The 59,062-nt window shown below is 49.1% G+C and overlaps 1 protein-coding gene across 3 annotated transcripts; it reads left to right on the top strand.

Moving 5' to 3' along the window:
* Positions 1 to 13,579: 13,579 nt before the first annotated feature.
* Positions 13,580 to 53,988, top strand: Tmcc2 (transmembrane and coiled-coil domain family 2). Of its 3 annotated transcripts, XM_047521693.1 has the most exons (6): positions 13,580 to 13,931; positions 14,077 to 14,355; positions 26,727 to 27,269; positions 49,303 to 50,243; positions 51,398 to 51,533; positions 52,433 to 53,988. In XM_047521693.1, the coding sequence occupies exons 2-6, from the start codon at positions 14,146 to 14,148 to the stop codon at positions 52,742 to 52,744; spliced, it is 2,142 nt and encodes a 713-aa protein (XP_047377649.1). In that variant the 5' UTR covers positions 13,580 to 13,931; positions 14,077 to 14,145; the 3' UTR covers positions 52,745 to 53,988. The 3 variants fall into 3 exon arrangements, with proteins under 3 accessions (XP_047377649.1, XP_047377650.1, XP_047377651.1); XM_047521694.1 differs by lacking the exons at positions 13,580 to 13,931; positions 14,077 to 14,355 and adding an exon at positions 14,996 to 15,428; XM_047521695.1 differs by lacking the exons at positions 13,580 to 13,931; positions 14,077 to 14,355; positions 26,727 to 27,269 and adding an exon at positions 39,413 to 39,601.
* The last annotated feature ends 5,074 nt before the right edge of the window (positions 53,989 to 59,062 follow it).

Below are 59,062 nucleotides of genomic sequence, written 5' to 3'. Positions count from 1 at the left end.
AGGTTGTGCAGGGACCCTGAACAGAAATTAAAACAAGGATTGCAAAAGTTGTGTAAGAGCAGTTAGATCCTTAGGTCCTCTTAAAGTATCCCACCACACCCCAACGCCCTGCAAAAAAAGGCAAGTGTTTATTCTCCAGAGAACTAAATAGGAACTCTCTGTCTAAACAGGAAGAGTTAAATGAACGTATGGATAGTGGGTGTCCTCCTTCTCTGTTCACTTCCTGAATCTGACTACCAGTGTACCAAAGAAGAAATTCAAATTATCTTCTTTTTTTCCACATTTAAAAAAAATATTTTTTAGATGTTGACAGACCTTTATTTTATTCATTTCTTTGTATGTGCTGCTGAGAATTGAATCCAGGGCCTCAAACATGCCAGGCAAGTGCTCCACCACTGAGCCACAACCCCAGCCCTTTTTTATCCCACATTTTTTTTTTCTTTTTTTTTTGGGTGCTGGGGATCGAACCCAGGGCCTTGTGCTTACAAGGTAAGCACTCTACCGACTGAGCTATCTCCCAGCCCCTATCCCACATTTTTATTGGTGCATTAGAATATATATATATACTGATGGGATTTGTTATTACTTATTGTTACATTCACACAATATACAATATAACAATATAATTTAGCCAATATCACTTCCCAGCACTTTCCCTGCTCCTTCCCCTTGAAGTGTCTTCTTCAAGGACTCTGAACAGCCCAAGTAGAAAGGCCCAAAGACACTGATGTTAAGAGAGGGGCTTTTTTGGTTTTGTTTTTGTTTGGGGGGGCGGTTATGACTTGTTCACTCCTATATCTCCAGCACCTAGAAATAACATTAGATATTTGATGAATAAATGAGTGTTCACCATTTATATTTAGGAATATTCGGGAAAGCACAAAGGATGAAATAAAAACCACTCATATTTCTACTGTCTAAAAAGAACCAGTAGGTTATATTTATATATATTAATGTTGTAGTTGGAGGAAGGGGAATAGATGAGAAATATGACAGTCTAATTTTTTTTATTATAAGTTCTTATTTAGATGATTTCTAAAGAGAATCCGAAGCCTCGATCCTCCCATTCATGTAGGTGGAAATTGGGGGGGGAGGGTTGTAGAACACCAAAAAACATTAGCACTCAGGGGCTGTGGATGTGGTTCAGTGGTAGAGTACTTGCCTGGCATGCATGAGACCCTGGGTACAATTTCCAGCACTGCCAAAAGAGAGAGAGAGAGAGAGAGAGAGAGAGAGAGAGAGAGAGAGAGAGAGAGAGAAAGGGAGAGAGAGAGAGACATTAGCACTGAATTCTTAGTGAATTAAGAATAAGTTTGCTAACAAAGTTAGACTATTCTCTATGGGACAACATACAATCACAAATCCAATCCAATAAGCAACTCTGTCTGTCTTAATTGTCATTTTTTTCAAGTTACTAACAGGTAAATGAAATTGGGTTCTGAAAAAGAAAGAAAAATTACAGAAGAAAAGATGAGAAAATACAACTGCAAATCCAGAAAAAAGATCACTTATCAAATTGAGCAACAAAGTATACTTTATTCCACTCGATAACTGATTTCCAAGGGCAGATGTTTGAGAATTCCCAAATCTAGATTGTTCTAGATTGTATTGCTGGTGGTGTTGCAGGACAGTGCTTCTCAAACTTCAATGTGTACATGAATCACAAAGGGATTTTATTAAGATACATTTCTTATTCAGTAAGCCTGAGCTGGTGCTTGACAGCCCATATTTATAACAGGTGGGGCCAATGCTGCTGATCTACAGACCACATTTTGGGCAGTGAGCACAGGAGTCAGCAGAGCCTCGTGGTTAAGGAAATTGGGTCTTGCCATCAAAGAAACCCTCATTCAGCTCTTACTTGCATTCTTCCCACTTATGTGCTCTTGGTGGTGTTTCTTATTTTTCTCGAGTCTTAGTTCCTGACCAATAAACTGGGAATGATAGTACTTTATTAGTGGTATTGTGAGTATTAAAAGTGCCAGGAAGGCGATGCACCCCTGTAATCTCAGCAACTCAGGAGACTGAAGCAGGAGGATTATAAATTCAATGCCAGGTTCTGCAATTTAGCAAAACCCTGTCTCAAAATAAAAAGGGTTGAGTATGTAGCTCAGCAATAGAGCATCACTGGGTTAATTCTCAGTACCAAAAAAAAAAAAAAAAGAACAAAAGAAACAATGCCAACTAATCTCAAACTAGATCACAATAATTTTTAAAAGAAGCTGAATCTAACATATGGTAAGTACTCAATAAATGGCAGCTACTTTTATCAGTTGTATTATCATTACTGCAAAGTTGAGTTCTAGTCTCAACTTGCTACTGTAAAATCTTGAGCAAGACATTAACGTCTCTGTATCTTGGTTTTCTGGTCCATCAAGTGGGATAATAATAATGTCCCACCTCAGAGGACATTATGAAGATTAAATGAAAAAAGTACATAACATGCTTAGAGAGTCTACACTTAGAAGCCCATCCATAAAGGTAACTGAGATAAGTAGGATGAGGATGAACCTGGAAACTAATCTCAACCCTCTGACTTCTTAGGTGGAAGAATCCTATCCCTTTGTTCCACATCACTGGATTCTTGAGAGGACTACTTTGGGCCATAGCAAGTGAAAGCGCTTTGCAATAGAATCCTGTAAAATTTTAGGGAAAAGCAAGGACGTCCCAGAGACTCTGACCTGAGTTGCAATCTTGGCTGTGCTGCTTGCTTATTTCAAGATCTTAAGCAAATTACTCCACTTCTTGGAGCCTCGCCAAGTAGAGGAAGTACTAACCTCACAGTTGTGAAGGTTAAATGAAAATGTATAAGGCTGTTGGCACCTTACATGGCACATAGACTTGCTTAAGAAATGTCTTCTTTTCAAATGTGTTGTGTGTATATACACAACAGTTTTATTCAGTCATAAAGAACAGACATGTTATTTGCAGAAAAATGGATGGAACTTGAGAGAATTATGTTCAGTGAAGCAAGCCAGATTAAAAAAGTCAAGGGTCATATGTTTTCTCTAATATGTGGAAGCTAGAGAGGAAAAAGGGTAAAAAGTTGGGGGGAATCTAATGAAAATAGAAGGAGACCCCCTAAAGTAGAGGTAAGGGAACAGGGAGAGGGAGGAGGGAAGGGAAAGGGGAGGTACAGGGGGGTAAAATTGACCAAAGTATGTTATATGTATGTATGAATATATAACAATAAATCCTACTGTTGTGTATAACATAATTCGCCAATTTCAAAAACTTTTTAAAATGTCTTCATTTCTATCTAGTCAGTATTCTCACATTCAAGATTATGTATTTTTTCCAAGGAGGATAGTATTTCCAAGAATATTTTGGTTTTGCTTATTAGATTCTCTACATGAAGGCTTATCAACTTGAAGATTAAAAGTCTATAAAATTGAACTGCTCAATGCATCCTATTTAATTATACATCAAGTATCGTCCCAATGCTGAATATTTCATCAGTGGCATCTCTGGCTGTTAGGATGCAGAGCATGGGAAAGAAAAGCAATCAATTAAAGGGAATTTGGTATAACCCCAGAGATAATCTTTGTTTTACTGCCAAGTTGAAGAACAAGATTTTTCAGTACTTTTTTGTGTAACTGACCTAAAGCTTTTCAGAAATAACCTTGAACATAGCTTTGCCACAACTCATTTTCTATCAGGAGGATTAGAAGATCAGTATTGCTTTTCCAAGAGTAAAGAGTTATGATTCTTTATCTACTATGTTATCTGACAGTTCAGTGGGACACATCTTTGGTTTTATTCCCTTACATACCTAGAATGAAACCTTGCAACAGGTTATGTTCTTATCTCTGGGCCAGTCCTGAATGGAGAAAGAAGGATAGATAAAAACCTACCCAATACCCTTTTCTATGTCAACAGTATCTTGGTAGACTTTTTCTAGAAGATTCTGAAGCCTGGTTTCTCAAACATGTTACAACTGACTTAGTCTATATCTATCCATAAGTGCTTAACACAAACAGCATACTCAATACATATTAACTGAAAGAAAACCTTCGTTTTATCCCTGTCGTCCTTCTTTTTCATAAATCTAGCTCTACAAGGAAGTGGTTTGATGAAGGAGAGTTAGGATTCTGAAGCAGAGGTACATGGAAGGTAACTGAACATGAGAACATACTCTACCCCAGACTTCAGAGGGAGACCCGGCCTCCAGGTGCTTAAAAGGCTGGGGTTGTAGCTCCAGTCCCCAGGCTGAGGTTGTAGCTCAGTGGTAGAGTGCTTGCCTCGCACATATCACTGGATATGAGTTCATCACCGCATATAAATAAATAAAGGATAAAGGTCCATCAACAACTGAAAAAAATACATGTACATATTAAAAAAAAAAAAAAAGAAAAAAAAGGTGTGGGGAAGTCCCTGGCACCTAGCAGAGCCACCTTCACAGATGTCTATGTTGTGTTTCCCAGAGCTGACTTCAGATGCACTGATCTAACACCCTTCTCATCACAGGGCTTAGTGGTCCATTTAGGCAAGTTTCCAGGCTACATGCACACATTTCTTACATACAGAGAATGAATATTTCTAAGAGTGGAGGAAGAAAGGGGAAAATAGTGTTACATTTAAGACATTAAAAACATTCATTTCAAATCAAATTTTCAATAGTTCCATATCCTCAAATAAAATTTAAGACTATTTCTTAGCACTCTCTACTGTCTTGATCCACGGTTTATCAAAATTTTATTCATATGGTTAATATCATCTTTAATTCTTACAAGGACCCTGGAAAGATGAATATTTTTAGCCCTATTTTTTAAAAAAAAAATTTTTAGTGGTAGATAGACGCCTTTTTTTTAATTTATTTATTTTTATGTGGTGCTGAGGATCAAGGGCTCTGCCACTGAGCCACAACCCCAGCCCCTTTAGCCCTATTTTATCAATGAAAAAATTGAGACTTGGGTTAAATGATTTGTCTAAATTCATATAGATAATAACACAGATTTGTTTAACTCCAAAGGCCTAATTCTAATTCAACATAATTTTGCATTCTAATGCTTTCATTGTATATTATTTAAAGGTGGCTCCTTATGTTTTTATACATTCATCATATGTGTCTCTTGACAGCAGCGTGACATCCATTATATTGTTATGCCATCATTGCTCATCCACTCTCTGCTCTTGGACATTTGGGTTGCTTCCGGTTTTTCATTATTATAAACAATGCTGCTCTAAGAATCTCAATTGTTATTCATGTAGCCTGTTTTCTTCTTTTGAATTATTTATTGGAGATAAAGTCCCAGAAGGGTATTACTGGGTAAAAGGTTATAAACATCTACTTGGCTCTAACTATATGTTACTAAAGTGTCCTCTGAAAGAATCGTACTGTGTCACTGAATCTTGAAAGAAAGTACTATCTTCTCGCACCAGCCCCTTGTGAGAGATATAAGGCAAGCTTGGGTGGAATCACTAATGAAAACAGCCCTTTGTCCCTCTTTCTGCGTGGGTATGCCCCCAGGATCTTATAATGCTCCCTGAAAATGATTTATGACATAAGTATGCATACTCCAGAATAAGACCTGCACGGGATGATGGGAGTTCCCCCTTCCCAGGAGAGGCTTCCTTGATGAAGTTGTCTTTTTGAAGTCATAAGATCAGCAGAAGGTTTTTCAAGCCACTGACATTTTGGACTTGAATCAGCAGCTTTCCACTTAGAAACGAAAGACTCTAGATTTTGATTTCCCATTCCAAATTTGCAAAAGAGCTGGGATAACTTACGCTAAGGAAAGGAAGTTCTAACAGAGTTGGAAAAGGTTTCAGGAATTGTCGGGAAGGCACAAAAGTGAGGGAAAGCTCTGTTCTAACTGTTGGAAGGCTAATTTGAGATTACAAAGTGATATCTCTCCATCTTAGTTATCATACATGGTAAGAATACTATTTGAGGCAATTGAAAGGTTTAGATCTAAATTATATGGCCAGGTGCACACCTGTAATCCCAGCAACTCGGGAGGCTGAGGCAGGAGGATCCCAAGTTTGAGGCCAGCCTCAGCAGCTTAGTAAGACCTTGTCACAAAGTTTTAAAAGTAAAATATAAAATAAAGAGATCTGGGAACATAGCTCAGTAGTAAAGTGCCTTTGGAATGAATTCCCAGTACCGAAATAATATTAATAATAATAATAGTAGTAGTAGTAGTAAAAAATAACTTAAATTACAAGGCACATAATAGGAAATCAGATGATAGATGTTATTGTTATTAATACATGTGGTAACCATAGTATTGTCAGTGCAGTAGGCATCGTGGGAAAAGTATGGACGTTGAAAGCCAGCAGAACTGGTTTAACTATCTCCCTATCTAGGCAAATTACCTCAGGCAAGTTTTTATCCTCTTTGAGCTTCAATTTCTTTATCTATAAAATGGAGGTTATGATATTCACCTATAAATTTTGTTTCACAGATTAATAAGAGTGCCTAGCATGTATATAGTGCTTAATTCATAAATCTATCAATAATCCTGCGATTATAGTTGCCTATAATCCCAGCGACTCGGGAGGCTGAGACAAGAGGATCTCAAGTTCAAGATTAGCCTCAGTAAATTACCAGGCCCTAAGCAATTTAGTGTGACCCTGGATGGGGATGTAACTCAGTGATAAAGCACCCTGGGTTCACTCCCCAGTACATAATAATAATAATAATAATAATAATAATCTTGTGATTAATCAAGTCTTCCCCTACTTCAGTTGTTTTCAAACTTCAATGCAACTATCACTTAGGATTCTTGTCTAAAGAGCAAATTTCAAACTCTACCCCTGGAAACTCTGTTTCTATAGGTTTGGGCTTAAGGAATCTGCATATATAAATTCTGAGGTGATTACGTTGCTGCTAGTTTATGAACCATACTTTGAGACACATTTCCCTACAGTCTCTGAGACTATGACACAAAAGTGCTAAGAATGCAGATGTAAAAGTAAAGAGATCCGAATATTGAATGATCCCATTTTAAGATGATTTTTGTGTTCTCATCTGCTTAAAGGACTTAGAATTGTATTATCTTCTTTTAATTCTCGAAATATGGATAAATGCATGCTAACGCTTCTCCTTATAGTCGTATTGATCCATCACAGCCATCTCTCTCCTCTGAACTGTGGTACTTATCTCCCCCTTGAAGTGTTGACAAACATTACCATTTCAATCTCATGTTATTTTGTCCTTTATTTGTGTCTCATCTCCCCAATTGGATTCTAAGTTCAAAGGCAGGGACCATTGTCATTTATTGTTCTTTATACTACACACACATCTTGTAAAGACTTTGTACATGATGTATTTCAGAAATATCTTTTAATGAATGTATGGAAATCAGTATGGAGGCTCCTCAAAAGATTAGGTATGGAACCACCATATGTCCTAGCTATACCATTCCTTGGTATTTACTCTGAAGAATTATAGTCATCTTACTACAGTGATACATACATACTCATGTTTGTAGCAGCACAATTCACAACAGCCAACTATGGAACTAAGTGCCCATCGATGGATGAATGGATAATGAAAATGTGGTATGTATACACAATGAAGTTTTATTCAGTCATAAAGAAGAATGAAATTACAGCATTTGCAGGAAAATGGATGGAACTGGAGATCATCATATTAAGCATAATATGTCAAACTCAGAAGGTCAAGGGTTATATGTTTTCTGCCCTATGTGGAAGCTAAAGAGGATAAAGGAAAACAAAGGTGGGGGTGAATCTCCTAAGAATCAAAGGGAGATCAGGAGAGAAAAGGGACCAAGGGGAGAGAAGTGGCGGGGGGGGGGGGGGGGGTTGCTGGGAAGTGATATCGGTCAAATTATATTGTCATATTGTGTGCATGTATGAACAAGCAACAACAAATTCCATTAATATATACAACTATAATGTACCAATAATAATATGGGGAAAAGCAATAAAAAAGAAATATATTTAATGAAAAAAATATATTCACTGATAAATCCTTCACCATGAGTGGCCCAGAATTACAGAGGCAAAAGCATGAGTCTTCAGGCTTAGGCTTTGAAGTCAACAGAACTGAGTGGAGATTTGATTTCAGCCCCATGAAAGCACTGTAACTTCTCTGAGCCTGTTTTCTCATTGCAGGGTTGGAAGAACACCTTAAAGGTTGTTAAGGGAATTAAGTAAGAGTATTCTCAAGGTTCCTAGCAAGATGCCTACTACCTGTGGTTCTTTTTAAGTGGCAGATGCTTGCCCTTGCTATTATATCTAAAAGTACCACACAGAATAATAGAGCTACCTTAGATATTTATCTTCAGATGCAAAATAAAGAACAACTGATTGTCTTCAAGCAGAGCTGAATTTTCTCTTTCTTCCTTTTGAAGGTCTAGAATTTTAAGCTTTAAGTCACAGATTGTCCAGAAATGTGTATGGATTCCCTATAGAGATGGGAAAGGACACAAAGCAGCCATTTTTCAGTCTGGGGCTTTTACACAGAGCAGCACAATCGGGGTTTAAGTATATGCTTCACAGACCTCCTCTGTTTGAAAGATTATCATGACTTTGCTCACATTACTAAGGAGCATCCAGCACCCAGAATAAAGAGTATGTATCCTACCTGAAATGAGAAACATCAACTACCAGCTTTTCATACCATAGGTAGAAGATTCACCAGTTGAGGGAGGGAGGCACTAGGATCTCCTGTGTAGGTCTTAGGGATGCTTCCAGAAAAAAATTTCCACAAGTTGGCAGTCTGGGTTTCGTTACTCCTTTAAAATAATGCCAGTTAAATGTCAAGGACTCCGTGAAATGGAGGAAACAATATATTTTACTTCTGCATAAATACAGTAAATGCACCTTTATTTCAAAAGGCAAAAATTGTCTCATGAGTCCGGGGCAGGAGGATGGCAAGTTTGAGGTCAGCCTGTCTCAAAAAGAGGGGAGGATGGGGATGTGGCTCAGTGGTAGAGTGACCCTGGTTTCAATCCCTGGTACTGCGGGGGCGCGGGGAGGGAGGGTGGGAAGGCAAAAATTTGAGACACTTCTTAGTGACTAAAAATAAAGTGGATAGTGGTTAAATAAACCATGATTACATGCACACCTGTAATCCCAGCTACTTGATAGGCTGAGGCAGATGGATCACAAGCTCAAGGCCAGCCTGGGCAACTTAGCAAGAGCCTGTCTCCAAATAAAAAATATAAAGGCATATAACTCAATGGTAGAGCACCCCTGGGTTCAATCCCCAGTACTGCAAAAAAAGGAAAAAAAAAAAAAGAAGAAGAAGAAAAGGAAAGAAATGTTCACTTGATAGATGGTTAAGCAGTCATTTAAAATGTTTACTTACCTATACAGAATATGACTAAGTAATAACATATGGAATAGAATAATAAAATATGATAACATGTAAAATGCTTCTGAGTATGTTAAAAAAAAATAAAATAAAATTTCGTTTAGGCTCAGAGCCCTCTACAATTCTGGTATATACAGAGTCTTCCCTGTCCTCCCTGCCTCTTACCATAGCCAATAAAAACCTTATACTAGGTGGTGGGATTGTGACATCATCAACAATTCAGCCAATCTCTCTGATGATTATTTGCATAGTTTACTCCTCCTAACCCAGCAGAACTCAATTTCTTTTAGGAAGAACCTTGAATGGAAATGTTAAATCTCCAACAGAAAAGGAAGAAAAGCACATTAACAAGGAAATACTTGCAAAGATATTGTTATCAAAATACAGTGATCAAAATTATATCTAGTTCCTCTTGAAAGTACTTTTACCTTCTAAGCACTCTCTTACTCAGTATGTTAAATCTTAAACAGCTGACAACTACTTATCCATTTGATGTTAAAAAAATTTTTTTAAAGTATTCCTACAGGGTAAAAATGAGAAATTACACTCCATTTATCTATCAAAATGTATAAATGCATTCTACTGTCATGTACAACAAATTTGAACAAATAATTTTTTAATTTAGCACAGAAATGATTATGTCCAAATAAAGAATTATTAGCCTCTGCTTAGAAAAAAAAAAAAAGAAAAAAAGAAAAAAGTATTCCTACAGGGTAGAAAACAATTTTCTTACAATCTCTTATTATTGGCAAAAGAGAAATCTTTTATTTTTCTGACCTAATTGCTTTTATGAAAAGAGGAAAAAACAAAACAAAACAAAACAAAACAAAAAACAAAAACACCCTATACTTACCTGTTGATCTTGGTACCTTATTCTCTATAATGAAAGCCTCATCAGTTTATCAAAGTACATGAACTGGGTGTTGGCAAGGAAGCAGGATTCCATTACCCCGCTCTTTATCTTCCTTGTTTACATACTTACTGGTTTAGCAAAATCAACCCCCCAAGTGGTGGGGATTGGAACCAGGGGCACTCTACCACTGAGCTACACGCCCAACCCTTTTCATTTTTTGTTTTGAGACAGGGTTTGCTAAATTGCCCAGGCTGGCTTTGAACTTGTGATCCTCCTGCCCTCCTGCCGTAGCCTCCCAAATTGTTGGGATTACAGCCTGTACTACCACGTCCGTCCGATTCATTATTTTAACCAAGATTTCAGTTCACAAAAAGCATTTAGTGGGTTAATTCAGCCTTTCCCATATGCAGAGAAGAGGCTTGGATAAGATAGTTATGTTTGTTATGTTTGTTTCTGTCAGGTTTATTGAACATACATCATGTGTCAAGTGCTTTCACATGTATTGTCCAGCTAATCACAGCAATCATATGAGAATAGATGTCATTAACCCTATTTGTAGATAAGAAGAACAGGGTGAAAGAGGTTAGGCAGGCCAAGAGTTAGAGAGTAAAAGAACCACAATTCTTTTTTTTTTTTTTTTTTTTCTGACTCCAAGACTAGTGCTCTTCACTTTACTCCATGCTATTTACCTTTAATTAATAAAGATGTGCCAAAAGGGAATGGAAAATGCTACTCTTACATACCAAATATAACCACTTACACTGTAAATCTGCAAATGTTTGTCTTAATCTTGAATATCAAAACAGTTTATGCTTGCTTGTATTTTCCTAAAGAAAGAAAACAATAGGATGATCCAGTCCTTCAAACAAAAGTTCAAAGTACTTTCAAGTTCTATTTAAGTACTCAATAGTTTACTATGGCTTTGCCATTTACTTCAAACTGGTGGTTGTAGGTCACTTAGGTTTCTACACAGTCTTTCCATGCAAACTTCTTTGGCAGTAGCATATTTGTTTTAAATGAGTGAAACATATTTGAACTCCCAGGAGGGAACCATTTGAATGAAATTTACGACCCTTTTGAAACTGGACGTATGTTATGATAGCTACCGTCTTATACTGCCAGGCAATGCCTAAGTTTTTTATGTATATTATCCAATACTCGAAAAGGTAGGTACTATGATTATCCCCTCTGGGGAACTAGGACATAAAGAGTTAACTGTTGGAGTATTGCTTATTGGTAGAGCACAGTGCTTAGCTTGCATGAGGCCCTGGGGTCAATCCTCAGTACCAAAAAAAAGAAGAAGAAGAAGAAAAAAAGCTGATTTTATAAAACACCAGACTTTTTGATGATCTGCATCACACTTTGCTAAATATGGCCACATACAAGAAATTTGGCCATCATGTTCTAAGAATTCAATAATATAAAAATTGAATTTAAGATTAAATTCAATCTATTATAGAATGAGGTGTACCTGCTGTGGCAATCCCAGCTACCCTAGAGGCTGAGACAGGAGGATTGCACATTTGAGGCCAGCTTATGTCACAGTGGGCACTTTTTTTTTTTTTTTTTTTTTTTTTGGGTGCTGGGGTTCGAACCCAGGGCCTTGTGCTTACAAGGCAAGCACTCTACCGACTGAGCTATCTCCCCAGTCCCCACAGTGGGCACTTTAGTAAAACACTATCTTAAAAAACAAAACAAAAGGACTGGGGATGTATAGCTCAGTGATAGAGCAACCCTGGGTTCAATCCCTGGTACTGCAAGGAAAAAAAAAAATAAGGAGAAGGAGAAGAAGAAATGAGGCACAATTCAAAATTATAATGCTCTGTTTCTTTAGAAGTTCACAAAGCATCCCTCCACTTTTCTTCAATTTAGAGTCAGGCCATGAACACTGTCAATGTGTGCTCAGCATTTGTTCATCACCACTTGCCGCCCAAGACCTGCCCAGGATCTGTAGGGCTTCTGCACTTCTCAGGGCCAACTCTGGCAGGGGGCAGTATGTTCCTCCGTCTTACACCTTGCACCATCCAAATCTGCCCCCACCGTTTCTGTCTAGTCCTGCCCACGATCTACACTGGCATTCTGCCATTCCCCATCATTGAAAATGCTAAAGATTTATAGGTTTCTGTTTTTGAACTCTGCCTGATACTGTGTAGTGGATGTGGGGGGTGGTTCTGCATTCCCAGCCCATCCTAAATTTCTGTCTTCTAAAAAAGGAGCTGCTTAGTTTAGAAAGTGGCTGCCTGAGTGTAGTAAATTCTTAACAACTTAGTCTCTTCTAGGATACACATTAAAATGAGTGGTTGGAATGGGAAGAAGACAGAACAGTCAGGAAACTCACAGACCAGTGGGACTGAAGTGAGTCTGGAATGGCCCAATGGGTGTGAGAAAGATTGGTAAACTAAAATCCGTCAGAGATCATCACTGTGACTCACAGACTTCGAATGGCCTTTCACCACAGTCTAGGTCAAAGCTCCTCCGAAGTTAGCCTGTCAGAATTCCCTAGAGAGCCTGTCAAATTTGCATTTCACTCAGGTTCCCAGCTGATGCTGCTGGTCCAAGGACCACACCTTGCGAACCACTGGCTGCTGAACGAGTAAAATCCACTGTAAACATAGCAGGCATGCAGTTTGAACCCAGACAGTCATTATTACTACTCCCCATAAATCGGTAACCCCCACAAACAGCTAGAGCAGTTTGGCTGATGTTTATGGGAGAAGAGAGCATTCCTTTTCTACTCCTCGTATGTATCAACTTCCTGACATTAATACTTATTCTTGTTTAAATGCTGCTTCACAGAAGCAAAAGACTCTCACGTTATTGTCCTTTAGTATGAAATACTGTCCAATTTCTGAGCATAAAACTAAGTGAAGACTCATAGGTGTATACTTAAATTGGGGGAAGGAGCGATGGGGCAGAACACACCCTACCCTTAGCATTTGCGGCTGACTGTAAGCATAGCGACCGTAAGCATTTGTGACTCCGACCAAGTATCCCAGAGGGGATCTGTGTCTCTCTCATTGAAGGGATGACTATAATACAATAGGCAAAGTTAAGGGCGGGGTGGGAGCAGTGATGATAAACATCCCTATTATGCCCCCTCCCCGCCAAATACAGCGAGTGGGGGATGGATCCCGGGAGAGGCTCCGGGGGGAGAGTCCACCGTGTCTCCAGTGAACTGCAGCCCCCGCCCCTACCCCGCAGTCGGCTCTCCGCAATGCTAAAACGCAGCAGCACGTCGCCCTCCAGACCTCTCTTGGGGGATCGCACGGTGCAACCAACCCCAAAAACGTGGCCGCGCGACGCCCCCTCAGCCCTCCGGCCTTCCCATTGGCCCGATGCGGTTGTCACTCGGTCCTCGCCTCGCCTTCCAGCTCGCGGGCGGAGGCCGCAGGGCGGGGTAGGTTGCGCGCTCGCGGCGGGCTCTGGCCGCGGCCGCGGCTTTGCAGCAGGCTGCACGGCGGGCGGGGAGCGGGGCGCGCGGGCAGGGGAGGAGGTCGGGCGCGCTGCGGGCTCCGCGGCCGGCCCATGCGGGGCGAGGGCCGGCGGCAGGGCCGGGGCCCGCAGCCGGCGCAGAGGGCGGCCAAAGAGGACCTGCCCCGCCGGCTGCCCCGTGCCCTGCCTCGCCCAGCAGCCCCGCCAACGGCGAGGGATGCGCTGTGCCCAGATCCCCTGCGTCCTGCCTATGCCCTGAAGCAGAAAGTTTGGGGGTCGGGGGCTGCTTTCCTCCTCCCCTGCAATGACTGCCCAAGGACTCCTGCTGCCCAGCTTGGACTGTGACCTGCCTTCGTTCCCCAGGTCGGAATGAACTCTTCCAAGGCTCCCCCTCCTCGCCCCTCCTTCATCCTCCTTAAAAAAAAAAAAAAATTTTTTTATTTCAAAAATTCGTGATCTGCCGACTCCTCTCCATAATTTAGACCCCAGGTCTCATTTCTGAATATAGGAGGGGGTGCGGTCTTCCCCAAGACGGCGCGCTGGAAGGACAGGCTCCCCTTGCCGACCCACATACACCATGAAGAGGTGCAAATCGGACGAGCTGCAGCAACAACAGGGCGAGGAGGATGGAGCTGGGCTGGAAGATGCAGCTTGCCACCTGCCAGGCGCGGAACTCCGGCCTGGGGAGGCCACGGGTGCTAACTCCGCTGGCGGGCCAACTTCAGATGCGGGCGCTGCGGCGGCGGCACCCAACCCGGGTCCCCGAACCAAGCCTCCTGATTTAAAGGTGAGCGCAGACCATCCCTCGGCAAGCCCAGCCCGCGACAGCTTTCCCCACCCCATACCGAAGTGCTTTAACAGCATAAAAGTGATGGGGAAGCCAGGCAAAGGTCAACGAGGATGAGAGGATGTTCTGCTAGAGTCCGAGGGGGGACATCAGGTACTATTTGAGCCTCTGTCTGTTAGCTCCATTTCAGGCCTATGTGTTTGTTCCCTTTTATTCAGCAGACATTCTAGTGACTCACCCATCTGAGATTGCTTGAATAACGCGTGTGAAGTGCTATTCGCAGACAAAGGACTGGAGAGATTCAAGATGCTAACCAAAAAGTTGATATCACTTTTCCTCCTGTAGAATGGCGAGGGGGAGGGGAGATTGCAGGGTGGGAGGCCAAGTAGGTCATCTTTAGTCTTTCTTGCCAATTGGTCCCCACCCGCCAGGAATTTTTGAGCACCTTCCTGGATGAAGCTCAGTTTGTCCATCTGTGAAAGGGGGGTGTGAATTTCTTGCCGTTAGGTGGAGCCAGAGGTTAAGCTAGTGCTTGGAGATCCCTGCTTGCCGAACCAACCCCCAGGGTGGAGAACTGACAGGTGGCGGAGCAGTGCTGGGGCTGGTTGGGGCCTCGGTTCAAGTTGCACACACGCTGAGCCGGCAGCTAGAACCAGAATCCACAAGGGCCCTTCACATGGAGCTGTTTATTTTCCAGCCTGAGGTTGTCTAGACAATTGGCGAGCTGTATTGAATGTATCTCTTTATCAATTAAAACGGCGCAGCGGAGATAAATAATGCACCTTTGCTGGAGCCGCCACAGGGACGGTGGGCTTAGGCGCTTCCAGCCAGCTCAGGAAGGAGCTGAGCAGGATGTCAGCCCAAGGAAGGAACTTAGATGCCTTGGAGATTGATGTCTCAGGGAATTTTCTCCAGAGAGGGTGCAGGGTCTGGGCTAGGGGAGTGGAAAGGACTCCCATTAGGTAAATAAAGCCTGTATCCTATGGCAGCGGGTACTAAGGAACTCATCAGAATAAGCCAATGACATTCCTCATTTGGCCTGAGCGGCTTGGAGTCAGGAAGTCAGAGCACAGGTAAGTGTATACTTTTACCTGTGTATGTTTGTTGTCTGTGTTCCTCTCTCTATTCCTTGGGGTTGGGGACAACTAGCTCCTCATTGTGTGTCCTTTAAAAATTTTGTGGGAGTTATTCACATCGGACCTCTGGTTCTCCTGCTGTCCTTTTCAGAGGTTCATGGCTAGCCTTGGGTCTGAAGATGGGCTCTGTTGGATAGGTTGTGTGCATGAAGCTTGTCCAAGTCTTTGGTGTCTGTCCCAGCTGTCACCTCCGAGTCTATCCTGTGTGATCAGGAGGTGTTTCTTGTTTTATGTGAGATGGTGAAAGGAAAGGGGTCCCCTTGATGCTGTGGGTGGGGGAGGCAAGCCTTCCACTGCAGACATCGGTCTCCTTCTGGGCCATGCTGAGAAGCTGGGTCAGCAAACCGTGATTCTTGGACCAGATGGACCCTCACTCTGAGGCCATGAGAGGCCGCCTTGGAAACTCCCCTACTCTCCAGCTCTGTCTAGCAGTGGAGACTGCTGGCTCCAATCCTGTCCCCCTGAGGGAAGGGGCTGGCTGCAGCATCTTGGTCTCTGTTGACAGGCTGCCTTAACCTTGCTCCTTCCTACCCTCCTTTATCATCCCTGTTTCTTTCTGTTTTTTCTTTATTCCTTTTTTTTTTTTTTTTTTTGGTGACACCCTCCTTCTGGTCAGGGGCAGATACAGCAACTCTGTACTTGATATTAACTACTGAAATTACTGAACTGCGCTGAACCAGATTGAGATCAGGTGTGAGAAGAGGACCCCCCCCCCAAAAAAAAAATGTGAGCCCAGGCTAATAAGAAGGAGAAAACATACATAGCTACCACCTGCTTGTGGGAGCAGGGGGGACCTACGGAGCCTCTTCCTGTTTATCTCTGTCTGATTCATCATAGCATGTTTACTATAGGAGAGACACTTCCCAACTAGAATTTGGGAGCCACCATAATTTGATGTGCTGTGTGATCTCAGGCAAATCGCTCAACTTTTCTGAGGGAAGGGAGTAGAAATATTGGAGCATGTCCAAACTTGTTTTCCAGTGCTGAAAAAGTTGTTTTCCATGGCTAACACAGTTTTCCAGTGATGGAAAAATTCCACCATTGGCTCTGGAACTGGGTAGACGCTGACTTCTTCTGGATTAGATGTTGGTACCAAAAAAGGGGCAAGTTTCATTTTTAATACCCCCTGCCCCGCACCTGGGTTTGGTTGAGGCTCATCAGCAGTTCTGGCTTGCTTTGGTTTTAAATTAAAAAAAAAAAACAACATTTTTTTAGATGTTGATAGACCTTTATTTTATTCATTTATTTATATGTGGTGCTGAGAATTGAACCCAGTGCCTCACACATGCTAGGCAAGCGCTCTACCACTGAGCCACAACCTCAGCCCTGGTTTTAAATTTGAACTTTGTATGAGGTAGGAACTTTCAGTCCCTTAATCTCGCTTCTGTTTTCTTGTGACAACCCTAGGCACTGGGATAGATTAAGTGCATTGGAGAAGATCATCTTGAGAAAGGGACAAAATCATAAGAGGTTGTGTCTAAAGCAGCTCCATGGTAGGAGGGGAAGAAGAATTTTAGTCTTTGCCAAAGAGCTCTGTCTGATGCCTAAGTAACCAATGGTATCATAGACTCCTTTGGTCTCCCTCTGGTCCTTTAGCACTGTGGAGTTTTGTTCTGTGCACTGTACATTTCTCTCATCACCCCCCCCCCCTGCCCCCGCCCTGTCCCCTATGGTGCTGGGGATGGAACCCAGGGCCTCCTGTATGCTAAGCAAGCCACTGAGCCACACCCCCAGGCTTTAGATTTCTTCTATAATGCCTGGGATCTGTGGTGATGGGATGGGGAAGGCTAGTGAAAAGAAAGAAAAACTAGTTAAATAACAATCTTAAAAGTGTAACTATAACAGAAAAATAACCTGAAAATAGGCATTGCTCCCCCACCCCCATCCCAAATCTTGTAAATACTTTGGGCACCTTCTCTGCCACTCAACACCTTGTGTGTCCTTGAGGGGAGATCTCAGCAGACAGTCCTTCACGGGGAGCCCAACACATAGGTCAACATTCCCCAGCCACTTGGATTCCTGTTAAACCTCTTGAGCTTATATCTCCATTCACTTGTTCTCATTATGTAGTCCTTTGCTGCTACCAGATTCCCTGCTGGTTGGGAGGAGATGCTGGGATAGCTGGCCACAGAGAGTGCTGACTGACCAAAAGTACAGCAGAATTCTCCAGCGAGAAGGCCCGGCTCCAGTGAGAATGGAAGTAGAGAGGAGCTTAGGGAAACTCTGCAGAAAGAGATCCTGTTAAAAATACAGCTTATAGCTGGGTGAGTGGTGCACGCCTGTAATCCCCACTACTCTGGAGGTTGAGGCCTGAGGATCACAAGTTCAAGGCCAACTGGGGCAATTTAGCAAGATCCTGTCTCAGAAAGCAAAACAAACAAACAAAAAGGGCTGGGGATGTAGGTCAGTGGTAGAGCGCCCCTTGGTTCAATCCCCAGTATCAAAAGCAAACAAATGAAACAACACCACCAAAAAACACCACATGTAGAGATTTTGGGATCTGGGATGAGTGACTGAGCTGGTTCTGTCCAGGTGGAGTGGAGAAGCCTGAAGTCAGGGGAGGAAGTTGCCCTCCTCACTTCTCCCCACCCCTGTACAGACAGAGGAATTGAGCCTTTCCAGAAAGGAAGAGTCAAGGCATGTTGGTCAGGGGCCTTCCTGACTTATCCTGTGGTTGCCTTTCCCCTCACAAAAGTCCAGGCCCTCCCTGAGGATAAAAGGGGAACTCTAAATTCCAATCCATTGTTCGCATCTTGGTTCTAAGCCCTTTTGACTCAAGACTCATTTGAGTTCCAGCTATGCTGCACTGGTCTTCCTGCCTGCTGAGGAAGAGCAGGAAAAATAATTAGAACCCAGATATCTGCGGGGAAGTGGCAGCTGTTCTGTCCCTTCTCTCTCCCTGCTGGCTCAACCTTCCCTGTGGACACAGATGCTTCAGCCCCATGAGCTGCCCAAGTTCTTTCACGGCTCCTGTGGAGAGCGCACTGGAGAAGGCTTGGTGCGGTCCACGAATATTGGACACCTTCAGGAGGAAATGTACAGTTCTGTTTTTATTTTCTACTTATTTATTCATTTTGGGGTGCTGGGGATGGAACCCAAGGCATGGGGATTACTGAGCAGGCGCTCAACCCCTGAGCTACACCTCTAGCTCAAGGCACTGTTTAAAAGTGTGAAACAGGACATGCATATAAAAGTGCAGTTTAAGCGACAGAAGCAAAGCAGGCACCTCACCTGCTCACTGTTCAGGTCAAGAAAAAGAACGTTGATGTCTCCAGAAAGCCCCTGCTTGTTTTGTTTTTTTGTTTGTTTGTTTGCTTTATACTTTTTTATTTATATTTTTTTAAGGCCCAGGGCTTTTTTAAAGTTTGTGGGTTTCAGTTTCTCCATTTTTTTTAAGTGAGGGGGAAGACAAGCTACTTCATAGAAATGTGGGTGGGATAAAGGCACGTGTGCCCTGGGGCTCTGGGGTGTCCCCAGTGACGGAGTATGGCTGATCTTGCTGCAGTTGAGGTTCCTAGTTCTGCTCTGCAAGTGACAGGTTCAGGTTTGAAAGTGCCTGCAGTCCTGTGGGAGCTGGACCCCTGGGGTAGATTTCATGGGTGGAGTCGCGTTAGACCTAAAAACAAGGAAGTGGGAAGGAAGTTCTTTCGCCATAGGCACTACCTTTGCCTCCAGGTGAGCTCCCAGGTCAAACAGAATGAAATACTTGCAGGACAATCACCAAAGGACACCTTAGTTTAAGGGTGCTTTGAGCATCATGCTGTCAATCAGAAACATGGGTTAATCAGGAAAGGCACAGGGGGGAGGTAGTTTAGAGCAAGAGAGTAAAGAAAGGGCAGGACATTAATGACCAAATATGAAGAGAGGGGCTTTTTAACTGGGGGAAGTGAGGTGGCAAGTGCCAAGTCCTTTGTGGGGCCATTGCTCTGTTCCCTCAGCCCTCTAAATAGGAACAGCAGAGTATGTTGGGGAATGCTAAGGTGACCAGTGTCATCCTCTTGCACCTGCTGTGAGGTGGGCAGAGGGCCCGAGGCCTGGGATCACCCCACCCCATCCCCTACAGCCTTCAGTGATATTTGAAGCAGCCCTTATGTGGGCTCTGGAGGAACTGATGACCGATGGGAAGGCATGTGGCAAGAGAAGCTCTCTGTTCTTCTGCCACATATTGGGTTCTAGATTCATTCCCAGCTGCCCTAGTTGCGGCTCAGTGTTTACAGAATGTGCTGCTTTTTTGTGTCTCAGCTGCCAATCCCATTAGCAAGAATGTCTCCCTCAAGAAGGACTTGAAACATATGATAGGACCCGAATTGGGGCCTGAGGTTAGGAGAAAGCTCAGGTGTCAGGCGCTGGGGAAGCTCAGGCAGCTTGTCCCTGGTGGTCTTTGAGCCAACTCAGAACTGAGCTCGACTCATCTTTCCTCTGAGCAATGGCATCTCCCTTGGAAATCCCCATGGATGAGGACAGTGCATTTTTGGAAGGAGGCCATGGCTGGACAGTGTCCACCTTTGTCAGCCAAACACTGAAGTCACTGTCCGTGTTAAGGAGTTAGAACAGAACTGTTGGGGGATAGCAGGTATGTTTTGTGATTGTGTTAGAAAAACAATATTTGACTTTTCAAACCAAACCACTAAAAAAGGCTTCCTTGTTCCAGCCAAGTTAACTGAAGGATGAACACTGTGTGTTAAGGGTACAAGTCTCCACCGAACTCTTTGTGAGGGCAGTAAACACATTCTGGCCATTTGGTCTGTATTCATCTCCCCCCAAGCTCACTCAATCTTGGCACTTAGAAAGATGATAGTCTAGACTGATCAAGGGTTCAAGTTGCAGCAGGAAGGATCTGAGTTAGACACAAGAAAAAGCTGCTTGACCAAGCATCCTTAATTTTCAGAAAAAAATCAAGTCTATGGAAAAGGTATTTGCTTAAGATTTAAAAATGGTTTTGTAGACTTGGAACAAATAGGTAAACAGCAGTCACCATGTTTGCATTAAGGTAATGTTAGGGACACAAAGATGTAGACAATAAAGCTCCTACCCTCCACCCACTCATATTCTCATCAAGAATTCTGTCCGTCAGTAGGTGAAAAGTTGGATAAGGCTGGAAAGAGTACTGGAAGCCATGTCACAAAGCAGTGCACACTTAATTGCAAAATATAAAGAGCACGCACGAGTTCAGAGCAGGGTGACGGAAGCCCACTGGTGTGATCACAGAAGGCTTTATGGAGCAGGGAGGTGGCAAAGGACAGGGAGGACTGGAAGAGGCAGAGAGGGCACACCATGGCGGTTACTAATAAAAAAATACACTATGGGACCAGTTGTGGTGGTGCACGCCTATAATCCCAGCATCTCGGGAGGAGGCTGAGGCAGGAGGATCTCGAGTTCAGACCAACCTCAGCAGCTAATGAGTCTCTAAGCAACTCAGTGAGACCCTGTCTCTAAATAAAATATTTAAAAATGTTGGGGATGTGGCTCAGTGGTTAAGCACCCCTGCGTTCAATCCCTGCTACCAAAAAACAAACAAACAAAAAATACTATGGTATATTGTATGTTGAATCAGTTCCATCCAAAGTCCCTGTGGCAGAGGTGGCTGGCCTTCCCTGGTTTGCATTGGCTCCAGGCCGATGTCTGTAAGCAATAAAAGAACAGGGAATGAAGATCAGGTTGGAATGGGGAAATCATTTGTCCTTGAGTTGAGATCTGCTTTTTATTGTCAGCTGTGATGCTGGGGAAGAGAAAATGATTCCAAAAATCTTTCATCACTGTGTTTCTAATAGAAACCCCAAACAAGCCCGAGACAGACAGCTGCTCCCTCTTCTCCATCACCTTGGTCACCAGCGGTTCCTCTCCCCCACCTCCCTCAGGCTGCCCACCCAAAACTTCTCAAGGGCAACTGGAGACTTTCACCATCCACTCTGGATCCTGACAGTAGAACTCTGTGGGTTTTTACATGATTAGCTCTGTAATGCTGGCCCTGTTTCCATAGAGACCCTATAAATAGAGGGAACGTTGGCGACCTAGGTTTGCAAAGGCTCGGGGTGACCCAGTCACCCCGCCAAACCCTAGCAGCAGTACCTTTGGTGGGAAAGAGGGAGCTTCAGACCCAGGTGGGAGGAAGGGCCCTGCAGTCAGCTGCCAGGCAGGATAATTATCTGTAGGTTAGTGTGACTTTCTAAGATCCTTTCAGCTTTTCTGGGATCTGTTGAGAACAAATTGGAAACTGCTTATGGCCATTTTTAACCAGATGGTGCCAAAGACATAGTACCTCCAGGCGGTTTCCTTTGGGCTTCGTGAAGCTGTGTTTGCAGAATTCGGAGCAAACTTCCCCTTTGTGGGACCCACACCCAGGGAGGAAAACGGATGAAGCTTAACTGCTCGGAAACCACAGGCTTCTCTGAAAGGATCCTTCCGAAATGATCTAGTCCACTCGTTCCTCCGAGGGGACGATGCCACCCAAAGAGCCAGGGCCCTTCTTGCCCTGAGGACAGTTCCAGGGAGGAGACAGTGCACTTCCCTCGCCATCCTCCGGGTTGTCCATACCTCATCCTGGGAAGCACCCCTTTGTGGCTTACTTCTGGGGACACTCCTATTCCCTTCCCACGGAAGGCGAGAGCTCCTGTTGGTGTTCCACTTCTAACTCAACAGCTCAGCTCTTTTCCTAATGCATGGCTTCGTTTGGCCACCAAAATGGTTTTTTGGCAGCTGGAGAAAAGCAAAAGTCAGTGTGGAAAAGCAAGTGACATTTAGTAGCTGGAACCTGTTAGTCAGAGCAGGTGGCGCTTTCTGCTGCGTTGGCGGCTAAGTTCCCTCAAGCTAGTCACCATGGTTTTCCTCACTTCTGAAACTTGTGGCTGGTTATGTGTATGTGCTGAGTTTTTTTTTTTTTTTTTTAAACACTTAACCGTATTATGTCAAAACTCCTTAACCATCTCCTCCCTGACACCCACGTGCAGAGGCAGCCCAGCCTGTGTGTCTCCCTGCCGTTCTCGCCTCACACCTTGAACATGGGGAGTTGGGGGGACCCTCCCTCTGTAACATTCTTTGACTTTTTTGTTGTTGTTGTTCTTTTTCCCTCTTGGCTTCTGTGGACCTGAACAGAGTCCTCAGTGCTGCTGGAGCAAGGGTCCTGTGGTCACCTTGTCACCATTCCTGGCTTGCTTTTGCCTGCAGAATAGCTGAGGTGGTGGGAACTTGAAGCCCTCATGGTTAAGGTCTTGCCCAAGTTCTGTAATGTGTCCTGGGTGATCTGCAACTACAGTTCAGGGACCTAGATCCTTCTGACCCAGGCGTTTTTGTTCTGTGCGGGTCCCACCTTTGACATTGTTCTGGGACACATGCAAACCCTATATCTAGTTTAGTCTTGGAATCAGTATGTGGGACAGTAAAACTACATTAAACTAGAAGTTGGGGACTTGTCCATGTGGTTTGATGAACCCCTCAGCTACATTGTGCCTCAGTTTTTCTGCCTGCAAAATGGAGACACTGATCCTGTTACTGGCTTGCAGGGTTCTTACACTCTCCATCGGAAGGGTCGGATAAAGGTGCAACTACCACAGGAACACGACCTTTACTGGGATTTCTTGCTCTCGCAGAAGGGAGATGCAGCACTGACTCAGAGAGTCTCAGGCTGGCCCTCTGGACAAAGGAGAGAACCTTTATTTTCTTTCAAAGGAGAGAGTTTCATTTGTGTGAAAGGGTGGTGGGCTAGAGTTTAGGACTCTAACTTAGCATTGGATGCATTTTAATAGGTGATTCTCTTTACCTGGATAAGAACTTAAACCCTGAGGGAGGGGTAGTCAGTCAGTCATCCATGACTCCAAGTGTTCCGTTTCCCACGCTGATGCCGTGTCCCGAATAAACATCTTTATCCTGTGCTAAAAGGAGTTGCTGCAGCTGTTAAGAGAACACATAGAATCGGGCACAGTGGCACACACCTGTAACCCCCGCTCCTAGGGAGGCTGAGGCAGGATGATCGAAAGTTCGAGGCCAGCTTCAGCAATTTGGCGAGACCCTGTCTCAAAAAAAATTTAAAAAAAGGACTAGGGATGAAGTTCAGTGGTAGAGCACCCCTGGGTTCAATCACTAGTACCTCAAAAAAGAAAAAAAAAAAGAGAGAGAGAGAGAGAGAGAGAGAAAGAACGCAGACAGGAAATGGAAGAGAACATAAATCATGGCAAGTAACATATTAAAGGTCCTGGGAATTTGCTGTTTCAGTGGCTCCTCAATAGTTTTGTCCTTTATGTTGTTTGTCCCTGGAGAGTCGTGGCGACAGCATCCGGACCCTAATGATGCACCTGGTCTCTGAAGCTGACACTCTGAAGGGTGGATGAGTAAGACACATGACTCGCTCGCCTCGCTGGCTTGTAATAGCTGATAAGCTCTGAGTTGGGTCGCTGGAGTGCATTTGCCCTTTTGGAGGGGGGAGGGGCTGGCTGTTTCTTCCCCAGAGGTTATGCTCTCCTAATGGGTGCTGTTTTTCATGGAGGTCCCTGACTGTCTCAGTACCATGATCTGTCTGTTTCTAACTCCTGGGATTAGGCTAGTGTCAGACTAGAAGGACAGCATAAATTGGAAAATACTTTTGATAATTTATTTTAAAAATAAATTGGCTGAGGATGGCAGGGTCCAAGGCAAATGGCAGACAGGGACGGCCTCCCTCCCTGGCCCCTCCGCCAGGTTCCCAGGGCTGAGGGAGAGGACGAGCCAGAGCCTTGCTCAAGTCTGGGAAGGGGAAACGCTCTTCCTGAGTGGAGAGAGCACAGGAGCCTCAGTGTTGGAGAAGCCAGTTTGGGAATGGGAGAGAAGGAAGAGAGATGGAAAGAAACGCTAGAAAGACACTTTGTAATATGTCATGTGACTGTTTGGCAGAAGCAGCTGGGCAAAGGCCAGAGTCAGCTGGCCCTATCCGGGTTGCCTGGGGGGCGAGTCTTGCATCAACTAGGGCCTGAGAACCAGGATGGTGTGCTGACTTGTCCCTGGTCTGGACACCACAGGATCGGGTCCATCTGAGCTCATGGCAGAGAGTGCTCCGCCATCCACTCTACCTTGGGTGCCATGGTTCCAGTGGGGAATCGGGTACCATGCCATCTTCCATCTCCAGGACCGCCCCCAAACTGAGTTCCTTGAGAAGGACTAATGTCCTCATCTGGAAGTGGAAACACTGCAGTTGTTGCTTTTGTTGGCATCTGGGGAAATCAAATGAGATCATGCTGAAGAAAATGTACCTGGGACACAACAGGCCCTCAGCTCATGGCGAGGTGTGAGGGGCATACCTGGCCTGTGGAATGGGTGATGTCAGGACCTCGCCTACTTTGAGGATTGCAGGGAGATTCAAGTGAGAGGAAAAATGAAAACCGGACACGTAGGTAGCTCAGTTATTTGCATGAGAAGTAGGTGCAGCAGCGATTCCACAAACTCAGCACTAGGTGTCAAGTCACGAAAGAGTGACGTCAGCAAATTCAGAAAACAGGACATTTTTTTCTTTTTGTAGCACTGGGGGTCGAACCCAGGGACGCTCTACCACTGAGAGCCACATCCCCAGCTCTTTCTACTTTTTTATTTTGAGACAGGTTTTCGCTCAGTTCCTGAGGCTGTCCCCAAACGTGCGATTGTCCTGCCTCAGGCTCCCTAGTAGCTGGGATTACAGGTGTGTGCCATCTTGCCCAGTATAGAATAACTTTTTTCTTGGTTTCTGCATGGTTTAAGTTTTTTGCTCTCTGGGTTTGTTTCTAGAGGGGAGAAAGAAAGAAAGGAAGGAAGGAAATCTAATTTGTGTAATTTGGGGGGGAATTTTTTATAAATGACCATGGCTGCCTCATGACGTGATGGTGGTTCCTCCCAGGGGAAAACTCTGGTCAGGGAGCCCTACGTGACTGGTTCTTGGTTTCCCTCTTAGGAGTTAGAGAGCAGGGTCTCGCCTCATCTCCTGGGTCCCACTCTTCTTCCCGCAGCTCTGAAGCTTTTGCAGAGGACTTGACCTGCCAGATAAGCCTTTCCTGGACAGAACAGCTGTCCAGAATTATACCACAGTTGCTGCACCCTGCGGTCCATCCAGTGGCCTGTCTCCCAGCAGTGCCACCTGAGGGGCAGCTGGGGAATCTCAGCAGCAGCGATAGGAGGGAGGGCCGGGCCAGGGCAGCCCAGACCCCAGGGCCTGTTTGCTTTGCTCCAGTCTTCCAGGAAAGACCCTCATTTATTTTGTATAGCAGGTTCTGATGTGTATGCTAAAGAATTGCTCACATTACTGACTACACTCTAAAATAGGCTCATAAAAGTAAGTTTATTTCATTGCCAACTATATTGGGAATTAAATTGGCCACATAGAGCAGAAACTGGAGCTACACACATGTAGAGAAAGGCAGGTTTATTTCACGCAACAAGAATTTCAGGGTAGGTATTCATGACCTGTTTGGCGGCTCCATAGGCCAAGTCTGCAGGCCTGACTCTTGGGCTCCACTATTTGTGTGTTGACCTTCATCATTAACTGTGTCACTTCATGGTTGCAGTGTGGCTGCTGCATCCCCAGACATTACCCCCCACATTCCAGATAGGACGAAGTTGGAAGGGCCAGTGCCTTTATCAGGAAAGCAGAAGTGTTTCCAGAAAACTTCACTCTGCTTTTCATTGGCCCAAACTGTGCCATATGGCTACTCTTAGCTTTAAGGGAGTGAGAGGAAGCAGGGGTTTTTAGTGAAGCACATTAAGGACTTAAAGTTTGACTGGTAAGAAAGAAAGGGAAGATACTGGGTGGATAGTTAGCCCGGCCAGCTACAGCAGTACAACCTGCTTACATGACTGATTTTTCCAAGGAGTGTCACAATGAGATATATTTGGAAATGGATGCTTAGTGGTCTGAAAGAGCCCCTGCAGCTTGAAGGAGGATCTAACTTGGAAGGAGGGAGGCACTGGGGCTGGGAGAAGATCAGTCATGGCGGGGATATAACCCCGGGAGCCAAGTGCTACTTGTGAGGGTTGTAAACCTCGGACTGAGCCCTGAGGGCATCTTTCATAGAAACTCTGAACCTATCCTGTGGGGTTATTTCTTTGGGAATGAAAGTGTGGGTCTGGATATAGCAACTTTATGCAGGTGACTTTTTAGGCAGGACAGCAAAGGGATCCTCCAGATGGCTGTAGGAGATATGCTGGTCTTCCAAGGACAGACCCTTCACCTTCATCCCCAACCAACTGGGCATTCGGGAACTTTCCACTCACTCATCAGGTTCTTCATCTCTCCCCCTTAAGAAAATCCAGCAGCTCTCGGAGGGCTCCATGTTTGGCCACGGACTGAAGCACCTGTTCCACAGCCGCCGCCGGTCGCGGGAGAGGGAGCACCAGGCGTCTCAGGATTCCCAGCAGCAGCAGCAGCAGCAGCAGGGCATGTCTGACCATGACTCCCCGGACGAGAAGGAGCGCTCCCCAGAGATGCACCGGGTCTCCTACGCCATGTCCCTGCACGACCTGCCCGCGCGGCCCACCGCCTTCAACCGCGTGCTGCAGCAGATCCGCTCCCGGCCCTCCATCAAGCGGGGCGCCAGCCTGCACAGCAGCAGTGGGGGCGGCAGCGGCGGGGGCAGCAGCCGGCGCACCAAGAGCAGCTCCCTGGAGCCCCAGCGTGGCAGCCCCCACATGCTGCGCAAGACCCCCCAGGACAGCAGCCTGGCTGCCATCTTGCACCAGCACCAGTGCCGTCCCCGCTCCTCCTCCACCACCGACACAGCCCTGCTGCTGGCCGATGGCAGCAACGTGTACCTCCTGGCTGAGGAAGCCGAGGGCATCGGGGACAAGGTGAGTTGGGGCGAGAGGAGCGCCTGAGGGGTGCGATTTAGGGACAAGGACCACTGCGGCGGGGCCTTGGGACCTGGGGGTGCCAGGCTGGGGCTGTGCCTAGTGGTACTGACACCTGCCCTCTGCGGTTTCCTGCCTTGGTTGCAGGAGTCACAGGTCTGACTAGGCCAAAAGCAAGAGATGATTCTCCAAGCGGCCAATTTTTGTTTGTTTAGGGGTTTGTTTTCAGGATGCAATTTTGCCCAGGCTGATATTAATTTTGGTTCATTTCCCTTAAACATGCTATCCAGAGGCAGTGACTACAGTAGTTAAAAGCACAGAGGACAGCGAAGCCTGGTTCTGCCACTTCTTGGTTGTATTTGTCACTTAACTTCTTTATACCTCAATGTCACCAATAAAAAATGGGGGTAATGATAGTAGAGGTGTTGGAGGATTAAATGAATTAATATAATATGTAAAATATTTGAAATAGGACCTGGTATGATAATACATATATATATGTATGTATGTGTGTGTATACAAATATATATATATATATAGTATAGTACATATGAGATAAAATTTATATATATTATATACATGCAATTTTATTTTATTTTATTTTTGTACCAGGGATTGAACCCAGGGTTACTTAACTACTGAGCCAAATCCCCAGCCCTTTTTTATATTTTATTTATAGGCAGGGTTTCTCTGAGTTGCTTAGGATTTCACTAAGTTGCTGAGGCTGGCTTTGAACTTGCAATCCTCCTGCTTAAGCTCCTGAGCCACTGGAATTACAGTCATGTGCCACCGTGCCCAGCAACCCAGTGGTTTTGAAATGCCAGGTGTGTGCCAGGCCTTGGGTGAGATCCTGCACATTGACATTAACTCGTGAACTCATTTAATAGCCATCACAGCAGCCTTGTGACGAGTAGGTACATTTATTCCACTCTTAAAATGAAGGAACAGCAGTTCAGAGAGAGAATAACCACTGAGCCCATGTAGCAGGTAAGTAAATGACTGCGGTGGGATTGAACCTCAGGCATGTGTGGCCCCAAGTTCATGCCCTTTCACTTGCCAGAGGAATTACATGTTACTTCCTCTTGAAGCTAAACTTTGAAACCATGTCTGACATGCTTCCCCTGGTCTGTATGGTGTCCTAGCTAGGTGGTCATCCACCGTTACTTTTTTTTTTTTTTAAATAGGGATTGTGATTTGTTTTTCCCCTAGTGGTCCTCAGCAGGACAGGAGCAGAGCTGAAGTGTTGCTGGGACATCTTGCTGAAAGGTCTAAAGTGGCAGAGGAGTTAGAGGTTTGGGTCACACAGCATTCAAAGGGCTGGAGCATACCAGATTGTAATCCTAGGGATTCAGGAGGCTGAGGTAGGAGGATTGCAAGTTCAAGGTTAGCCTCAGCAACTGAATGAGACCCTGTTGCTAAATAAAAAATAAAAAGGACTGGGGATGTGGCTCAGTGCTTGAGCACCCCTCGGTTTAATCTCGGTACCAAAAAATAGCGGGGGCCTAGAATGTGAAATTTTTGGAGATGGGGATGAGGTGGGGAAAGGAGATGAGGGCTTGAGGGAGAGAGCAGGGGCATAAGGGGCATCAGGGGAGAGAAACAGATGCCATTGGGGCTTAAGATTTGGGACAGGGAAGATAAGGCTCAAAGTGTGCTTAGAGAGTGTGGCAGACAAGGAATGAATGGAGAGATATTTAATTTGATATGACAAGGGCTGAGAGGTTAGGTCGTCACATGGCTGTCCCCATGACATTGCAATCTCCCGACTGTTACAGCATTTGGTAAGGAAGATGCCTGAGAACAAACAGTTTGCTTTGGGGATGATGGGTAGGGGAGTGGTCAGGAGGGAGGAAGCAGTGGAGGGCAGAGTGGGGAAGAGCATAGTGGCAGGGACCTCAGGAGGGCAGGCCTGTCCACAGGGCCAAGGGGAATGCAGAGGCGGGGAAGAATACAGTGAAATGCTGGGCGGCCTGCAGAGCGCGTGATATGTGGGAGAGAGTCACCTCAGTCATCGAGGGCCAGGGAAGTGCAGCTGTAATGAGGACCCACGATAGACCAGGCACCCCGCCAGGCACAGGGTCTAATGGGAGGATGCGTGAAAGAGAAGATGGCCAGAGTGGAAGGAAGGGAGAGGAGGAGAATCAATGGGTGACTGAGAGTCCTGCATTTGGGGGGTGGGGGGTGAGACCCAACGGGTTTTCTTTTTCTTTTCTTTTTTTTGGGGGGAGGCATCAGGGATTGTACCCAGGGGTGATGATCAACCACCAAGCCACATCCCCAGCCCTTTTTTATATTTTATTTAGAGACAGTCTTGTGAGTTACTTAGGGCCTTGCTAAATTGCCAAAGCTGGTTTTGAACTCAGCCTCCTGAGCTGCTGGAATTACGGGCATGTGCCACCACTCCCAGCCCAGTGGGTTTTCTTGTATCAAGGTTCTCAGGGATGCTCTGGCGTAAGGCCAGATTGTCACCAGTGCAGATTCAGCTCTTCACGTATGATCTAGAACTGTCCTCACTTCCACACTGGCTGTTCCTCAAGTTCTTGTGCCTCTCGACTTCTGAAAACATTTGGAAGTTCATTCACTTGGTAAGCATCGTGTGCCTGCTGCGTGCTTGGCACCAAACAGCAGCTCAGGTTTGCTTTTGCGCTTTTCCAAGTCAGGCAGTGCTTTTGCAGATGTCTTTTCATGAATTCATTAAATGGTCCTGTGAGCTAGATAAGCCAGGTATAGCCCAAGTTTTTAGATAGGAAGTAGATCCAACTAGGGGAGGTGACTTGCCCAAGAGCTCTTAATTTACAGCTGGAGCTAGAACTTGGGTTTCCTGACCCCACACCTCGTGCTGTCTCCCCATGCCAGGCTGCCTCTGTGCATGCCAGCTGGCAGCCACAGTCAGTGATGGGCGCAGCCTCCCCGTGTGCCACCTTGGTCAGTGTTTTGATGTACTCATCACTCCTGGGGGTGACTTTCTGGCGGACTCTGACCACCAACTTATTCAGTCATTTCATATATTTCATAAATGAGCTTGGTTCTAGATCTTTTCAAGAAAAAGGGCTGTTGGAGGCTGGAGTGTAGCTCAGGGGTAGAGTGCCTGCCTAGCAATGTGCAAGGCCCTGGGTTCAATCCCCAGCACAGAAGAAAAAAAAAAAGGACTTTGCACAGATTGTGGTGGCTCTGTCTATGCAGAGCCTCACCTGGTCAGCCGTGGAGTCAGAGCTGTCCTCTTCCCTTTGTCAGCCCCACAGAGTGCATTGTCATCACGCACCTCTCTGCTTGCCCATTATTCAGTATATTCCCCTAAGCATCTGCTTTGTGCCAGGCAGGCACTGTTCTAGGCATCAGGAAGACTCCTGTGAATGAAAGCAAAGCCCCTACTCTCATGGAGCTAGCATCCTAGTGGGAGGCGATAACGACATCATATAATGACTACGTGATATATTTGGTGGTAATAAGTGCTACGAAGCAAAATAAAAAACAGAACAAGGGGGCAGAGAATGGTGGAGGTGGGCATGTTATTTTGACAAGTGGGTTAGAAAAAGTGTCTCTGATAATGCAAAGAAGTGCATCATGTGGATCTCTGGGGAAAGGCAATTCACGGGGACAGATCAGTAAGTGCAAAGACCCAGAGGTAGGAAAGTGCTTACATTATCTGCCTGGAGTGCAGTGAGCAAGGTGGAGAACGCAGGAGAGAATCAGAGAGGTGGACCGGTGCTGGGGAAGACAAGAGGAGGACCGGGGATTGCATGAAGCCCAGTAGACCAGGAAAAAGACTTCTGATTTTTTTTTTTTTTTTTTTTTTTTTTTGAATGAGATGGGAAGTCATTAAGAGGCTTGGTATACATGAGTGACACCTTTAAAAAGATCACTCAGGCCGTGTGGAGAACAGACTGTGACAGTGTGGCAGGACTGAGCAGGGAAGGCACTGGTGTACTCCAGGGGCAAGGCCATGTGGACATGGTTGATAGGGGCAGGGAGGGAAGGTGGGAGAAGTGGTGGGACTCCGGATCTGCTTCAGGGATCGAGCCCAAAGGTGTCCGATGGGTTGGACAGAGGGCATGACAGGAAGTGAGAAGCAAGCTCAGGCAGCTGGAAGGAAGAAATGGCCATGAACCCAGTCACAGAGGAAGATGGAAAATGGAGCAGATGCTCTGGCGGGGGTCGCGGGGCAGAATGAGAGTTAGGTTTTGGATATGTTAAGTTCGAGATGGCTCGGAAACGTCCATTTGGAAATGCCGGATAAGCAGCCAGATGAACGAGTCTGGAGTCCCGGGGAGAGATCCAAGCTGAGGCACACATTTGGTAGTTGTCAGCATATAGATAGTATTTAAAATGACGGGACTGCACCATTGGCAAGCGTGGCTTCCAGGGGGAAGAGGTGCCATCCAAGACTGAGCTCTGAATGCCACGGCCGGGTGGGAGCATGGCCTGGTGAATTCAAGAGCTGGAGGTGCCGGCACAATGAACCAGGCTGCTCAGCCCTTAATGAGCAAGCGCAGTGTGCACCACAGCCCAGCCCATCTCTGCAGGGTGAGTCAGTGATGAATACACCTTTAAAAATCAAATTAGAGGGGCTGGGGAGATAGCTCAGTTGGTAGAGTGCTTACCTTGCAAGCACAAGGCCCTGGGTTCGATACCCAGCACCAAAAAAAAAAAAAAAAATCAAATTAGAAAAGTCCTGTCAAGCAAGGGAGCGAGGGTCTCTAGTACTGCCACTGTTTAAGAGGAGGGAAAACATGAACTTGGTAGCCTCCGGTCATCTAGGGTTCCCAGGAAGATCCCTAGCTGCTTGAGAAGAGTGTGGGGGTGGGAGGCAGCGGGCACCTTGGGAAGCTAGCAGGTGACTTTGATGTTTGCTGACAGGGAATGAGGGGATCTGAACTGAAGCAGGCACATCAGCTGAAGGGCTTTTTCATGGGGCTCCTGTTGGGTCTTTCACACTGTCTCTGAGATGCCTGGAGGGGAGGGAGACCTCTGTTCTTGCTGTCTGTGGACGACCAGACCCAGAGGCTCTTGGGTGACCTGGCTGGGGGTTGGATGTTTTTTCCTGTGACTATTCTATATTCTTATTTGGAAATGTCAGCTTTGTTACCTATCTTGCCTGGTTAATCTTAATGACATACTGTGAAGTTGGTGAGCTGGTGGTATTATCTTCCATTTTACAGATGAATAGACTGAGGCCTAGAGGAATGGAGAGACTGCATGTTCAGGGAAACCAGTTAGGTTTTGGCAGAGAGGAGACCAGATCCCCATGTTTCTAGTCTGTTCACAAGACCCATCTGAGATCTGAAGTCACTAAAACAGACAGGGACCATTCCATGCAACACCCCCAGGGAGCAAGGAAGATGACTTTTTGTCTCTGGGTTGCTATTTTTTCGTGATGGGCATGGCCCTGGGGGTCCTGAGGAGAGAGAGGTGCTTTTATATCCCATGGGAAAGGGATCTTCCAATTATTGGATGAACCCTGAAGCTCTGTCTGCTGACTCCCCCAGACCCAGGGGCCATTGGTTGGTGTGAGAAGCTGTGGTCTCTGGGCATGAATAGGAAGCATTCTTCTTTCTAGTAAACACAGCCCACATGCTCTCTGCAGACTCCCTGGCGATTACTAGCATCTATTTTTAATTCATAAGCCTCCCCCACTCCCCACACCCCTTGCCATTGTTCAGCGCTCACCAGCTGGCTTTGGGACCAGAGGCAGCCCTGTCAGGGGTCGAGTTACCCAACCAGCCTGGAGGCATCCAGAGCAGAATGCCTCTGCTGGCCTGAGAGGCTGGCCCCAACCCCCACCCTGAGAAAGCAGGGGACCTTGAACCTCAAGGGGTGCAGGGTGTGACAGGGCAGATAGGGCTCATGTCCAGAAAAGCAGCTCAGCCTTGGTCCTGATAGTTGGCCATCATTTGTTCCCTCCAAACCCAGTTAGCTGCCTCTGAGGTTGTGCTGTTGATTATTTTCCTATAAAAACAAATGAAAATTGTCCTTTCAGCCCTACCCTTCTGCTTTCCGCTAGGTGTATGACATTGAGAAATGTAACCACATTCCGTCTTAAATATGTAATGGGGCTTGTTATTTGTTGGTGTACTGGGACATCCCAAGTGAGTAGAGAGTGCAGGTGACATCCTGTTCCCCTGTGTAACAGGCCCCGGGGGCTGGAAAAGAAACCACCAGCTGGAGCTGGGCCACTCAGCTCCTCAGAAAGCAGAGGAATCCCTGATATGACACCCCACTTTTTTTTTTTCTTGTTTTTGTTCTGAATAGCAGCTTTGTAAAATGAGAGGCCAGAGGCTTATAGTCCCCTTCCCTCTTCTCTTGGAGGTCTAGAACCTCTCCCCAGCTGTCCCCACACTCCCTGCTTAGCCTCACCCACCCTGGGCTTGTGCAGGACATACCCAGGGGAGGGTGTCAAGAGGGGAAGGGCACAGAGTGCTGGGTTCATGGCCAGGACTTCTGTCCACTGTGGCTGGAGAGTAGCATGGGCAGGGCCTGGTGGGGGTCTCAGCAGCCTTAGCTCAGCGGTCAGAGGACTTTTCCTGACAGGCCAACTTGCTGCCCTGGCTCTGTGGGCAGACTAGGTGTGGGACAGAGACCGGGGTGTCTGCTGCTGAGCAGTGACATGGCGAGAGTGGAGAGCTGCTGTCCTGACTGGACACTTCCCTGTGGCTGGTGGAGGGTTATCTTCAGGTCCCAGATGGGGAAATGGTAGAGTACAGCTCATCACCTGACCCAGAGCAGATTGGACATCCTGTCCGCTCCGTACACTCCCCACCAGATTTATCCAACAACTGGATTTCTTCTCTGCCACAGCATAAATAAGCACCCCTGTTTACAGAATGGAGAGTGAGGGGCCGCCCTTAGCCCTGGCTCTGGCCAAGAAGCCTGAGACATTGGCATGCACCCAGAGGCCCTGGTTTATTTATGTCTGGGAGTCTGCTGGTTCAGAGGTGGGTGGGGCTGGCCCTGCTGATGGAGGTTTCCAAACATGTTCCCTTGGCAGTTGGGGACAGCAGACCACTGGGCCTCCAAGCCCCTGCTGTGTCTGAGCTCATAGACCAAGCTCATAGACTTGGTTACCTGGGAGGCCACAGGGGCCCTGCTCCAGGGCCGCAGCCACCTCCTGACTCACCTGCCACTCACATATACCCGTGGACATCTGGGAAGCGCAGCTGCTGTCTCTGTCCCTCTCCTGCACCCCATCTTGTCTTCTTTTCCCTCTTCTCTCCCTCTCTGCATGGAGAGGTCTCTTGGGTGAAGAAGAACCAGAGGCAGCTGCCCAACTCCCCAGAGGAGCCTTCTGAGGCGATGCCACGCAGCCAGGCCCCTGCCAGACCAGGCACGTGGCTCTGTGACTTGCCATATATCATTGCTCCATGTCTCAGCAGTGGTTTCCTGGGGGCCTTGGTCCCCACAGCAGCAGTGTATGCTATTGTGCCAGAAGAGCTAATGTTTTCCTGTATCCAATTTTAATTCCTCATGTTTAGGTGAAGCCCCTTGCTTTGTTGGGGTCCTATCCAATCAAAGAGGGGCCCCCAAATGAAGCCTCTGTCCCTTGTGTGACTCTCTGACTCTGGAGATCCTAGATAGCAGCATCTGCTTAACTTTTAAGAACAGAATCTGGGCTCAGTTGCCTCAGCAGCCCACTGGTCTTCAGAATCAACCTGTATCCATCTCTTTCCCACTGACATCCTACTGATGTTCTTTCTCAGTGGAAGTTTCTCATGCTCTCCAGATTAGCTCTGGCTAACCTGGAGTACAGAATTCCCCAGAACCCTGGGGATGTGTTTGGAACTTCCTCCAAGTTACTATCAGGGGACTGGGGATGTAGCTCAGAGGTAGAGTGCTTGCCTAGCACGTGGGAGACCCTGGGTTCAATCCCTAGTACTGCCAAAAAAATAAGCCAAGTTGCTAACCAAGATCCAAGGTCATGTCTTCCTTTTTGGTACTAGGAATTGAACCCAGGGGTGCCTAATCACTGAGCCACATCCCCAGCCCATTTTTTTATATTTTATTTTGAGAGAGGGTCTCACTGAGTTGCTTAGGGCTTCTCTAAGTTGCTGAAGATGGCTTTGAACTTGAGATTCCCCTGCCTCAGTCTCCTGAGCCACCTGTGCCACCACATCTGGCCCAAGGTCATACCTCCTTAATCCCGTTGTCATTAAATCCAGGCTAAAACCTCCAGGATAGGAACTCTGTCTTAGCCCCTGGGGGGTTAAAGGGATGTTGGCCCACACAGGTGGGAGGCACCAGCCAGGCCTCCATCCTCCTCCCTCAGCCTCAGCTGTGTCAGACATGCTTTGCGCTGCCTGCTGCCTACGGGAAGGTATGCTCAAGGTTCAGGTGTCAGCCCCCACACCAGAGCCAGTGACAACCAGCAGCAAGAGGAGCTCTGTCATCGGGCTCCAGACGGTGTGGAGCCGGCACTGGGACGTGGGCATAGGTACTGGGAGTTGGTGAGCACATTCTTCCCTGGATCTGCCACATCCCCGAGATGAGAAACGTGACTCTGGTCCCTCAGGGCCAGATGAGGCAATGGAAATACAGTACCATTAACCTGATCCCTGCTTCTACCTCTTCTTTCTTTTCGTAGGCAGTTTGGACTTTCTGTATTTACACCCATGGGGCAAAGGGCTCCGAAATAGAAGCAGAGATGAAGCGCACCTGGCATTGCATTCCTTCGAGGCTCCTAGGGCATCAGGGGCTCCCCTGAGCCGCAGTGCTAATGCCCCTCCCACCTGCCTTTCACTCCAGGGACAGGAGTGCTGGGGCGCTACAGGCAGCTTGACAGACTGCTCCTGGCTCTCCTAGACCCACCCTGTTTCCCAAATCCTCTAGAGGCCAATCTGGTGGTCCTCCTGCTCTTTTGTCCATTTTGACCTTCCCCCACGTCTGCTTCTAGAACATCTTTCCATCCTCCTTCCTTTCCTTTCCAAATACCCCACCCCTGAGACCCTGGAGCTGGGCAGTATCCATAGCTGGTGAATAATTCAACTGGCTAAGCAAAGCTGAGCCAGATCCATGGTGATATTGTGCCCAGGGGACCTCCTTGGGGCAGCTGGAAAGGCGAACCCTGCCCTGGAAAGACACGTGTCCGTAACGTTAACTTCGTGATATAAGGTTCCGTCACTGCCTGAGAAGGCAACTTCAGACCCAAATATTATCTGGGCCTGGGCCTGTCTACTGACTTCGCAGGGGGCCCAGTGGCCTTGAGGGCATGCCCCCTAGGATGTGCCGGTTATGTCCCTTTGAAAGGCTTTCTGGCGTCCACAGTCCGTTGAACAGCATGTCACAGCAAAGTGCTTTCATGCACATTTCTCATTTAATCACATCAGCCCATGGTAAGCTCAGAGCGCTGGAGTCAGCAGGAGCCCACAGGAGTCTGTGTTTCAAATCCTCAGCTTTAGAAAGGAATCGTTCTCAATCGCTCTTGGCAAACAGGGTGGGGTAGAGGGCACTGTGCATCCTAAAAATTGCCTGGAAAGGAGATGCGCCTTTCTTTCTGAGTCACTTTATCCTGCCTGTTCCCAGCATACCCTCCTCTGTGAAGCAGTGGCGAAAAAGGCATGAAACCATCCTCTTTTCTACCTGCCTGGCACACATTTTTCTTTGCCTAAAAGTGACCCAGGTCAGTGGTTCTCTCCCCTGCCAACATCTGGACTCATGTCCATGCCCAGGGTGGACTCCCTAAGCAGGAATCTCCACAGCATTGGACCCGCAAAGGACCCGCAGGTGACAGGTAGTAGCCTCCCTCCTTGGAGTAGCTGGAAGGTCTCGTGGTGTGGTGCTGATGCTACCCAGCAGCTTCCTGCTTGCTGACCCTTCTTTTCCAACTCATGTCGCTGGGCCTCCCCATGTGCGCCTAGGAAACACGCCCACCTTGCCTAGTTCTTGCTGAAGAATATTTACCTTCCTTTCTCATTTCCCCAGGGAGAAAGCAGGGCCCTTTGGTAGCCTGAGTTCCTAAGAAGATGCACTTTCTGGCCAGGCTTGAAAGTGAGTTGGAGAGCGTGTCAGATGCCAAGCTCCATTTCCCAGAGGGACTGGTGAACAGCCGGGAGGCTGCCAACCCTCCAAGGAGAAATCCTCCCTGGAGACTTTCACAGCACAGGTGGGGCCTGAGATTTTATAAGGCCTCGCTTTGTATTTTAAGGTACTAAATTTAACTGCTTTTTAGCATTAATCTTTGCTCCTAAAACCTATGACTTCTCAGGTTTCCCACTCTTCAGAATGTGCGGATTTTGCTTTTTTAATTTTTGTTTGTTTCTTTCCTGTGGTGCTGGGGACTGAACCCAGGGTTTCACACATGCTAGGCAAGTGTTCTATTGCTGAGCTAAACCGCTAGCCCTGTTTTTCTTTTATTTGCTTTAAAGAGAAAGAGTAGTAGTTAGAAAGATTTTTTTAAAAGGCAAGGGTCGAGGAAGGGACTGGAAAAGAATAATAAGGTAGAATAAAAAAGAAAGAAAATGTTTTCAAAGTATTAAAGGGCTGGGCACATGGTGCAAACCTATAATTCCAGCTACTGTGAAGGCTAAGGCAGCAGGCTTGCCAAGTTCAAGGCTAGCCTGAGCAACTTAGTGAATATCTCAAAATAAAACAATAATAAAGGCCGGGGGTGTAGCTTAGTGGTAAAATGCTTCTGAGTTCAATCCCCAGTACCACAAAAACAAATAAATAAAAAAGTATTAAAGAAAGAAGGGGTGTGGCATTAAAGTTAAGGGAAGAAGAAAAAGGATATGAAAGGAAAATAAACTAAGGGGAACCCAGTAAAAAAAGGGCCCTGCAGTCTGTGCTCAGAACCTAGGCTTCCCTCCAGCCTCCTCTTCCAGGATGACAGGAGTCCATCTGTCACCCCCAGACTCAGTCTCCACTTGGAAAGTTAGAGAAAGTGAGGCCAGAAGCCCCAGCCGCAGCCCAGGCTGCCTGGGCCTGTGAACTCAGATGACCGTCCTGCCCTGCTGTGATGTGGCCTTCATCTGCACCAGGCCAGAGAGGAGGTGGCCAAGGGGGACCGCCAAGACTTACTAGGAAGTGCACAGAGTGCATTTACCCAGCAGCACTTTTTTTTTTTTTTTTTTTTGCAAAAGAAATGTTGCTTTGCAACTGGTCTTTTTTTTTTTTTTTTAATTATTATTATTTTGGTACTGCGGATCAAACCCAGGAGTGCTTAACCACTGAGCCACATTCCCAGCCCTTTTGATATTTTATTTAGAGACAGGATCTTGCTAAGTTGCTTAGGGCCTCAATAAATTGCTAAGGCTGGCTTTGAACTCACAATCCTCCTGCCTCAGCCTCCCGAGCCTCTGGGATTATAAGCATGTGCCGCCACACCTGGTAGCAGTTGGTGTCTTTTAAAAGCTGGTTGCTGTAGCAGCTCTCCCCATGTCTGTCTGTCTCTCTTACCTTTGCTCCATGTAGTAGCTACTTTTCTGACTTTGTCTGTCCCAGTCCAAATCTTCAGGTACTGTGTGGAATACAGTGCTCTGTGTGTGTGTGTGTGTGTGTGTGTGTGTGTGTGTGTGTGTACATTCACCTGTGGTGAGGGGCCTCAGGATTAGTCATCTATTTCAGTGAAACCTACAACATGTCAGGCTTCTCACTATGGCCCTGGGTGGCGATGATTGTATGTCCCGGTGGTACTAAGGCTAGGCTGCAGAGAGGGTCTCCATCTCCTGATGCCCTGGCCTCACCCCCTGGGCCTCATCCAGGCTACCCTGGGGGTACACCTGCCTTTACTGTGGTTGTAAAGAAGCACAGACAGTTCCTGCTGGGCTTCCTAGCTAGCAGGTGACAGGATAAAGATTTGTTTCAGACGCTCTTCTGCCCTCAAGCACTCTGGCTAGAAGCGTCCCCTGACCTTATAGATCAGAGTGACCCCAGACACTGGGACTTGGGTCATGTGCTTTGCCAGGCTTCTGCCCTCACAAACCTCAAGTCATGGGCCACTACACATGTTTGTACAGTTTCCATGAGCCTGGGGCGTGGGGACTCCTGGTCTCAGTGATTTTGACTGCAGGCGTTGACACTGGGCCCCCGTGATAACACTGGGCCCTTCTTATCTCTTCACACCTTCTTGAACTTGGGCCTGCCCCATCAGCATGATTCATGTGGGCCCTCCATATTTAAGGCCTGAGTGCCTCTCCTGGCTCAAGTGGGTGCAGAATCCATGTCTTTGAATGGTGATTCTGCCTCTGGAAGCTGCTACTAGAGACTCCTCAGGACTCTGCTAGCCACCCCTCTCTTCCCTCACTGCCTGCTCTCCTCAAGCGTGGACCTCTGGCCCCCTCTGCTGGCCGACAGGATTTCCTACTGGGACTGTACTGATGAAGTCCAAGGAGAAAGAGACTGCTGTGAGTTTGGGTCTGTCTTATCTTGGGTGTTTTCGTCTGGGCGTTGCTGGAGGTCAGAGAGCAGGGAGCAGGAGGCAGAAGCTTGTGGAGAAGTGGCCACAGTGGTGTTCAGAGCAGTGGGTTTCTGGGACAGGACCTCAGGGCAGAGGAATTCCCTTGGTGAGGCTGGCTGCTGTCTCCTGCCGGTGATTATTGGGGTAGGGAGGTTGTCCTGGGAGTCCAGTTCCTTAAGCCAAGGGATAGGGCAGCAGGGAGAGAGGGAGAGGACTCTGGGTGGGGCTGGCTCTGTTTGGATCTGCCAGGCTGGTCTTTCTGACTTTGGAGAGCTCTCTCCATTCTGGAAGCCTGGCCAGGAGACCCACTTCCGTTCTGAGCTGAAGCTGGGAGTGCCGGAGGCTGTGGTTTGAGAGGGGCTTTTGATCCTGGGAGGCATTTCTGGACATGCAAGATGGGCGGGGCAGGGTGCCTGTCTGGGTGAGGGCACAAGTCCTATGTTCCCAAGGCCTCCCCACCTGCCCTGACCAAGGCTGTCACACCTGGGCATCTTCATATGCACTGAACTCACAGTGGCAACAGCTGGGCCAGGGAGAGGCTCATCAGAGCTTGGTCCGCCTGGCTCAGCTCTGTGATCCTCAGTGTCTCCTGCCAGATGGGAAGGAGCAGCTGTGAGCCCCGGGGGAGGGGGAATTCAGAGCAATCCACCCCTAATCCCCGGCTGGGCCTCAGACTGGAGATGGCGGCTGCAGAGCCTGGGAGCTCCGGCACACCTGCTCGCAGACCTCGGCTTCCGACAGCCAGCCCAGTGCAGCCTAGGGACTGTGACCCCGGGGGCCTGGCACAGTCCTCGGAGAGCTGGGGCCTTCGAGCCCCTGGCACCTCATCGCCAGCACGGCTTTGGGAAACGGTGCCCACACAGGTGAGGTCCTGAGTGGGTGGAAGGAGAGAAGTTCCTCTGGGGGGGAGGGGGAGGGGGAGAGGCATTTCTGAAGTTTGCCAGAGGGCTGTGCTCACCCTCCGGGCACAGCCCCCTCCTCTCTGACTACAGAGAACTCTGGATGCAGAGAAGTTGGCATAAAATTAAGTGGAAAGGGTCTTTCTGGTTGTGTCTATGGAGAAATAGGGACAGGAGAGGGGCTGGGGAGGTCCTAGGAGCATGGGCTCCTGGTGAACCATGGGAGAGTCCAGGAGCAAAGTGTGTAGCTTTTGGAAAATTTGGAGGGTGGAGAATGGAGGAGACCCCAAAGTGAGAGGGTGGCTCTGGGGGCTTCACCAGGGGCCTGCAGGTATGAGGAGACAGGAGGAGAGTGTGGGACATTTATGTGGACAATATGGCTTTGTTCTCAGGGCAGGGACTTGTGGGGAGGATGTAGTTCTGACCACAACCTAAGGGTGTCCCCAATGGGCCGGAGACCAAGGGTTAGATGAGAGGAGTATGTCCCTTCCAGGAAGACAGTGGCCCTTAGGGTCAGGGACAACTTACTGCAGAAGGACGTAGGTTGATAACAGCTGCCTGGAGATGGCAGGCGCTGCTGGAAAGCACAAGGGAGTTCCCTTGTCTACCTGTAGTCTGCGCCCTGGAATCCTGTTGTAGAAATGTGACATGCCTGTGAAGCCACTGAGGCCACACCTTGCCCCTCGCCTCCCCTGCATGGTGCCTGGGTGCTGGAGTATTTTTGCTCTGCCCTCAGAAGGGGACATGCCACCATGTGTGTACCCCATTAAATGTCTTCCAGCCTTGGAGAGAATCTGCTTAGACCTCCAGGTACCAAAGTGCTCAGGGGCTGCTTCCCTACCCCCTTGCCCACCCTGGTGCGCTTGGATCTGCAGTAGTAAAGCCTCCAGAGAAGGCCGAGCAGCTTCGTGTGGCCCACATGTCCCCACCAGGAACAGAGCCACCAGGCAAACAGGGTGATGCCAGCTGAAGTGGGAGGGTGGGAACTGGACTCGACTGCGGCCTGCTGCAGCAGAATGCCAGCTCTCTCCCACCCACCCTTTTGGCCACGCTACCTCTTATGGGCTGAAGGATTTTAGCCGGCTTGGGCTTTCCTCTCCATCCCAGTCTGGGTTGTGTCCCCCTCTCTCTGGGGTCTAACAGGAAAAAGGGGATCTGAGGGTTTTCATCCTGAAGGGCTGCTGAAATCAGAGTCCACAGGTCTGAGCAACTCTGCTGAGTCACCAGGTCTGACAGTCCCCAGGCCACATGAGCCTGCTGGGCTCTGACCCTCAGGAGCAGCATCCTGCGTGGGCCCACCTGCTTGGCCAGACACATGGACAGGTCAGGGCTGACACCTCACCTGACTCCGTTGTTCCCCAGATGACAGGGTTGCCCTTCCTTCCTAAAGGAAAGCACGGGGCCCCCAAAGATCTGTTTCTTTCTCTCCTCCTCCTTCTAAGCGTGACCCTAGTGTTGTCTTTCCACCTAGGAGTTGACAGCCCCATCTTCTGGGTCAGCCTGCTGTGGGGACCCTCACAGGGAGCTCTTTGTGAATCAAGGAAGGGGCTGCCTGTCTCAGGTCACAGTTACACCTCACATCCGGGAGAGCGTCTCATGCATTTTTGTTGCTAAGGAAGTAAAACCACCATTTCCAGCTCATGATTTACACAGCTAGGACCCTCCTCTGTCCTTCCAAAACTTCACTAGCCTGGACATTTCTGTCCTGGCGGTGTCTGTGCCTCCTGGATTTGGGGGATCCAGGCTGCTGGGCCAGTGTACACGGGGGAGAGCAGATGTTCTGGGTTAGGGTTAACACAAAGACACTGAGCTCAGGTCTCCAGGAGGAGGTGGGAGCCCCCAGAGGGTCACGGGGGCCAGGACTGGGCAGCCCTGATCCAGTAGCTCCTATAATCTGGCCGTGCACCTAATCCAGCTTCATTTAGTGTTGCTGGAAGGGGGCAGGGAGGTGTTTGTGGTGCTGCCAAGACCACATAGAGGGGGTGGCCCAGGATTTGTGGGCAGTGGGTAGGTCTCACCAGAGCCAGAAAGGGGATAGGGAAGTTGGTTCTTAGTGAACATCCCAGCCCTGCCTTAGCCAGGCCCCTCATCGGCACTTGGGTCTCTGTCTTTGTATAGAACAAGGTCTATGGCTCCAGCCCTGCCGGTGGCTCCCCTGAGCGGAGGCAGTGCCTGGCATGGGCAGGAATCTTAGAAAAAGCATGATTCTCTGGCCAGTTCTCTTCTTAAATCCTCCCCAACCTGTTCGCAGGGATTAGCAGGGGCCAGTACCTGCAGAGTGACAATCTAAAGCAGGAAGTGGGTGAGGAGACCAGGACTCCAGGTGTGGTGCTGGCAGCTAGACACGGACAGAGAACAGGCTGGCGTGAGCTGAGTGAGGCCCCGCACCCACTTGGAGAGAGGAGCCATGCCCCTGGTAGCCCCCTGCTCCAAGCTGGGGGCCCTGGGAGCTCCACCTGCTGATGACTGGGGTCGAAGAATCTGTGTTGCTCCTCTTTTTAGTCACCCAGCCCAGGACAGGGGGTGCTTTGGGAAGAGCTTCTGCTCTCTTGAACATGAACTAGTGAAAGGAAGATCCAGATGCCCTCCTGCAGACCCGCTGTGTAATGGGGCACTGGTTGGGGCTCAGCTCAGACATCCCCAGGGAAACCCCGTACCCATCAGGCACTCATTCCATTCCTCCCCCTCCCCCACCCCCTAGCAACCACTCACCTGCTGTCTCTGTGGATTTAACTGCTCTGGAGATTTCTATACTGGGATCATTCACTATGCAGCCTTTTGTGTCTGACTTCTGTCACTTAGCAAACTGTTTTCGAGATCCGCCCATGTTATAGCATTACCAGAACTTTATTCCCTTTTATGGCCAAATAATATCCCATTATGTGGGACACCACATTGAATGGACCCATTCTTTGGTTAAAATGACCATCCGAGTTGCATCCACCCTTTGGCTCTTGGGAAGATGATGCTCTGAACTTTGTATACAAATTCTTGCTTGAATATCCATTCTCCGTTCTTTTGGATATGTACCTGCGAGTGGAATCGCTGGGTCACGTGATTGCTGTTTCACTGTCGGCCACAGTGGCTTCACCATGTTACATCCCCACTAGCAGTGCAGGAGGATTCCAATTTCTGCACAGGCTTATCAACACACTGACTTCAAAAAAAAAATTCATAGTAGCCATTTTAAAGGGTGTGCAATGCCTGAATTTGTATTTGCTTTTGAGCACCTGCGTCTGCCCTTTATTCCACATCTCCTTTCATCCTCCTGATACCCCTTCCAGGAAGACAAGCAGAATTACCTGTCCCCCCTCTCAGATGAGGAAGGGAGCAGGATAATGACATACACAAGGGCACACTGCTGTTAACGGACAGAGGCAGGATTCTAAGTCAGTGAGTGTCAAATGCAAATCTAGGGCTTTCCCACGGCCCTGCACTGCCCATACCCTGTCCCGTTGCTGTTCTTTTCTGGCAGTCTCTCTCCTCTTCAGACTCCCCTGTTCCTTCACTCTGCACAGCTTTCTCATCTCTCTCTTCTTGTCTAATTTTCTTCCCTTGGTTAAAGCAGAATCTTCCTTTGAACCTCTGCCTGTCTGTCTGCCAGTTTCTGCGATCTCTTTACTATGGTCGCCCTGTCTCCCTGTTGCACGGCGGGTGTGCCTGGGGAAGGCAAGGCATGGAAAACTCCCAGGTTCCTCACACGTGCCACCTTCCTCCTTGGGCAGCAGAGCCAAGCTCTGTGTCTGGAGATGGCCCAGCATGTCGAAGGCACTGGAAACTTCTGTGGAAGGGTGGAAAGGAGCAAGTGTCTTGCTGCAGGACTCCCAGATGGACCTGAGAGTATAAAAAAAAGAACCAGCAAGGGGAACAGGACCAGTGGCACTCTGCCTCAGCCACCCCGGGAGTGTGTGTTGTCCTCTTCTTCAGCTTCAGTTCTGCTTTTCCATTTATTACCAGACAGCGCAGCCTGTCAGGGACCTTGGGGGTCCCGGGCTTCTTTCTCCTCAGAGATGGGATCAACACTAGCGACTCAGAGGGGAGAGGTAGGGGGATGTCTGGTGTTCCTTGTCCCGCAAACCCTGGAAGAACCTTGTGTATGATGAGAGCAGAGTTGAGGTCACGTGCCTCCGCTGGTGCAGACCACAGGTCTCCATCTGAGCAGCCGCTCAGTCCAGATTGAGGCTCCGGGTGAGCTCTGCTTTCATCCATGAATCCCTTCCTGCCCTCTTGATGGAAGTGTGAGGACTGGGGGGGTCTAAGGAGGAGGCCTGTGTGGGGAGGAGCCCTGAGGCGCTTTCCTGAGGTTGGACTCCTAAGACTGGAAGCAGGGATGAGCTGTCTCTGAGTCAGGATCTCTGGGGTCAGTCAGTCCTTCAGTCTGCCTGTCTCTTCATCGCCAACTGGCCGAGCAGTTTTCCAAGGAAGTCCACTCAGATCTAAATGGTTGCTGGGTGTTTCAGCCTTGAGAGCAAAAACCACAGGAGGATCTCAGTATTTCCCACAAAGTGTCCCCTGGGTCCCCAACACACACACCCCCCCCCCATCTCTCACTCTTGTTTCACCCAGGTGCGCGCACACCTAAGCTCCAGAGGGTGCTGGGTGCTGGGGTGGGTGAGTGAAGTTCTCTTGGAGACTAGCAGGATGAGGGGTTAGCCCCAGTGAGGGAAGCTGGAGGGGTCACACTGGTGATCCCACGTGCTGCAGCCACGCTGGACATTTCCAAGCATTCGCACCTGGTCAGGCAGGATGGGATGGGAGGAACCGCCTTTCTTTTCTTTGCTCACTTGGGGAGTAAAAGCCCACAGTTTAAATGCCCTGGGGTGAGCCAGGTCTTGGTTGAGGATCACTGGTAGAGGACCAGGCTCCCTGTGTGGGACACCTGAGGCAAAGATGCCCAGAGCTGCAGAGTTGCCCAACCCTCCAGGGTGCGGTCAGGCTCTGGGGCTTTGAGCGAGACAGGATTTTAATCCCAGGCCTTTCACTCATTCGTGAAATCCTGGGCAAGGCGTCCTCAATGTCTGAGGGCCTCAGTCCCCCTTCTGTGGAAGGGGACTAACTATGCTGCTGCCTCCGGGTTTACACATGATTCATCTGCGTAAAAAGTACTTAGGGCCCATAAGCCCATGGACGGTAGTGGTGGGAGTTATTGTTGTCTTTACCCTTTGGTCAGGGCACGGAGAACTGTAACTTGAAGGGAAGAGAAGAGCTCAGGGATTGAGGGGACAAAGGGAAAAGATGCTGGGAATCCTCCCCCAGAGGAGAACACAGCGAAGACATTCTGTGACTGGAGATGGGCCCGAAGCAGCATAGTAGACTCTTGTGTCACCAAGGGCGTCTCCAGGCAGAAGGGACAGGAAGCAGCTGATGTCTGTGGCAGAGCAGAACCCAGGCTCCAGTCTGGGCCAAGGGGTAGAGAGGAGGTATGGGTGAGGGGAACAACGCCACCGCTAAGCCACCCACCACCAGGCCCGGGGAGTGGCTCTTCTCATCCATGGGGATTCCACAGCCAGCTTCAACTCTGCTTTTCATTTCTAAGCCGGACAGATGCCAAATGGAAGGAGGAAACAGCCAAGCTGCCAGAGGATTTGCTCTTTTCCACTTGGATGGAGTCTTGAGGCACCTTCATTTTCCATAGCTTTTTTGCATTCATTTCTCATTAGGAGGTGGGACAGGGCTATTCCCTTCCCAGTTACAGAGGAGCAAATGGCAGTGATGCAGCGAGATTAAAAACTTATTTCCTGGAGGTCAGGTGCGGTGGCGCCTGCCTGTAATCCCAGTGGTTGGGGAGGCTGAGGCAGGAGGATCTCAAGTTCAAAGCCAGCCTCAGCAACTTAGTAAGGCCCTGTCTCTAAATGAAATATTTTTAAAAAGGCTGGGGATGTGGCTCAGAGGTTAAGCACCCCTGAGTCCAATCCCGGGTATAAAAATAAAAAAAAAAAAGTTGCCAAAGAATTAAATGAGGGGTTGGGGATATAGCTCAGTTGGTAGAGTGCTTGCCTCACAATCACAAGGCCCTGGGTTCAATCCCCAGCACTGGAAAAAAAAAAAAAATTTAAATGAGCTAGGTGTAGTGGTGTACCCCTATCACCCCAGCAGCTTGGGAGTTGGGAGGCTGAGGCAGAAGGATCACAAGTTCAAAGCCAGCCTCAGCAACTTAGTAATGCCCTAGAAAACTCAGTGAGACCCTGTCTCTAAATAAAACATATAAAAGGGCTGGGGATGTGGCCGATGGTTAAATGCCCCTGGGTTCAATCCCTGGTACAAAACAAAGAAAAACAAAAAACCCTCTTTGCTGAATATTCTTTCCCCCAAGAAGTGGGGAAAGCGTTTGGGCATCTATGGTTAGGACAGGGCCAAGTTCTTTACTAATAAAGGTCACGTGTTTAATAAAGAACTGTATTTTAGGGCCAGGGCTATAGTTCAATGGTAGAACTCTTGTCTAGTGTTCAGGAGGCCCTGGATTCAATCCTCAGCAGTGAAGAAAAAAAAAAAGAACTTAATTTTGTAGAATTCTGTCAATACTTGAATAAGTTAATTGGCATAATCTTTTAAATAAATTTAGGCCAGCAGGCACCCCCCACACACATACTCTGGGATAATAAAGGATTATGCTGCCTAGATCCAGACTCAGCCTTTAATGAGCGCCTTTTGTGTGTCCCGTACTTCAGTAAGTGCTGCAGGACACGGTCTGTACCGAATTTCACCACAACAGCGTCACCGGTGCATTAACATATATTCTCAAGTATTCCATGCATCCTGATCTTGCACCAAAGACAGTTTACTAATAAACAATTTTTAAGTAATACTAGCACAGTTTTTTTTTTTTTTTTTAAAAACTTCACATAGGCCTGGGCTTGTAGCTCAGTGGCAGAGCACTTGCCTAGCACATGGGAGGCACTGGGTTCCATCCTCAGCACCACATAAAAATAAATAAATAAAATAAACATAGTATGTCCATGTACAACTAAAAATATTTTTCTTTAAAAGTTTCACAGGCTCAATGTGGTGGCACACTTCTGTAATCCCAGTGGCTCTGGAGACTGAGGCAGGAGGATCATGAGTTCAAAGCCAGCCTCAGCAAAAGTGAGGCCCTAAGAAACTCAGTGAGACCCCATCTCTAAATAAAATACAAAATTGGGCTGGGGATGTGGCTCAGTGATTGAATGTCCCTGAGTTCAATCTCTGGTACCTCCTCCCCCCCCCAAATAATGATGGTCGTACTTCACTTTTTTTGCCAAAAAAAAAAAAAAAAAAAAAAATTTGGCATAAAATCTGCATGTGGGGTTAAGGGAGGCTGTGGAGTTGGCTTTTTTTTTTTTTTTTTTTTTTTTGCGGTGCTGGTGATTGAACCCAGGGCCTTGTACTTATGAGACAAGCACTCTACCAACTGAGCTATCTCCCCAGCCCTGGAGTTGGCTTCTTAGGTATGATAGGTCACACATTGTGAGGAACAAAGTCCTGAAGGCACAAACATCTGGTGGGAGGACCAGAGGACATGAGCAGAGACTCAAAGCAACCCAAGAGGAAAGTCCTGACTTCAGGAGAGCTTGGGGAAGGGACAATCCTCATCGCCAGCATCCTCAGGAGACCTGTGACCTACAAAAGCCCCAGAGGAAGCCCAGAGAGGAGCCACCCTCCCCTGTCTTCTGAGTTTTGCAGGGCTATTGTTTTCGATAGTGTTTTCCAATAACTTTGCACCTTGGCAGATATCGAGCAAGTGACTTATGCCTGCAGTTGGCAAGGACTGTTTCCGGTCCCAGTGCATGTGACTGGGCCACTTTCTTTGTGTTTAACTCCGTCCTCCGCATAGAGTCACCCCACCCCTGTCCCCCGAGTGATCTGACCCGGCCTTACTTGGGGTGTGCTCTGTGTAAAAATATACGGGGTTGAGCCATGTCCTGCTGCTTCCGGTGCTGCATGGTGATAAGATGCTGGGACTCTGCTGTGGACAGAGATCCTCCAACAGGCCTGGGGGCAGCTGTCCCTGAGAACCCGCTCCAGGCCTGCCTGCACACCCAGCCTGGCGTTCCCATCTTTCCTATCTCCTGTGACCTTTCCTTCCTTTCTATCCCTCCCCCTTGTCCTTCCTCAGCCCCTCTTCTTTGTCTCTCCAAGTTCTGTGCCACCCTGATGTGCTTGGGAAGCTCGCCTGGCTGGTGGGGAGGAGGGGGACACTCACTTCCTTCCTGCACGTTCTCCCCCTTGCCAGCTGAGTGGCAGGTACCCTCAGGCCCCCAGACTGCCCCCAGCTTCCCTTGGCCTGTGAGTTGCCTCTGGGACTTCAGTCCTCAGGGACCCGGCTGGTGGGGCAGGCGGGTACACGCTTCTCTCCCAGTTCTGGGAGACGGGGCAGGGCAGGGCGCTCACTGCCTCATGAAGCGGAAAAGGTTGCTGGTGACTCCAGAGAGCTGGAAGGTAACAGAGGGGTCTGGGAGAAGTGTCAGCAGGGGCAGGTGACCTCGGCTGGGTTCGTGAGGACAGGTGGGGGTGCAGGAAGGCTTGGGGCCAGAGGGAGAGGCCTGCTCAAGGCAGGAGCTTTATAGGGAGGATAAGTCCAGAAAGAGGATTCAGCTCATCCCCAAGAAATCAACCCCAGAACTTCCCAGTCACACCTACTTGATCACTGTGCTGGGACAGATAGAGAAACCAGGTTCCAGAGGTCTCTGTGGTCACAGGAGAGAATCCTGCCAGCCCCTCCTGTGGTCTCACGATTTATCCATGAGCTTCCTCTGCTTACCTCCTTCCCTAGGGCGACAAGGGAGATCTGGTGGCCCTGAGCCTTCCCTCTGGCCCCGGCCATGGTGATACTGATGGCCCCATCAGCCTGGACGTGCCAGATGGGGCGCCAGACCCCCAGCGGACCAAGGCCGCCATCGACCACCTGCACCAGAAGATCCTGAAGATCACCGAGCAAATCAAGATCGAGCAGGAAGCGCGGGACGACAACGTGGCGGAGTACTTGAAGCTGGCCAACAACGCGGACAAGCAGCAGGTGTCCCGCATCAAGCAGGTCTTCGAGAAGAAGAACCAGAAGTCGGCCCAGACCATCGCGCAGCTGCACAAGAAGCTGGAGCACTACCGCCGGCGCCTCAAGGAGATCGAGCAGAACGGGCCCTCGCGGCAGCCCAAGGACGTGCTGCGGGACATGCAGCAGGGGCTGAAGGACGTGGGTGCCAACGTGCGCGCGGGCATCAGCGGCTTCGGGGGTGGCGTGGTGGAGGGCGTCAAGGGCAGCCTCTCTGGCCTCTCGCAGGCCACCCACAGCGCCGTGGTGTCCAAGCCCCGGGAGTTTGCCAGCCTCATCCGCAACAAGTTTGGCAGCGCTGACAACATTGCCCACCTGAAGGACCCCCTGGAGGACGGGCCCCCAGAGGAGGCAGCCCGGGCGCTGAGTGGCAGCGCCACACTGGTGTCCAGCCCCAAGTACGGCAGCGACGACGAGTGCTCCAGTGCCAGCGCCAGCTCTGCCGGGGCGGGCAGCAACTCCGGGGCGGGGCCGGCGGGGGCGCTGGGGAGCCCCAAGTCCAATACGCTGTACGGAGCCCCCGGAAACCTGGACACTCTGCTAGAGGAGCTGCGGGAGATCAAGGAGGGACAGTCGCACCTGGAGGACTCCATGGAGGACCTGAAGACTCAGCTGCAGAGGGACTATACCTACATGACCCAGTGCCTACAGGAGGAGCGCTATAGGTAGGTGTCTGCAGGGCCCTGCTTCTGCCCCCTGGGCCCATGAGCCAGCGTGTGGAGGCTGAAGGAGAAGCCTCTAGAAGGATCCTGGGCTACTGGGAGGGGCACAAAAAGGCCCCAAGGAGCTTCCCCCAGACTGATCAAGGCAGTGAGGAGACAGAATTGTGGGGATTCTACCTACCTCAAGGTGCTTTAGGTATCCCTGCCTGGATTGTTGTGTGGTTAGTGCACAGAAAGGGAAACTGAGGCAGGGACCAGGTCCATGGCCTGTCCTCTGGAGAGACTCTGAAGCCAGTGGCCAAAGTTCAAATTCCAGCTCTGTTATTTGCTGGGCACCTTGAGCAAGGCAGTTAGCACTCTGCCTGGGGGTTCCTTGTCCTCAAGTGAGGGTAGCGTTGATCCTGACCTCACAGGAACATTGTGAACGCTGAATGTCCAAATCGGAAATTCAAAGTGTGCAAATATGTGGCACAGAAAGTTTAAACATCCAGTGGAAGCTCCTGAGGTCAGCCTGCAACTGAGCTGGAGTCTAGGCCTTCCCTTCTTTTGGCCTGCTCTGCTCTTTGCTCTGTGCCTGTAGTGTGGCACTTGTCACTTGCTCCCTGGGATTTGAGAGGATCTTTTCTTTAGTTAGCACTTTTTCTTCTCTCTATATTGAACAAGGAAATTGAGAGGGAACCCCATCTAAAAACCAACCACTGCCATCTAACAGTCATTTTTTGATACTTTGTACCTTTCAGAGCAGGGATCATGTCCTTTACATCCAGGTGTCCCTGTTACCCAGAGACCATCTTAGCCCAGGGCTTAAAGAGCCCAGTTTAAAGTCTGTCAATCCTTAACTTCTCCATATGTGAGCTGTGTGATCCTATGCAGGTTGCTTAACCTCTCTGTTTTAGTCTTCCCATCTCTCAAATGGGGATGACACCGGTACTGTCTTGTGGGGTTGTGGTGAGGATCCTATGAGGTAATGTGGGCAAATTGCTTAGCACATGGAAGTGTAGAAATCATTGCTTCTGTTGTGGGGTTAAAATTATAACAGGGCTGGACACACTGGGTGAGTTCAGTCATTGTTTGCTGAGAGATTGGATGAGTCGATTCTGGGGACAGCAGGAAGGCTTGGGAGCCGGTACCCGTGTCACTCCTTTTTCTGCTTCCAGGTACGAGCGGCTAGAGGAGCAGCTCAATGACCTGACTGAGCTTCACCAGAACGAGATGACCAACCTGAAGCAGGAGCTGGCCAGCATGGAGGAGAAGGTGGCCTACCAGTCCTACGAGAGGGCTCGGGACATCCAGGTATGGCCAGAGATACCCTGGTGAGGTCCCACATGTGCCGGTAGGGCAGCTGGGGCTTTTCTCATGTGGGGGACGATGGGGACAGACTATTACATCAGCCAGGACAGATAGGCCCAGGGATGGAGAGGGTGACATGGGTGGGGGGGAGATAAGGGCAAGGCAGGCCTCCAGCAGAGAGGGTGCACTGTGCCAAGGTAAGGGCCACCTGTGCCCTGGCCTCTTTGATGGCAGCCTTACAAATGAGTGATTGGCATTTCCAGGTACTGGCCTGCCTCAAGAGGGCACTGGGATTGGGCCAGCTTCTCACCGTCCCATATTAATCACAACTTCCATTTCTTAGCATCCTCCCCAAAAAGTCATCCATAAAGAGCTCTTCCCGCAGCCACCACTGATTACTCTGCACCCCTCCTAGATCCTGGGGTGGTTTGTATTGGTCCATTTTCTGTTGCTGTCACAAGATGCCTGAGGCTGGATAATTTGTAAAGAGAAGAGGTTTATTTAGCTCATGGTCTTGAGGTCCAAGAGTACAGTACCAGCTTCTGCTCGGCTCTGATGAGGGCCTGGTGGTAGATGGCATCTCAATGGCAGATCACATGGTGAGGCAGAAGGCAGAGAGATTCAGGGCTCGCATTTGTTCTGTAACAATCCACACTCTCAGGAACTCACCCCTGCTAAGAAACCATTTAGTCTCTGAGGGCAGCACCCCCAGGCTCCCACTTGCCTTGCACTAGGCCCCGCCTCTTAAAGGATCCACCGCTTCCCAACATGGCCACACTGGCCACCAAGCTTCCACCCCCTGGGGCTGGGGAGGTCACATTCGAGCCCTATCCAGATCCCAGCAGGTAGGTGGGGCTCCCCCAGGGGTCCCACCCGTCCTGAGCTCCCCTACGCCCCTGCAGGAGGCCGTGGAGTCCTGCCTGACCCGAGTCACCAAGCTGGAGCTGCAGCAGCAACAGCAGCAGGTGGTGCAGCTGGAGGGCGTGGAGAACGCCAACGCGCGTGCGCTGCTGGGCAAGTTCATCAACGTGATCCTTGCGCTCATGGCTGTGCTGCTGGTTTTCGTGTCCACCATTGCCAACTTCATCACGCCCCTCATGAAGACACGCCTGCGCATCACCAGCACCGCCCTCCTGGTCCTCGTCCTCTTCCTCCTCTGGAAGCACTGGGACTCCCTCACCTACCTCCTGGAACACGTGTTGCTGCCCAGCTGAGCGGCCGGCCTGCCCCTGCTCCACGCTTTCTGGCCCCCGGTGGCCACACGTCTCCAGGAGCCTCTCTGGGACTCCTGAGTCCCTCGAACTTCTTTGTGTGTCTGATTTGGCCTCCTGCCCAAACTGTCTATTCCAACGGCTCCTGCCCCTTCTCGTCCTTCCTTCTGTCTGACCCCTTTTCCCTCCTGTCCTGAAGGGAGCTGAGAATGTGGCCCTGGCTGGAGACAGTGGGGACACCTGTGGCCAAGTGGAGCCGAGGTGGACACTGGGACTGGGTTGTTTTGCTTATCTGCAGTCACACAGGACTTCTCCCAGCCGACCTCAGGATGCCTCAAGTCAGGAAGGCCACAAAGAACAGGAGAAGGCACAGCTCTGCCTCAACTTTCCTGGGGAAGAGCCCACCCTGGAGACAGCCACCATGGTTCCCTCCCGTGGAGGTGGTCCGAGACAAAGGCAAGCAAGTGAGGGAGGAGGCTCTGCTGGTCCAGAAGGGTACAGCAAGGGGAGGGTCCCTAGCCTTTGGGTGCCTCCAGGGCCAGAGAGCAGGCTTAGAGTCGCTACTCAGGAGTTCAGCCCACCCCTTCCTGCCAGAGCTGGTTTGAGGCTGGTTCTGAACTGGGCCCTTCAGGATCTGCAGGAGGCTGGCTTGGGAGGCTGGGCGGGGTGTGGCTTTGGATATGTTTTCCCTGCTGATCTTTCTGCCTGTGAATCTGCTATTTTCAGGGAAACTAGGTCCCAGGGGCCCTGAGTCTCAGCCCAAGCCCTTTGGCCTCTAGGAACACGTTGGGTTCTATTTATTTATTTATTTGTTCTTTCAGAACCATACCCCCACATCTACCCCACTGAGCTCCATCCAGGGAGAGGACCCACCCTGCCCTCCCCCTGAAGCCATGGGCACCTCCGTGCCATGTAGCCTCTACATAATCCTGGGAGGTGGGGGGCAGCCCCCAGCCCCGCTCTCCCCAGCAGCCCTGACTGGGTGGGAGGCGTGTGGCCTTTTATATGTCTATTTATTTTGTACATGTGTATTTGTGGGGAGGAGGTTGTGTGTTGCTTTATTTTTTTAAGGCTCTGGAGTGTTGTGTATGGTTTCTGTTCCCATCCCAGCCTCCTCACAGGCACTTCCAAGCACAGAGGGGATTTCTCGGAACAAGACAGAGGAATCCCTTGGAGCAGGGAAAGCAGTGCCTGCCAGCTGTTGTGGACCTTCCCAAGAAATAAATTTCCTCTAAATTTTCAAACCATCCTGTCTGGTGTTGATTGATTTACGTTGTCTCCATGTCTCTCCACCCTCAAGCACTCTGGGGTGCACAGGCCAGGCCTTCCCTTGCTGGCCCAGGGCCTTTTTCCTTCAGGGTCCAACATTGGTGATAAGGTATTGTCTGCCTTTCCCACCTTCCTTTGTGCAGCCAACACTCTGGCCTAAGTGACATGACACCCACCCAGTCCAGTCCTCTTGGAGCGCTTTCCAGGAGGAGGGAAGTTGGGAGATTCCTGTAGCTTGGTGCAGATGAACTGCTGAAGGCCTGAATGGCAGCAGTCATGCACAAGTGTGGCCAGGAGAGGGCGGCAGAGTCCTTACTCCAAACCCTTTGTCAAGGTTCAGCCCCAACTGGGCACCTGCTGGGGTCAGCTTGGCATTGCTAATGCCATTCAACCAGGGCATAGAGCGCCTGCTGTCCAGGTGGAGTGTAGAGGCCAGGACCTCAGTTTCTGCTCTGTGGCTGCAGCATCCACTCCTGGCAGTTCCCACAGAAGGACAGCCCAGAAGGTACTAGATTCTCAGCAGAAACCCCATGGGAATTTGAAAGAGGCCACCAGAGTCTCCTTCCTGAAAGGGGGAGATGCTCACCTCTAACATCATAGGAGACAGGGGTGTGTGGGAAAGCGCCCGGCCCAGAGCCCTGTACCTCTGGTCCTCAGTTTCCACATGCCAAGCAGCGTGGGTGCAGTCCCTGCTACTTTCAAGATCCCTGATATTCTGTGCTTCTGGGGATCTGACAAGTCAAAAGCTGAAATTCTATCTGTGGCCTCCAGGAGATGCCAGGAGCCAAAGGCAGTGCCCTAAGCAGATTGGAGATGTGCTGGCACCACTGCAGGAAGGGCCATGATGGCTGCTGGACTTTACTCTGTGCCATGTGGGCATTGCACCAGGTGGCCTTCCAAGGCCTTCAACAGTGTCATTCCCAAACCCTGCTCCCCTATGTCTCTTTCAACCATGAATGCACACACCTCCCTTGGGGGCCCCAGGTGGTCCGGAGCCCACATTCCTGGGCCCCAGGTGGGGGGTGACTGCTTCAGGCTTCAGACATTTCCCACATTCTTCCCCAAGGTCAGGTGCCTCCCCCCCAACCCCCAACTGGCTCTTAAATGCCACCACCAGGCACAGTCCACACTGAAAGGGAGGAGGGAGTCGGGAGAGGGCCATTCTTGGCTGATCCTGGGATGGGGGAGTGTCAGCCAGCTACACTTTCTGCATAAGACAGGAGACAACATTATCTTGTGTTGACCTCATTGTGACAATGGGGTGTCTAGAGAAGCCTGGGCCTTTCCTCCAATGGCCACTAATTCTTCCTCGTTTGAGTCTCTACTCCCTATGGAAAAATGGGGTGACTTGCCCAGACTCAGGCCCTGTCACCTGCTCTCACTCAGAGTTCATAGATTAAGATCCTGCATCAGAGTTGCCACCTCTGCAGGACCAACAGGCAGGCCCTTCCCAGAGCATCTGCCCTGCAGGGCTTAGCCAGACTGGCATATTTAAGCAGCCAGGTCCCCTGGGATGGGAGCAGCTGAGACTGCATCTCCATCTGGGGCCTCATGGCTCCAACGCACTGAGCAGGCAGGAGGCTGGCATGGCGTGGTCATGTCTACCACACCTGTGCAGAGCTGACCTCCCCTGCAGCCTTGTGGAACAGGGGCACTGCAGCAGGTGCCGCCCTGGCAAACACCGAAGCCAGCAGACAGCTGAGGCTAGCAGGAGGTGACCTACCCACCTGCCTAGGATACTCCCAGTGGTTCTGAACTTCAGAGGGGAGGAGGAGAGGAGATGTTGGGGCCACAGGGGGATACAGGAAGGGAGCTAGACCAGGACAGCCATCTCTGTGGAGCCATCTCTGTGGCAGGCTTAATTCCCTTCAGCGGCATGACCCTTAAGTGAAGACAAGATCCCAATATTAAGGGACCTGGGATCAAAGTCCCTCACTCCGCTCGCCTTAGATGGGGTTCCAGCTGCTCTCAGATCAGAAAACCTCAGCAGCCAATCAGAAGAGGATGACACTGGCTCATAGGTTTGGGCACAGGAGACATGACATTGCATGTCAAGACTGGCACAGTGCCTGGAATGTCAGGGAGCAACCCCAGGCAGTTATTACTATGCCTCACCCTGGAACCTGTGGATATTAAGGCACAGAACTTCTCGGAGAACTCTAGGCCTGACCCCATAGAAAAGCACAAGGCCCCGGGTGACTGAATGAGTCTCAGCCTATTACCCCTGCAGGTTCAGTAGAGGCCCTCTCAGTTCCTCTTCCCCGGGGGCTAAGAGCTGCTTATCCCCAGAGGTCTCTCTCCTCAGTAGCCAAAGCTGGCCCAGCTTGACAGGACTGGATGCGGCCTGCCTGACCCCGGCCTCACAAGTGTATCAGTGCGGGGGGCGGGGGGGGCGCTCTCTCTTCCAGACCGTGGTCCTGGACCTGGGGTCTAGGAAAGAAAGCAGGAATTGGCACCGAGAAGCCTGGGCATCGACACTGTGGTGGTACCACCTGTAATCCCAGTGACTAGGAAGCCTGAGGCAGGAGGATGGAAAGTCTGAGGCCAACTTTTGCCATGTGGTGAGACCCTGTCTGTCAAAATAAAAAATAGAAAGGGCTGAGGATGTAGCTCAGTGACAGAGCACCCCGGGCTTCAGTTCCCAGTACCAAAAAAAAACCCTGAGTGTGAGATGAATGGTGAGGTTATGGCCTCAGTTTCTCCACCTGAAACACAGAAGTCATTCCTGAGCTAACCTCCAGGACACTGGTGAGCACCCGTGAGGCTCAGTGTCCCTCCCCAGTGCCCCCAGATCTCCCCCTAGGGGAGCCCTCTGGGGGTCCCCTGCTGGGGACCAGGATCTGGCAGGGCTTGGGAGAGTGGTCAGCAGTGAGCCCTTGGCCTGAAGTCTTGCCATCGACATTCAGACGGAGACAGGAGGAAAGAGCCCCATCAGGCCTGCTGGGACGGCATGTGGGGAGGAGGGAGGCTGGGACCTGTCCCAACACATCCAGACCTGTTGGCAAGTCCTGAGTCACTTAGGCAGCCAGAGGGCAGTCTGGGTGGGGAAGAGCAGAGTGCTCCCTCCCTGTCACCCTGGCTTCAGTCCCCTCCCCTGCTAGGCTGACTGTCCAGATGAAGTATCCTGGGCCCAGCAGTGCTGGGCAGGCTACTCTGCCCTGCTCCGGCCTCTAGACAACCACCCATCAAGTTGGCTCTGCCTCCGGAAGCACCCAGAGGAGATTCCACAAGCTTCCTCCAGGAGCCCAGGCTCTGCACCCTGCCAACCTTCCAGCCCGAAGGTTCTTTTGTTGCCTTAATTTCTTCTTACTGAAGAAACGCTTAAACCCTTTAGAAAGATCTGGGTGTCCGGCTGGTCTGGGCCAGGCTGTCTGGTCTCCTGCAGGAAGGCCAAGTCCTTTCAGTATCACCCAGGTGAGGAGCCACCCACGTGGACCTGGAGCTGCCTCTGGCTGTCACTGGAGTGGGGCCCCTCTGTCTGTGTCTTAGCTGAAGTCAGCACCAGGCACCCAGACTGGGGCCGGAGGTGGGAAGACGGGGTTTCCCGTGAGATTGGTCACTAGATGAACTCATGCCGTAGACAGTCACCAACACAGATCTGTTATGTGTTTCTGACTGGTCGCCTTCTGGGGTGGGGGGGCAGGCGGAGTCAGGATGGGAAGACCAGGAGATGGCAACGTGGCAGCCAAAGAGGAAGGGCCGAGGAGAGTTCTCCATTCCTTCTTCTCCATCCCTTCCCTCTACTGGAGCTCCCATCATGCTTTGACATCCTGGAGTCCAGGTGTGCGACCCTGAACCACCTAGCCTCAGGTTCAATCCAATTCAAGAAACATGGTCTTGAACACCAGCATGCAGGTGGCTTGTGCTCACCAGGCAGGCAGGAATCAAGTGGCAACAGGGCCTGGAATCGCGAGACCCAGGTGTGGAGAGCTTTCTTTCTTTCTTTCTTTCTTTCTTTCTTTCTTTCTTTTTTTTTTTTTTTTTTTTTTTTTTTTGGTATCAGGGGTGCTTAACCACTGAGCCATTTCCCCAGCCTTTATTTATTTATTTATTTTTTCTTTTCTTTTCTTTTTTGTACCAGGGATTGAACTCAGGGGCACTCGACCACTGAGCCACAACCCCAGGAATATTTTGTATTTTATTTAGAGACAGGGTCTCACTGAGTTGCTTACCACCTCACTTTTGCTGAGGTTGGCTTTGAACTCGCGATCCTCCTGCCTCAGCCTCCCGAGCCGCTGGGATTACAGGCGTGCGCCACCACACCGGCTGGAGAGCTTCATTCTGATGGGGCAGTATGGAGAGCTCTCCGGGAGCATCGGAGAGTGTCCTGCAGAGGATGGCGGTGGAGTTGGGCGGGGCGTGGGGATGAGTGCACCAGCCATGTTTCTGATGTCAGCTGCCTGGCCCACATTTGTCACTGTGAGCGGGACAGCTGTTGGAGTGAAGGAAATCCCACCCAGAACGTCTGGGAGGTGGAGGTCTCAAATGGGTTGTTTCAGGGAGCTTTGGGAGAGAAGGGAAAGGAAAAAAGCAATCCCCTCCGGAAGAGCTGGGACCACCTCTGGGGACTGGGGAGCTGACACTCAGGTGTGCTGTGTGACACTGAGCAGGTCCCATCACCTCTTTGGGAGATGGAGAGATTGGTGTGGCAAGTGAGTGACTGGGCCCTGGGGGTCTCGGAATGGAGAGGTGTTTCTGTGCGAAGCCAAACGGAGGGCAGGGGGTGGAGCTAAAGACGAAGGCCCCGGGGCTCCCTTCCCCGCTGGGCAGCCGGAAGCTTAAAAGGGGATGTTCCGCGGTCTACTCTGCTGTGGTTGGACCGTGCAGGAAGGACGCGCGCTGATCCCAAGTCTTGGTAATGTGATTCCCTTTTCCTGTCCAGGTCTCCAGAGCTATCGGATGCTTTTTGGATGTGTTGGTCCATTTCATCCTGACAACAACCCTGGAGAGTGGCCAGAGAAGTGCCATTAGACTCCATTTTACAGATGAGCCTGCTGGGTCTCAGAAAGATGAGGGGAACTCACTCCTGCCACTCAGCTGCTGAGTGGCTGA

Source organism: Sciurus carolinensis, chromosome 12, assembly GCF_902686445.1.
Source record: "Sciurus carolinensis chromosome 12, mSciCar1.2, whole genome shotgun sequence".
In the NCBI taxonomy this organism is placed as follows: domain Eukaryota; kingdom Metazoa; phylum Chordata; class Mammalia; order Rodentia; family Sciuridae; genus Sciurus; species Sciurus carolinensis.
Note: the sequence above shows the minus strand (reverse complement) of the source record. Positions and strands in the feature narration are given on the sequence as shown.

Excerpts from the sequence above, each read along its gene's own strand:
- Tmcc2 (XM_047521693.1), top strand. The coding sequence starts at position 14,146 with ATGAAGAGGTGCAAATCGGACGAGCTGCAGCAACAACAGGGCGAGGAG. Across the intron at positions 27,270-49,302 it reads CCGAGGGCATCGGGGACAAG|GGCGACAAGGGAGATCTGGT; the intron begins GTGAGTTGGGGC and ends CTCCTTCCCTAG. Across the intron at positions 50,244-51,397 it reads CTACAGGAGGAGCGCTATAG|GTACGAGCGGCTAGAGGAGC; the intron begins GTAGGTGTCTGC and ends TTCTGCTTCCAG.